General features: G+C 39.9%; 2 protein-coding genes across 3 annotated transcripts; one reads left to right on the forward strand and one right to left on the reverse strand.

Annotated features, from left to right (window-relative positions):
• Positions 1-20264: 20264 nt before the first annotated feature.
• Positions 20265-21113, reverse strand: nkx2.9 (NK2 transcription factor related, locus 9 (Drosophila)). The gene is made up of 2 exons (XM_020920547.1): positions 20948-21113; positions 20265-20824 (listed from the first exon to the last, which is right to left on the reverse strand). The coding sequence occupies exons 1-2, from the start codon at positions 21111-21113 to the stop codon at positions 20265-20267; spliced, it is 726 nt and encodes a 241-aa protein (XP_020776206.1).
• A 21202-nt stretch (positions 21114-42315) lies between these two features.
• pax9 (paired box 9) lies at positions 42316-56720 on the forward strand. Of its 2 annotated transcripts, XM_020920539.2 has the most exons (4): positions 42316-42499; positions 44233-44844; positions 48484-48629; positions 54455-56720. In XM_020920539.2, exons 1-4 carry the CDS (start codon positions 42496-42498, stop codon positions 54707-54709), a joined length of 1017 nt encoding a protein of 338 aa, XP_020776198.1. In that variant the 5' UTR covers positions 42316-42495; the 3' UTR covers positions 54710-56720. The 2 variants fall into 2 exon arrangements, with proteins under 2 accessions (XP_020776198.1, XP_020776199.1); XM_020920540.2 differs by lacking the exon at positions 48484-48629 and having other exon boundaries at positions 54455-54714.
• The last annotated feature ends 4228 nt before the right edge of the window (positions 56721-60948 follow it).

Genomic DNA, 60948 nt, shown 5'->3' on the forward strand with positions numbered 1-60948 from the left:
ATTTCATATGGTGACCACATTTACAGCCTTCACTTCACAATAGGTCGCTTAAATTATACATAAATTCCAAGTGGAGCTGTAATAATTGTTTTACAGTAGGAAGTGAGAGAAATCTGAGCTTTCAATAGCTCCGTAATGAGGAAACCCCCAAGAGTTTCCATCTAAACAATTCGATTAAGTCCAGTTAGATTTAGTCCTGTTTAGGTTTAGTCCTGTTTTAGTTCTGTTTAGTCCTGGTTTAGTTCTGTTTAGTCCTGCATTAGTCCTGCTTTAGTTCTGTTTAGTCCTGGTTTAGTTATGTTTAGTCCTGCATTAGTCCTGCTTTAGTTCTGTTTAGTCCTGGTTTAGTTCTGTTTAGTCCTGCATTAGTCCAGGTTTAGTCTGTTAAGAAGAGAATCGCAGAAGTTCGTGGTCTTGGTTAGTGTCAGCAAGTGTCCAAAAGTCTATCACAAAGTTCCACCTCAGGTTCATCTTCAGGTTTGATCTCAGGTTTGATCACAGAGTCAGACTCTTGTGTCTCCTGTAATCTCACATGAGATGGACGAGTTACAGATGATGGAAAACAGTCTGGATTAAATCAAGTCTAGGGACTGTTTGTGTTGAGAACCAAAGCAACTTGACTTTCTTTCACTCACCTGTCCAAACCAGTTCTCTCAAGACTCCAGAAGTGCTTTGCCCAATGACGCAAGGACAGTAAACTCCCGTGTTAGGCTTGAATGGCATTATTTACTAAAATACATTATTTAAATAATACAAGTTTACAAATGAATACAGGTTTAATGTCCAAATATCCAAGAAATGCATATTTGATTTGATTTGATTTTTTTTTTACTCTTGTTTCAAAAAAGGCGTCAAATGTTTGTACTTTTCAAAAACTTTATAATTGTGTGCATTTTTAAAAAATAAATTTTTGGAATACAGACATTTAGAAAAGTACATTCAGAAATAAAATGCCAACATGACGCCACGTGTTCTTACGCTAAGATCGTGTACGTCTATTTGAATTTGAATTCACTTATACAATATTGAAATCTAAAAAAAAAAAAAAGTGCTTTGGATAAACATAAAATGATTCCGCAGGCTAATATATTTCAAGAGGGTCAGCAGTTGGTTTTTGGGGTGTAGTAAAGGTCTCTACTAAAGCAAATAACGACAAATCTTAGCTCGGCGTTAGTGCGTAATAACGTAAACATCTGTGCCTGTGCCGCGCGGATAATAGCTTTGATTTAACTCGTAACAATTCTATCTGTTTCCCTACAATCATCTTTAATGAAGACATGTTATCATATGGACAGGATCTAAACATCACAACAAAAACCACCCGCTGCGCAGCGTACGTGCCTCCGCTCCGCCGCGCGCACTCGGCCCATATTCTAATAGCGCGTAATTAAAAGCGCGTCGCTCCATCCGCGGCTTAATTGTGGAATTTCAGCAGACATTCCTAATCATCTAAATCAGTAGCTTTTCCCGGATCAGAGCGCGCGCCACTATCACGGTCAATTAGCGGCAATTAGCGCAAATGTTGGCGCTAATTCCTTACAATAATTAGGACACTTTGAAGAGGAGGCGACGGGGAGCGGGGCTTTTGTTTTTCAGACATGCGCCAGAGAACGTGCCATGAGATTATGATGGACCACATGTGTACGTAACGAAGGGAGCAGAGAGAGGAACCCGCAGAGGAGACGCGCTGTGGTCTGGGCTCAAAAAGCAAATAAACACGTGTCCGATTTCTGACTGAAGCTTATGTATTTTTAAGACGAATTTTGGTTTTCAACCAGTATTACTGGAAAAAAGGTGCAAATTCACACTTGCATTTAACAAAATTATTTCTTATTTATTTCTTCTAAACTCGTAGAGAAAACGTTAAAAAAATGTATTAAAATCATTGCCAAATAAAAAGACAAACACACACGAGGACAATGATACAACGCACTAAAGTTTCTTTTTTTCTCTTCCATGGTTTGATTTGAATGTTCATTGGAATTTAATGGAATCTATTGACCCAAGAACGTAAGAAAGTAAAAACACACAGAATCACAACACACGTTAAATCCTTCATCTGAAGTATAATCGTGACCAAAGCACACGACTTTACTTCCACCAAAAACACACACATATATACACTATATACTACTATATATATATATAATACTGTATCCTCTTTGATTTATATGTATCCTTATTTAGCTTATAGACAATAGAGTAGAAGAGTAGAGTCTAGAGACGCACTAAAGACAAAAATGATCCAAACAATACAGTGTAAGACATGTCTCCAGTATGTGTGTTTCATTACACTGTGGTGTTGTGGGGAACATGGACTCTACAGTTCAAAGCCAATAGAATAGCAAAGAATAGATGTTTTTTTTTTTCTTTAACAGGGGTGGGAAAATATATATGTGGGTATAACATCAATCTTGTGTCAGTCTGTTCCGTCACTAAGAGTAACGTGTGAAATATTATAAATGACACAATAAAGTACCAAAAATACTATTGCAATTTCAAGCGCCATTTGACAGAAGTGACGTTTGAATTGACTTTTTGATGGTTTTCTCTTTCAGATTTTGGGTGATAAAATCCAGGCCACTAGAGCTAATCAAAGCCCAAATATTGACCGTTTCCCTGACCCTTTCCTCGCGCTCTTCACGGGAGAGGCACCGGCCATGGAGAACACTTTAGGAAAATACATGAAGTCACAGCGAGAGTCTGACCAATCGGATTTAAGCTTTGGAGAGCGGGGTCTAAAGACGACAGAGCCGGGAGAGAGCTGTGTTAGAGCGACCCCCAGCGGACACACGCGGAGGTGACTGGAGCCTCAGAGCGGACGAGAGAGCAGAGCAGCTCCAGGGGTTAAAGACAGGTCTGTACTGACCTCTAGTGGACACAACAGACCAATAGAACTCCAAAACATACAACCAGTGTGACGAGCAGAGAAAGGGAACTCTTAATGCACCTTAAACGAAGTTTTTATTCATTTATTAGGCCCGAGCCCCGACAGGGCGTAGGGCCTATTGCTTCCGCTAAGCGGAGCGAATGGGGAGCGACGTGCGCATGTCCGAATGCGACAAGACAACATGCAACTATGTCCACGGTCGCCCCCGGCACAAACAGCAGTATCCCAGTAACCCATGCCCAAGGCCTGGCTCATATTTACTACTGCTAAAATGAATGGAAGTCAAAGGAAGGTCAGGGGCTGACCCCGAAGAGATGGTCCAGACGCGCCCGTCACTCACCAATGACCCCACGGTGACGTGGGGAAGGTCGAGAGCTTTCAAAAAATGTATAATATGTTGTTCTAATGTTTTCGGATATATTGTTTTTGCTAAAATTATTATTATTATTTTTATTATGCTCTTTAAACCCTAATTTGACCCCCTAAACACGTTCAAAAACTCACCAAACTTGGCACAATATTCAGAAGTGGCGAAAAATTCGATAAAATAGGTTTCGTGCACGGGCATAAAAAAATGGCGACACAGCGCCACCTGGAAAATGCAAAAATTTCGCGCCTATGGGAGATGTCCCAGTCAACTTTGTCGTAGAGCTATGAAATTCGGTCCACACATTCGTCATGTCAAGACAAACACAAAATATTATTATAGCCACGCCCCCCGACAAACCAGAAGGCGGCCATCTTGGATTGAAATTTGAGTCCGTGTTTTCACTGACGTTGCGTTTGAACGAACTCCTCTGAAGGCGCTTCACCCACAGGGCTGAAAATCACCGTACATCATCTACAGAAGTGGGACTTCTAAAGTTAGCTGATTTTTTTTGATAACTGTCACGGTTTTCGTGCGGCAAGGCCGCAAAATTTGGTCAAAATTTCACCTAATTTCAAGGTGACATTATTTGCTCCTGTTCCCACATACTTAGTCCGATCGTGTTGAAATTTGAATCACTAATGTCTGATCTCAGTCTGAATATAATACACTATAAAACATATGAAAAAACACTATAGCGCCCCCTAGCATAGACATGAAACGTCAACATTATCAGATCTGCACCAAATTTGGTAATTAAATTCTATGCATAATTACGAGCAAAAAAGTATATTATGGACATGGCGAATTTTTCACCGTTGGCCAGCAGGGGCGCTAAAACTCCTCCCAAAAATGGAAAAAAATATATTACACACACATGCTTAGTCCCATCATGCTGAAATTTGAATCACTAATGTGTGATCTTAGTCTGAATATAATACACTATAAAACATATGAAAAGTGAACACTATAGCGCCCCCTACCATACACATGAAATGTCAACATTGTCAGATCTGCACCAAATCTGGGAATTACATTCTATGTATGATTCCGAGCCAAAAAATATATTACAGTCATGGGGAATTTTTCATTGTTGGCCAGCAGGGGCGCAAAGATTCCCCCTAAAAATATGGAAATAGTATTACACGCACATGCTTAGTCTGATCGTGCTGAAATTTGAATGACTAATGCATGATCTCAGTCTGAATATAATACGCTATAAAACATATGAAAAGTGAACACTATAGCGCCCCCTACCCTAGACATGAATTATTGGATCTGTATCAAATTTGGGAATTCAATTCTATTACTGACTAGAAGCAAAAACATATATTACTGACATGGGAATTTTTCAAGGTTGGCCAGCAGGGGGTGCAAAGAACATTTAAAGGCACACTATGTCATTTCACCGTTTGCAGGCATTTAGGCGTTAAGGGTATGGTATGGGCGGGGCGCACCATCTGCGGGTGCGGCGTTCGCGGGTGCGGCGTTCGCGGGCGCGGTGGGCGAGGGCCGTTCGACGCCGCTTGCGGCTTTAATTATTTATTTAAAGCTCCTCTATCACACAAAAGTCACTCTTTAAGCTTAAAGTCGTGTTCTTGTGTTATTCCCTCCTCAAAAACATGCATGTTTATTATGTTTATTAGTCTGTCGATATCCAAAGCTCCAAATGCTCTGTTCCACCTTGTGATGTCATTAAGTAATTTTCGAGTGAACAGCTCTTTTACCTTTATTTCAGTAAAAAACGGTCAGTTACAGAGATGAAATCATCCAAATGATTCTAACAAGGTGTATGGAGTTTAAAAACACAGTGGAGCACTTTTATTACCACATGACATCACAAGGTGGAACAGAGTGTTTTTGTTTGAGAGAAGAGCTATGTTGAAATGTGCAGGTTTGTGTATTAAACATGTGTGAAAGAAACAAAACACAAGTCCAGGTGTGTTTTGTGATGAGGAAACGACATGAGAACATTTGGTTGATACGTTTAATGCCATAATGTGGAACATTAAAAGTGTGAAATGGTGCCTGTATATGTTCTCATGTTGTTTCCTCATCACAAACACACCTGGAGTCGTGTTTTTTTTTTCCTTTCACACATGTTTAACACACAAACCTGCACATTTAGGCTGAGTTTTCTCTCAAACTGAAAACATTGTTCCACCTTGTGATGTCATGTGGTAATACTGGAAGTGCTCCACTGTGTTTTTAAACTCACCTTGACATCACAAGGTGGAACAGAGCATTTGGAGCTTTGGAGATGACATTCATCATGTGTGAATGAAACAAAACACAAGTCCAGGTGTGTGTTTGAGGAGGGAATATTAGAACAGGACTTTTTTATTTTACTATTATTTATTTATTTATTTATTTCGGTCACAGGTATATTTTGACATTAATTCATAAACAGTCATATTTAACATACACAGATCGAAAAGGTGCAGGCTGAAGCTTAAGCTTATTATGCCTATCCTTTATTCCTTTGTCAGAGCTTCATCTTGACATCAGTTCATCTTCAAAAATACAGCAGGAGGAAACAAGCCAATCAGTAACAGAACAACAAAGTTCTACAGCACAATCTAAGTCTCATATTTCATGTATCTGTTCAGAGTTAAACATTTAAACTTCTTTATGAAATGAAAGAAAGTGGTGCACAATTTTAGGTTTTCTGTACAGTTGTTCCACAGCTCCAGCCCTTTAACAGATATACAAAATTTCATAATGTTTGTTCTGATTTTCTTTTTGATAAACATGGTCGTGCCTCTGAGCTCATATTGGCTCTTTCAGATTTTGAACATGTTCTGTAACGATTTTGACAGGAGATTGTTGTTTACTTTGAACATGATTTTCAGAGTATAAAGTTCGACTAAATCATAAAATTTCAGAGTTTAAAGATTTATAAATAATGCATTGGTTGGTTCGTTATAAGTTGATAATGTGATGCTCTTATTGCCTTTTTTTGTAGGGTAAAGACTGGCTTTGTATTCGTCTTATATGTATTGCCCCAAATCTCAATACCGTAGGTTATGTAGGGCATTACCAGCGAGTTATATATAATAAAAAGACTGTTTTATCTAGGGTATATCTATGTTTATATATAATTGCGATCACTTTGGATAATTTGCTTCTAATTGTATTTATGTGTGATGTCCAGTTTAAATTATGATCTATAGTTACTCCTAAAAATGTATTTTGAAAGACTCTTTCTAGTGGTGTATTATTGAGCATAATTTGTACATGATTTTGTACTTTTCGCTTCACAAATATCATAAATTTAGTTTTTTCTATGTTTAGCGATAATTTATTAATATCAAACCAGACTTATTTTCTGCAGCTCCTTCTCCACCATTTGAAAAAGCTGCCTTTGGTCTTCACCTGAGCAGTAGAGGCTGGTATCATCTGCGAAGAGGACATAATTGAACATTTTTGATGCTGAACATAAATCATTTATATAAACATTTTGGCCCAAGCGTCGAGCCCTGTGGAATTCCACAATTTACTTTCAGCAATACAGATTTTTCATTATTTATTTCAACATACTGGTATTGGTTTTGTAGATAGCTTTGTAACCAGGCATGCACAGGTCCTCGCAGTCCATATCTTTCTAATTTTTGCAATAATATATTATGATCGAGGGTATCAAAAGCCTTCTTAAGGTCAATAAAGATACCCACACTGTATTTCTTTGAATCAATTGCTGTAGATAAATTTTCTACCAATTCCATAACAGCCATTGAGGTGAAACGATTTTTCCTGAATCCATATTGATGGTCACTTAAGAGCTCATATTTTTCTATGAATTTATCTAATCGATGAACAAATATTTTTTCTATTGAGAATTGAGAGAGTATTGAAATTGGTCTATAGTTTGAAAATATTTTTTTTTCCCCATTTTTGTATACTGGAAACACTCTTGCTATTTTCATTGTATCTGGAAATTTGCCCATTTTAAATGACTGATTACATATATGTGTCAGTGGATCTGCTATGAGCTCTATTGTATTGTTGATTAGGTTCATGTCTAGGCCAGCTGCATCTTTGGATGTTTTTGGTTTGAATTGTTTTACTATTTTAACTATCTCATTTTCATTTGTAGGATTCATATAGAAGGAGTTTGGGTTTCTACAGACTGTATTATATGGAAGAGAGTTCCTGTGCATTTCTATAGATTTTGCCAAGTTATTACCCACATTAACAAAATAGTTTTTGAACCCATCTACAATCTCTTTTATAGTTTCGAGTCTGGTATTATTATGTGTAAAGTGGTTTGGGATATCATGTTTTTTGTCTCTTATTTTCATAATACTGTTTATCAATTAAAGCTCACAAGAGTCAGGCTTGTGTGATAAAGGACCTTTAACATCTCTCTAAAGGCAACCACGTGGCAGAAAGACTTTTGACCTCACTGTTTCCCTTTTGGTGTAAATATTTGGATTGTGTCGCCCTCTGCTGACAACAGAAGGAAACTCATTGAAGCTGAAATTAAGCAGCTTTCTCTTTCTCTCTTTCTTCTTTACCCAAAACTATTTTAAACTCAGACTATATGTCCTCCTGTATGTTCTGTGTGTTTGTATGTGCTTCATGACGCAGAGTCTGGTGTTTGTCAGAGTCAAGAGGATTTGAGGACAGTTGTGTAAACATGTTCCACACTTCACAGCCCCTTAAACCTCCAAACACTGAGCTGGACCTGTGTTCTGCTGTAAAGGGCCAGTTCACTTTTGTCCTGGAGTTGAATCTGCTCCTGTCAAATCACAGTCACGATTCTGACAGAATCAAATAAGAGAAGAGTTAGACTGAGGCCTTGTTGGGAGCTAAAAAGACTGGTCCAGTCTCATACAGTACAAAATTCAAACTACGTGAGTGTGACGTCACCACAGTGTTCAGCTCTAGTCAAATGAAGCTCAGCGAGGTCTGCATCATGGACCCAGGTCCATATTAGGAATAGGAATTAATGTATGCACAAAATAGTGAAATAAAAACCCCAGGATCATGTAGAGAGGGTTAATATGAACATTTTAAAGTCAACTGGAGCTGGAGTCGATGGAGCCGAAGTCTCCCATGCTTCCTACAGCAGCAAACGGGATAATTATGTCCATTTATATACACTGTCTATGCTCCCTCTGCCTGATGGCATCAGGTGGAAATCTGGACGTGCTCCTCTGTGGTTTTAAAGTCCTGGACAGCAGTGCACAAAGTCAGAGGTGATCCCAAAAGTTAAAGGTGAGAAAAATTAAGATGAAGGGGGACAGACTGTGACTCTTGGATGTGGATGGGTGAATGGGTGAAAACAGAAGTGACACAAGGGAACTACAAAGTAAAAGTGTAAAATATATATATATATATATATATATATATATATATATATATATATATATATATATATATATATATATATATATATATATATATATCCAACTGTTTCACATTTCATCAGTTCTTTCGGTCTTTTTTGTAACTAAAACATCAAAACCTTGGAACAGATCTGATGTCCAGATTGAAGAAGACTAAAGGGAATTACAGATGAATGTGGAAACATCTCACCTCAGGAAAAACATACATGGGTTTGACGTGTGGCCTTAGACTGTTAATATCAAGGGACATCGCTAATTCTACACACAACGAAAACTGGAGGGTTAACATATCATGGTGAAATATGTCAGAATTGTTTTGAACACAAAAAGTGTTTTAAAGTTAAATGGGGGCTTGAGCTGGTGTTATTTGTCAGAGTTGATATGGTTAAACTTAATTCAAATTCCTCTAGTGTTAATTCAACTTCCCTTAATGTTAATTTGGCATCTCCCACCCACCACTTCAAACTTCCACAAGAGGAAACCAGTTTGAACCAGTTTTGTTCATCTTAAATGAACTCAAATAAAGTGTAAAAATAAAACACCTCTGTGTGTTGTTTAGTTAAATCAGGATAACTCTACAAAGTGTTATCCATTTACTCTTGAAACACATGATTTGGGGATTAAACAGGAACTTTTGTAGCCTATAGTTTTATTCCTGACCTAGTCGCTGGAGAGAAATGAAAGTGAGCAGAGGCTCTGGGTGGCGCCAGCCTGGCTAGAACTTTGGTTCAGTGTTACTTAAATAACATTTTTCCGAATGTTAAATTAACTCTAGAACAGATTGGACTCATAAACCCTGAGAAAATGTTCAAATTGATTCTGTGAGAGTCAGTTTGAACACTCCACTTGTTGCTGTGTAGCCACCACATTCCAAATAGGAAGTGTTCATGGGGGCGCTTCCTTCTCCATGGACTCTGGCTCTGGGATGTTGTTCCCTCTCTGTAATTGCTGCTGTGAGCCTCGTCCTTTTAAAACGTTCCTGTTAACCTGCTCTGCATGATCCTGGGGTTTCTACTCCAAATATGGAACTCAGCTCCAAATTCGCTCCTATAACGGCAAGCCTCGATGAGCTTCATTTGACTGGAGTTGAGCACTGTTGCTGACATCACACTCACTTAGTGCATTTCTTTTTACAGCCTATGTATGTGGAGCGTGGAGCCTTTCTGTTTGGAGTTTGCATGTTCTCCCTGTACCTCCATGTCCTCTGGGAGTTCCAACAGTAAAAACCTGCACAAAAGGGTCTAGTACTAATAGTAAATATGTAAAGTTTTGTCCGAAAATGTTGATTCTGCTGCCTTCTAAACTATTTCTGAGGTGTTCCAGACCCTCAGCATCTGTAGGATATTTCTTGTCCCTTTTGTACCAAGAGACTCGGGCCAAGTAGAGCTAAAAAGAAAAAAAACATATTTACACTGGTCAGGCTCAACAAAACCAGAAAATCTAAACTCATCCAAACTCAGAGTCAAGATCAAGACAAACATTGTGAATTCCCATCACATTTGCTCACACAGATCCCCCTGTTCTGTGCTTAATCTAACCCAGTCTAATCTCCTGAACTCTGCCTGGTCCCCCTGCTCCGCCTGTGGCCCACTTTATGTGAATCTTATGGGTTTACGTGAATGGAGCAGTGAGTAAAACTATAGGATGGGCTGGCCAATACAAGCCCATCCCATTCAGCTCATTCTTTAGAGCAACTTAAAACTCCAATGGCAACCTCCCAAAGCCTGTTTTTGTCAGGCCTAAACCCCACTACGCTCCAGCTCCAGCCCGGCCCGCCTTTGTCCACTCCAAGCTCATAAATTTGTCCCTGGACTGATTAAACATCACGGGAGTTGAAACACTAAAGATTTTGTCTCCGTGGCTTTTGGGTCCCGGACAATGGGGGCATTCAGGGGGGACAAGCAGCACAAAGCCCCAGTTTAGAGGCAGCGGTGTCGGGGAGAGGGGTCCGGACTGTCCCCTCCATATGTGGGACAAGGTGGCCCCCACACAGCCAACAAAAAGCCAGGTGACAGAGAGAGGGCACAGGGCGAGCAAACAACATTAACAGGGGCGGAGAGAGAGGGCGGGGGGAGGGGAGGGGCCGAGGGGATGGAGGGGGACACGACACCGAGTCACTGATTAAACATCGGGACTAGAGTTCCACTGATATGAGGCTGTTCACCGTCAAAGCAGATACACAGGGGCGATGTTGATTATTTTCCCAACATTATTTTTGGGAAAATATCATTATTATTATATTATTTGGGGATTTTTTTTTTTTTAATGACTTTTAAAGGGCCCATATGACACTATTATCTAATATGTTCTAATGTCGTTTCCTCATCACAAACAGACCTGGACTTGTGTTTTGTTTCATTCACACATGTTGAACACATAAACCCTGCACATTTTGGCTGAGCTCTACTCCTCCACTCCACCTTGTGATGTCATGTGGTGATACAAGAACTGCCCCACTGTGTTTACAAACTCCACACACTTTCACTCGAGCATTTGGATCATTTCAGACCTGGAAATTCCCAATCTCTGCTGAACTAAAGGTAAAAACTACCACTTCATGACATCACAAGGTGGAACAGAAAGATTTGAAGATGCAGACAGAATAATAATAAAGATTTAGTCATGTGTGAATGAAACAAAACACAGCTCCAGGTCTGTTTTTGATTCTAGTGTGGTTTAAAGCTCAGAGTCCATTTGTATTACAGGAGCTTTAAAGAAAAGAGAGTATAAAGAGGATGCAACACTAGTTTAGGCTAGAATGAAATGATAAAATATGTTGATCATTACTTTGTTAAAAAATTGAAACATAAATTGTAGTGGCTTCCTAAATTAACCTTATAGCGGCTCAGGTTTGGGTTCTGGGGTCTCAGAATGGGTCCTGGGTCGTAGTTTTGTGACGTGCTTGGAGGCTGTTGTACACAGGGGTCTGGTCAAGTGTTAACGGAGGGAAACAGGGGCAGATTTTTGACATTCAAATGTCTCTTATTCAGAAACTAGAGGGACTATTGAAATAAGTAAAGTATCAGAATGTAGGAAAGAGTCCAACTCCAACAGGGTCAAGTTAAACCTGTGAGATTCTTTCAAGTTCAAGACAAAAAAATTTAAAAACTCATGTTGGTAACGGAGGGAATGAAATATGCAGCACTTTTTGGGCAATAAATACAAACAGTGATAACTAGCGGTTCTCAATTCCATATCCTTAACAAACTGGTTTGAATATTTGCTTCATATAGTTTTCTACCATATGGTACAAGATTAGGTTGAAAAACCTCTTACTTTTTGAGTCATGAGATTTTTTATTAAGAAAGGTCATGGTAACGGAGGAAAAAGTAACGGAGGGAAAATTGTACAAACAAGTAGAAGGTGCAGGATTTTACATCATTTGTCAACTTTTTTCTTCCAAATACTTTAATGTTACTTCAAAAAATAAAGGAAACTATTTCTATAAAATATGTCAGTCCTTCCAAGCAAATTTTTATCATTTTAAATATTTTTTTTTGAAAAATCATGTACCTTCATCAACAGTTCAAAGATGGAATAACACGGTATGATGAAATACATCCATTTATTGACATGATTTGCAGGTCTTTGAAATTTGGGAAATAATGTTTGTTCCATGTTTCATACATGGTCTGTTTAAAATGTATGGAACTTTAGAACCAAAAATGGTACAGAAAAAAGGTCAACAGTTTCATAAATATAGTACATATGTATCTGTTGAATATATTTTTATATCAGATGCATTAACTTGAATTTTTGGCCTTGCTGTTTACTTCTGCTTGACCGAGCCCACAGATATGCTGAGAACCATACTGAGAAACTCAGTCACAGGTAAATGTGAGTTTTTACACCAGTCCACACACATGCATGTGCACACAAACCCACCCTTACACACACACACACACACACACACACATGCACATGCACCTGCCCATGTAAGCCCCACCCCCTCTGCATCAGAGCAACACACCCTCACACACACACACACACACACACACACACACACACACACACACACACACACACACACACACACAGTGCACCAGTTCTATCTCCTACACAAATACTGATTATTAGCACTTTGGTCACCTTGAGGGTTGTAAAGGGCTCTATAAATAGTAACACCTGAATTTGTCAATAATAATAATAATAAATATTCATAATAAATATGAATAATAAATTGTCCAAAGTGTCCCTGTACTGAGTGTTAAAGCCAGTCTGAATAGATGCATTTTGAGCCTGGATTTAAACAGGCCAAAGTCTTTGATGCAAACTTCAAACTGCACACCAGGGGCAGTTTGTTCTGGAGTCTGGGACCAGCGACAGACAGGGGCCAGGGTTTGAGTCTGGCTCAGGGGGCTTCCAGTAGAAGCAGTCTTATTTTTGCACTCAAATGATCTGCGTTTATAATACACTGCACCAAAGGTCAACCAGAAGAAATTACGATCAGGTAGAGGGTCTTTTAATATAAAACACACTTATTTTAAACAATCTTTAATTGTTAGTCTTAAGGGTCATTTGAGGGGTGGGGCTGAGGGGCTGAGGGGTTGAAACTGGGGTCCCGAATATTCAGAAAACACCTGACTGACTTCTCCTGAAATACATGAAAATACTGCCACTATAGGTGTGTTTGTTTAAGAAGAGCAAACTAAAAAGAAGATTCATGTAAATAAATAAATAAATAAAATGTTTTCACATCTATTCCAATTTGAGATCCACTGAACTCTGCACTAAACGACTACTGACCTGCTCCTGTGTGTGTGTGTGTGTGTGGGGGGGGGCAAGCATGTGTGTGTATGTGTGCTTGTGTGTATGTGTGTGTGCTTGTGTGTATGTGTGTGTGTGTGTGTGTGCTTGTGTGTATGTGTGTGTGTGTGCTTCTGTGTATGTGTGTGTGTGTGTGTGTGTGTGTGTATGTGTGTGTGTATGTGTGTGTGTGCTTGTGTGTATGTGTATGTGTGTGCTTGTGTGTATGTGTGTGTGTGTGTGTGTGTGTGTGTGTGTGTGTGTGTGTGTGTGTGTGTGTGTGTGTGCTTGTGTGTATGTGTGTGTGTGTATGTGTGTGTGTGTGTGTGTGTATGTATGTGTGTGTGTGTGTGTGTGTGTGCAGAGGGGGAGAGGGTATAAAGTGCTAATGTTGTTTGCACATCCATTAGAGTTCTCACAGTAAAAACCTGCAACTAAAAGAAGAGAGAGAGAAAGATAAGGAGAGAGAGAGAGAGAGAGAGAAACACTTAGAAAAGGGACAGGGGCGTGCTGCTGAATGCACTTTAGGTGATTATCTGCTGGATCAGTTTAAATAAATCCACCTGCATTGAAATATTCAAAGGGTTTTAACCTGAAGTTTGCTTTAAAAAAAAATAAAATAAAAAAGTCTCATTCTTAAATGATATAAATTCTATTCCATCAGCGGGATAAACAAAAGCACCTTTACAAACAAATGACCTTATAAAACTGGAAAACTGTTCTTCTTTTAAATACAGTAGTTGAATCTGCTGGTGCATTTTGATGAGAAAATGTCAATCAAAATAACTTCAAATAACTTCAAATTTCAACTGTTTATTTATTTATTTGCACGTATATAACATTTAACAATAAAACAGCACACAGGATTTTTTTTAAAAGTAGTTACATGAACAGGCAAAAAACCCAAAAGGCGCATGTTAAAGCCTCCTCCTGATGAATCTATTAGAACTGAACATTAAAGCTGTGCATTACTTTTAAAAATGACATTTCCACACCTCAGGCCTGATCCTGCTCCCGTCTAAACACTAGCACGAGCTTTAAGGAGGAGCGTGTCCAGGGCTGTACTTTGCTGCTGGAGGCTGGAGTGGGATGGTATAAGTACACATATGGTGACGGCATCTAAACTAATCTGTGACTGCTGTAACACAAGTTAAAAGCACTGCCCGTGTGGGTAATATCTGCAGTCTTTGCCCCATCATCAGGCAGCAAAGCAAAGTGGTTGGAAGAGTTATATATGTGACAATAAAACAGCTCCAGAACCCCATGATGCAAGTACACACCAGAGACACCAGGAATGTAGAATTTTGTGTGGCAGAACTGACTGGGTTTGTGTTCCAAACACTCCGCACGCACGTGCGGCCCTCTCATGCACACGCATCCCTGTAAGCTCGTGCACGCTCACACACGTTGACCTTCTATAGTTTTCTCTGTGTTCGGTTAAGACCAGTGTCTGTCTCATGTGCTCCCATCTCACAGCAGACCCGCTGCTTTCCCGTTCACCGCTGCTACCGCTGACCGCTCACACTCCCGTCTCTCAGGTCCAGTGTATTTGGTCCCACACAGGTGGATGGCTCGTGGATTATGGAATACGTTTATTGTCATATAAATATTTCTGATGTTGTGTACAGATATGATCCGTGCGTCTGCTCCTCTGTCACAGCCCCGAGCTGTCAGTGAATGTGTTGATGTGTTGAGTCCGGCCGCGAGAACGTGAGGAAATCGACATCGCAGCATTAGGACACAGACAGAGGAAGAAAACAGACTTTAGGACATCGCTGTAAACGGCCTCATGTGAATGAGCAGCTTTTGTACAGATCCACATCAAACCAAACTACAGAGCAGAGCTGAGACGATACAAGGAGCAGGCGAGGGGCTGTGCTCTGCTTTGATTCAAACATGGATTAAACGTGGATTAAAACACAATGGCCCACCCCACGATTGAATCATTATCAAACATCACCAGGAAATATCAAACATTTCACAGTTTGTGATTTGCAAATGTGAAACCTGCTCCAGAATTTAAAGCTGTATCATAGCAAAACTGAACAGTGCAGTGACACATTTTGGAGCATGAAAATCATGATTTTAATGACTTTTGTATATATAGATCTCTGCGTTGTTTTAAAGTAAAATGTGAAATGTTCTGGGATTGTATTTATTATATCTGTATGTCAAATTATTATTAATAATAATTTTAATCATAATATCAAATAAATGATCAGGATCAACATTTGGGGACTTATTTGTATATTCTTAATGAAAATACACTGTGGTCAGTAGAGAAGACACTGAAAACCACCTGTCCATGGGTTTCAGAGTCTCTCCACCTCCCACCACACCCCCACCCTCCAGTCAACACCAACACTCTGTGCGTGCATTGTACAGACAGGAGCTCAGGTCATGTATCAAGATTTTTGGAGCCATCAGGATGAGACCCCCTGTGTCCCAGGCCATGATCACAGATGGGAAGTTTTCCTTGTGTTTCTGTTTTTTTCTGAACGTGTTCAGGGGGGCTGAGGGTCTGCCCCTCTACCACGCCATACAGGACAGAGAGGCGGTCCTGTCGTACGGGACAGAGAGGCGGTCCTGTCGTACGGGACAGAGAGGCGGTCCTGTCGTACGGGACAGAGAGGCGGTCCTGTCGTACGGGACAGAGAGGCGGTCCTGTCGTACGGGACAGAGAGGCGGTCGGCATGAATAGTGATGTTTAACAATATCCTCCTGGTGCAGTTTCTGATGAACTCACTGTAGGTGTGACACTTTTAACATGAAACTAAATTGTATAAACTGTAAGTGGGGGAAGAACAGCAGAACACGGGCTGTGTACAGTGTATATATGCAGACAGTACAATTATTATTATTATTATTATTATTAATCATGAAATACTGTGGCCACAGCTATGAACAGAACAAATGATTCTGTGTTTTGAAAGGTGAAAAGTCCTAAAAATGTGGCCTAGAGCAGGAAACTGAAACCTACAAATACTGTACATTTGTTTTGATTTGTTTGTATTATTGCAAGAGCACCATGAATTCTTGGCTTGTTTTTTAAATGAGGAAATGGTGAGTCCTCAAAAAGTGGCCTGTATCATAAAGCTGTAAGATAAAGAAAACTCACTGTTAAAATAGAAGAAGAAGCTCGTTTGTTGTACTAGTACATGTCCAGTCTCCTGAATGATGACATGAGTCCTCAAAATGGCGCCTGTGAGATTGATGCATAGATTTGTTTTGAGCAAGAGCATCATGAATACGAGGTTTGTTTTCATGGCAATTAACAATTTAAAACAACATGTCCTATCTTCTTCTTTATTAAAAATTTGTTTATTTGACTTATACAGAAATTATACAAAATGCATCAAATCACATATAGTAAAAGAATTATAAACACAATGTCCTTTTATAACAAAACAACACACACACCATCTAAATGACAAAAATATAAAAATGAGTGACAATCTTTATACTTCACGTGCCCAAATAAAATAAAAGCTGATACTGAAGTGAAAGTCCATGAAACTAAATAAAGTGGTAGATGATTATGTAAATAATGAGATCAAAGTGAGGAAATACAGGATCTGCTGGAAACAGTTCATTCAGAATAAAAGAAGAAGTTCATTTGTTTGTACCATTACATGTCCTATCTTCGCCTCAAAATGGCGCCTATGACAGGAAACTGAGACTGATGGATAGATTTGTTTGTAGCAATCAATTCTAGGGCTGTTGCCATGGTGATTTAAAACAAAATATCTTATCTTTGAATAATGTAAAGTCCATCAGACATCTAAGACCAACAGATACCCAGATATATTTGTTTTTAATAAGAGCACAACAGTATGACCAGTATAACAGTACCATCTTATCCCTCTCCATCTCCTCTCCTCTCTAAGTCCCTTTTCCACCTGCTCCATTCAAGTCTTTTAGATCCAAAGCCAGATTTCCTGCTCTCTCCGTTCCTTCAGAGTACCCCCCTCTACAGTACACATCCAGACCCAAGCTCCCCTCTCCTCCCTGGGCATAACAAAGCTCCAGACAGCGGTGGGGTGCCACAGCAGAGGCCGGTATGTTTACTCCGTATTCATATGCTTAAACAAATCCCACTCTCCCTGTCGCCGTGGTGACGTTTGCACAGCTTTTGGTGCATAATCGGTTTTTAACATCAGAAAAGGCTCAGGGCCCGATGAGCCACCATAACTGAAGCCACAAAGGGCTCGTCTCATTTACGCTCAGAGTCCATGCCGCATTTCAAGACTTTCACTTCAGCTCAACAAGTTTGGTAAGCACTGTAAGTCAAAGTACAAGAGCAAATTCAAGAAGTGCTGCTTGTGTTTCTTAAGAGGTATACACCAACATTTTAGGACTATACATATGTTTTTCACTACCCATTTACACTCAGACATAGTTCAATCAAAGTCCTTTAAGTTCACTTAAGTACACAAAATTCAACAACTTTTGGTTGTGTTTTATAAGTCAACATATTACACACTTAAACACTACAGATGTGAGAACATTAGACTTTTTTTTTTTACACTATGGACTGAATCAGGTTTGTGTCTGAAAATAAATAAATAATTTAATAAATAAATAAAAGTAATAATAATAATAATAATAAAAAAACACACTTAAACATATTTGAATCTTAGCACTGTACGTCAAAAGTTCTATAGAAAATTCAAGAACTTCTGGCTATGTTTTATAAGACAAAATATTACACACTTAATCGATACAGAACAGATATGAAAACACTGATTGGACGACTGGATAGTGTTTATATATTTGAACATATCTGAATCTCAGTTTTGCGAGTCAAAAGTACCAGTGCAAAATATTATATAAACTCACTCAAGATCTAACACCATTATATAACCTGCACTATATTTAAATATAAGTCTAAGTGTTTTGAGCATAATGAATCAATAAATATAATATTTGAACAATATAAACAGAAACTAAACTTTGCTTTGTCTTATTGTAGAAGCCATTTATTACAGAATCAACAATAAAAATAAATGTCACAAATGACTTTTGAGATGTTACATCATGTACAACCACCTGTCCTGTGATTTCCATGAATTGTCCCTGATCATCCATCCATTTTCTTTCACTTATCCGGGCCGGGTCACAGGAGGGGTAGTCTGCACTCCCAGACACTTCCTCCAGTTCCTTCAGGGGGATGTTCCAGGCCAGTCAGAGACATAGTCCTGGGGTCTTCCCTGGGGCCTCCAGGGCCTAATATTTCACTTTTTTTTGTCCCTGATCAAATATAGTAAACTAAAAAAAAAAAAACTAAAAAAAAATTAAAAGCGTCTAAATTAAAATTAGCATCTGAATCTGAGTGAATGAGCAATGAGCAAACAAACATGTGTATTTTTTTTTTTTTTTTCATGATTTGGGTTTAAATTAAATCAATAAATGAATTATTTATCAATCAATAATTATATAACTATCTTAAAGTTATACTTTTTCACCAGACAAACTCAATAAAATACAAAAAAAATCAAATCTTGGTATTGACTGAGCCAAATGCTCTGACCAGACCAGCCTCATGCTGAAGCTGAAGCTCTGTTCTGTCTCCCTGTGTCCACGAGCGCCCTAGTCTCAGTCTGCTGTTTGGTTTTGGAGTATTTGCTAAAAAGATCACTCAGATTTGCTCAGCTTTTTGTGATCTGTTAAAAGCTTCAGTTGGTCACTTCAAACTGAAGTGATTTTAAGAGGAGATCAAACATCACCCGTTTAGACACAAAGTTATTTTGTATTTAGTATTTATAGTATTCAAATAAGCCATTTCATCATATTCAATGTTTATACAAATTCTTTTTCAAAAGAATTTGTATAAATTTTGGATATAAATCTTGAGCTCTTTGGTGTGTCCTATTGTTTCACTTTTATTTTATTGACCTTTATTTAACCAGGAACCTGAGATTAAACATGTGTTTTCTGGGGGAATTCTGGGCCCATGTGGAGTCTGTAAACAGGGAGTCTGGAGGTTTTTTAGATATAAAACTGAACATTGATCTGGCCTTGAAAACTGATTAAGTGCTGTTTCCTCCCATTTGTGAGAAATTAACTTCTGATTGTCGCACTTTGCAAGAAATGTATGTTATAACTACATGGTTGAAGGATGTAAAAATCATCAGTCATTATGGTTTGTACGAAAGTGTAAAGACATGATCTATTTTCACTATTCAGGATTTCAGAATTCCACTATTTCAAGACTTGAAAAGTCTGGATTTAATGTGCATTTTTGTAAGTTAAAAAGATAATTTTATAGCCTTTCTTGGAATCAAAATGTATAAATTTCACATATATATGCATAACAGAGACAACTGTTTTTTTCAGCCAAACTCTGATCATGATCAGTAGTTGTAACTCAGTAGCAGCTCTGGAAACATAACACAAAGAAAGAAAGAAGCATAATCAAGATTAGAAAGCTGAAATAGGGCCTAATGTCTTAAGTGTGACATAAATTAAGATAAAAAACGATGCAATTACCAAATTATTGTACAAAATAAGAAATGTTTTATTAATAATAATTCATTCACACAGAAATCTTCACTGTCATCTTGCACATCCATTTAACATCTCATAAATCTTTCTATTGCGTCAATGGTTTAATAAAAAACACATTTCTATTTTCTAATTTCTGCTTTCAAACAAAACAATTTCAACACAAATTCATAATCACATTGTAATTAAAATAACATGCGCCAAAATTGCCAAACAACAAAAAAACACGCACGTAAGTTTCTTGTACAATGACTTAAAAAAAAAGAAAAAAAAAAAAAGAACACAAAATAAAGTAAAAATGTGCAAAATTTAATGTTGTGGTTTAAGTTGCTTGGGGAACTGCGTCAAAACATAGTGCAGTTTTAAATGTGCGTTCAAAGTCTGTAGAAAGTTCGTTTTGGCGCAGTTAAAGCTGACCGCTCCAGAAGTCTCTAAAAGCGAAAGAGTACCGGGACGCAGAGGCCGGGCTGGGGAAGTGCTGGTACCGAGGATGGTGTAGCGGCACCGAGGACTGATGCTGCACCGCGGAGTACCCAAGAGGAAAGGCCGGAGACGGGGGGAGGTAGCCGGGTTTGTCCGTGTCTAACAAGTGGAACGGTTTACCATCGCGCACCAAAATAGGAACCACGACTCTGCGTAAAAGAGAAGGCTGACAATGTAGCTCCAAGTCGGTCATCCCCTCCACGGACCTGCCCCTCTTCATCTTGTAGCGGTGATTTTGGAACCAGATCTTGACTTGGGTCGGGGTGAGGCTGAGGATGCGGGCCAGCTGCTCTCGCTCCGGCCCGGACAGGTAGCGCTGTTGACGGAAGCGGCGTTCCAGCTCCAGTGTCTGCGCTTTGGAGAAGAGCACGCGGCGTTTCTTGGGTTTCTTGGATTTGTCTGGCTCCGAACAGGTCTCATCTTGTGAGGAATCATCCGGTTTTGTGGAGTCTGGGGAGGCCTCAAAACTGCCTTCATCGGAAGCTATGGGAATACGAAAGACTCGTTAGAACGCGCGCGTAAAGTGTGCGTAAAATAACAAAACAAAAACTAACATATGAATTTATAATCATTTTGGAAACGAAATGGTCAAATTTGGATACTTACACATGCAAGGGCTTCTGTCAGAGTCCACACTCCAAGATGCCGTGAGCGAAGACGATGAGCACGAGGAGTAGACAGGAGAAGCGCGTGGGACCGACTCCGTGTCCCGCTCGGGCAAGTCCAAAATGCTCCGAACGGAAAAACTAAACCTGGCGCTTGGTGCTGCCATCTCAGGTCCGGGGACGTGTTTGTTGAGAAACCAAACAAAGAAACAAAATCCTTGAGCTGCAGACAGCGTTAGATCTCGTGTTTGGAGACGGCTCGGGAATAAGAGGTGGTCAAACAGAGCGAGATGAGATGCAAACACGGGGATGCTGCGGGTTATATACGCCCGCTCCCGCCGCTTGTACCTGAATGGGTGACGCTGGAGGTAGGAGTGGAAAGAGGCGATGAGAAAAGAATCCGCGGCGTTAACAAAGCGACAAGGAAGCACTCGTGATGATTACACATTCGCGGCGTATCGTCAATCCGCATGGTAACAGATAATAGTGATTGTTGCGAGGGGTTCTGAATCACGTCTTGGGTGGCAAGTGACAACAAGGACCCCATCCCATTCCCGACCCCCTCCTCGCGCTCGTCCCCCTCCCTCGCGCTCTTCACATCCAAATAAAACGCCCTCATAGGCTAAAGACCGTGTCCCAAAACCACCCCTCGACACGGCTTCGCAGCGGTGTCAACATTTACATACAAAGTGAGCAATTAGTGCGGAGTTGGTTTTACTAATCAGGCCATTAGGCGTCGCGCGGGGCGGCGTGAGAAGATTGTGACAAGTGACAAGTGAAGGGCACTCAAACAGCGACATATATTCATGACAACAACCCAGGAAGGGAGATCGGGCCTTTAAAATTCAGGGCTAATTTTACGCAAAGTGTCCGTTTTTGGCACAGCTCGGGAATGGTTACAAATCGCGGCCATGACAGATGAGAACTGTGACAGGAGCGATAATAAAGACGAATGGGGAATAATTTGTCAGTGTCTCACGGAGGAAACATTTGTAGTGGAAGGTCCCTAAAGCGATTGTGTTTTAGAGAGACGCTTCTCTCACGTTTTGTCCCGCGCCCACGCTTTACACCAACACTTCGGGTTTAACTCATTCACGAATTAAGAGTTTGGAGTGTTCTTTTCTGAATTATTTTCATCTACTTGAAATGTATTGAATAATGGGCTTAAGAATTCCCATGGGGTAAAATTATGAACATAACATAAGTGTTTTTATTTTTCAGTTATCATTACAATAGCTCAGCTCTAAACCATTTACCACAATTCAATATTTATGTTATAAATCTTAATGACACATGGACTTTATTATGAGCAGTGAGTTTCAATTATCATCTAATAATGTTGTGATTTTCTTCTGCAAAATTGAACAAATATTTGGGGTGGGGGGAGGGGTGGGGGGTGGGGGGTAAATGATTAAAACATTTATATATTACATATTACCTACATCTTAATATTTTATTCTATCAACAAGATTTTCTGTCTGATAAAACTAGAGGCCACATTTACATTTTACGCACGAGTGTGTGACAAATACTCTCAAGGTTTTCATGACACTCTCCCCATCAAAATCAATCAAACTAGACATATTAAAACATGAATATTGAACTAGAACATTAACACACTAAAGAACATTATTACATTATTATTAAAATAAATGTGTGTATTAAATGTAAAGACATGGGGCATTGAATTCCTTTGTAACCCAACGTGGATCTTTGCGTAAAAGTTCTTTGCGCTCAGTAATGATTCATTTGGAAAAGTTTAATATAAAAGAAAAAAGTTCCATTTCCATGCAGCTTTACTGTATGTGTGTGTTGTTGATAATGATCTGTAATCATGTATACGTGACTGGTTGAAGGTTCTATTGTGGTCCCTGGTCCTTCGTGTGTGGGTCTGGGGTCTGGACCTATTGGTAAAACACATCCAATAACACAAAAGGCGCGCCTCCGCGTCACTGCGTCTGTGGAGCCCTGTTTGATATCGATATCAGCTCTCCTCCACCCAGCCCCGCTCTCCTCCGCCCGACCCCGCTCTCCTCCACCCGACCCCGCTCTCCTCCACCCAGCCCCGCTGTGGGTCCTACGGCTCTGAGAGGAAGAGGGAGAGGGAGAGAGAGAGGCTGAGACGGAGAGAGACAGGGGGAGGGAGGAAGAGAGAGAGAGGGAGAGAGCGAGGGGGAGAGTGGGAGAAAGAGAGGCAAGAGGGGGGAGAGAGAGATGGACATGTCATCCCTGGTCCTCCCGTCCGATAGAGAGAGGGATAAAGAGAGAGAAAGAGAGGAGAGAGGGAGCAGGCGGGAGGCTGACCATGCCTCCACTGGCCCTCGCGCTCGACAGAGAGAGAGAGAGAGTGAGAGAGAGAGAGAGAGAGAGGGGGGGGGGGGGGGGGGGGGGGAGTCCCTGACTCTCGGGTCTCGTCCTGGGTGGTCGTGCACTGAACACAAATACACGCCGGGCAGAGGAGCGGGACAAAAGCGGCGAATGTAGCCCGCGTCCGAGGCCCGTCACCAGAATTGTTCCAGTCAAGATTTTGCATTTGTTCAGTGGCGCAATAATGGCTGATTGACGCCCCGCCACAGTGTCCTTTAGCCCCGCGGGATAAATCCGAGCTTGTTCTGTGTTGTCATGGTTTTGAATGGCTCTCAAAGGGACCAGGCCTCTATCTACTGCTCCGCGCCCGCGCCGGCCGAGCCCACAGTGCGCGCGGATGTTCTGCGTGGGACTGGAGGCCCATTAAAGTCCCCTTAGATTTACACGGAGCCGTGATGTCGTGACCCGGATGATTCTGCACATATGCGCCGAAATCTGCTCCGGCTCCAGAGCGCGCGGCCGCGGGTCAAAGTAACGCGTTAAAGGGGCATTTTAGTGACAAATAATGTGCTTTTATGGGTGGATTTGAGCAAATGGGAAATTAGAGCATTATATTAAAGCCCCGTTGAGTAAGTTTCATAGGCCTATATATTATTTTTTTTTTGTTGTTGTAGTGAAAAACACGCATAGCGTGAGCGGGTTTGCATCTCCACAAACCCGACTGACTCATCGTGGTTTTAACTTTCTGTTTCCATAGAATCATGCACGTGATGTGCCATTACAGAGTGTTGCTTTAAAAATAACTCGATGAATAGTCGATTAACGTTTTTTTTTTTTTTTTTTTTTTTTTTTCAGTAAAGCCCAGGAAGCAATTCATTTATGTTTAAATCGAGGTTCTCATTTAAAGGGGGGGGGAGAAAAGGGGAGAATAGAGAGAAAGAGAGAAAAGAGAAAAAGAGAGAAAGAGAGGGAGAGAGGGAGAGGAGAGGGTATAATCAGTTTAGTCTTGACACTGTGTTTTGTCCAAGAGCCTCATCTCACTGCAAAAACTCAAACTGAAGTTCACATGACTTGAATTAAGAAAGTTTGATCATGATTTGAGTAAATTTCAATTCACAAGTAAAATCAACGAAACAAGACTTTTTGTTGTTAAAATATGAAAATACATTTTACCACACTTAAGATAAGAAAAACAATAACTCTTTGCTCAAATGTTTCTTGAATGAAGAAAACACTTCTTCTACAGATCGATCAATAGATCGATCATTTTAAGTTGAATCTACTCAAATAAAGTCTTTTGTTTTTAACTGAAGTCACTCTAACTTAACTGAATGTTGTTGGACGTGTTTATTTGACCTTGGCCAGTTCTGAGACTCTGGACTCACTGGTCTGTTACATAATAATAATAATAATGATAATTAGAATAATAATAATAATAATAATAATAATAATAATAATACATTAAATTGATGTATTTTACTTTTTTATGTATTTATCTTTTCTAAACACTAAAAGATGTTGTACAAAGAATAATATCTACAGAATATTTATTACATTACATTATTATTTATTTATTTATTTATTTATTTATTTATTTATTTATTTATTTATTATGAAATCTATCAACATTTTGTTAACATTGCTACTAACATATTACTTTTTTTTAAGTAATGTGTAGTTTTCTCCTGTCGTATTTTTGTGGGGACCCATATTTTAAAAGTCACAAACCTTCGTGATCCAAGATGATATTATTGGTAAATCACCAATCATCAATCAAGTAAAGTTGGATTTGACCATTACTGAACATGAATGAGGATATTTTTTTGTTGACTGAGTGATCTTGTCGCTTATTTGGACATTAAATGTAGAACTTTTTTTTTTTTTTTTTTGTGACCCACCTGAGGGACGCAGCCCAATCTTTGGGAAACTGTTGTATCGTCTCTGAGCGTTTTTAACCAGGGACAAAACTGTGCATGAACTATTATCTTGAATTAAAGTTTTAAAGCTGTACTGTGTCACTTTTACTTTGGGAGTCTGTTACCTGCTTATTTCTATGGATACATCATTGCTCTGCCTGGAATGTTCCACAGTGTGACATTAAACAGCTCTACTTTACATTTATTTAATTACAGGTGGTTTTATAGCTCAAAAATAGAAAAACAGACTTTGTGACTGTGAGCGGGGTCGCCTCTCCACAGATTCTCCATGAAGGTAGAAAAGTTTAATGCCATACTGTGAAACATTCCAGACAAAGCAATAACATCTCAATGGAGAAAAGCATTTGATCGACCATCCACCAGAAAAGTTACACAATGCACCTTTAATCAATGTGCGCATGGATTGGATTTTGTATTTATTTATTTTTATACTCTCTGATCAGTCTGAACCAGGGAGGAAAATGTAAATGTTCTCTTATCTAAATGAAAGTATTTATAGTTCTGCTAATTCTTAACTCCTTGAAAAATACATCATAATAGTCCTAGTTGTTACCAAAAATGTTTCAGGATCAATAAACTGCCAATATTTTACTCTGTTAGAATTGAACTATTGATTTCTGTGGAGGGTTTGTGCTTCTGGCCTCTTGAGTCCTCCATAGAACCTGAGGCTGGGACACTGTGCTAAATCACAATATAATTACAACATAATTAATATAATTACAATAATTAACACAATTACACTAGAATGACACGGGCCCTTTCCCCGGCCCCGTTCACTGTGGACGGGGCCCAGTGCACCTGCTCATGCTCCAGGACAGTCAGAAATAACACTAGTCACCTTTGTGCTAGTCCCAAATCTGGATAAAGAACACAAAAGAAGATCATCTGTTTTTGTCTCTGAATGTGTCCCTGCTTTAGAAAACAACTGACTGATAGTTAAAGTATTTTCATTTGATAATTAAATTTGGGCCTCAAATTGTGTGTAATAAAAAGTATTTCTGAAGTAAAAATAAATAAAATAAAATAAAATCATGTATGTTCCAAAAATTAAATTCACAAATTCACAAATATGTGAGGGGTCCCTCACATATTTGTGAATTTGTGTGGGTCCATGTAATGTTTTAAATGTATTTCTTTTTTGGGAACCGCAATGTAAAACAATAATATCTGTAATAATAATATCTGTAATAATATCTCACTTATTTTCACTCAGAGCAACCGTTCTAAGAATCACTCACCAGTTAGTACTCGAAACCCACAAATAAAAAAAAAAAAAATAAAATCCCCAAAATTCACCCATCCATTTTCTTCTGCTTATCTGGGGGCAGCAGTTTAAGCAGGAACTCCCAGATTCCTTCACCCCGGACACTTCCTTCAGTTCTTCTGTGGGGACCGTGACGTGTTCCCAGACCAGTCCAGAGACACAGTTCCTCCAGTGTGTCCTGGGTCTTCCCCAGGAGCCTCCTTCCGGTGGGACATGAACACCTCCTGAGGGAGACACCCAGGAGACATCAGAACAGATGCTCTCCCCGAATCTGGCTCCTATCCATGTGGAAGAGCAGTGGCTCTACTCCAAGCTCCTCCTGTGTGATTGAACTCCTCAGCCTATCTCTAAGGGAGCACCCAGCCAAACTGTGGAGGAAACTCATTTCAGCCACTTATATCCACGATCTTGATTCTGGCCTGACCAAACCAACAGGACAACATCATCTGTGAACAGCAGAGATAAGATCCTGTGGTCGCCAAACTGGACCCCCTCCGGCCCCTGGCTGTGCCTAGAAATTCTGTCCGTAAATACAATGAACAGAACCGGTGACAAAGGACAGCCCTGACAGAGTCATGCACCAGGAACAGGTCTGATTTACTGCCGCCAACGAACACAGCTCCTGCTCCAGTCGTACAGGGACCGGACAGCCCTTAACAAAGGGCCTCAAACCCCATACTCCCAGAGCATCCCCCACAGGACACCACGAGGGACACAGTCGAAGGCCTTGTCTACAAAGCACATGTGGACTGGTTGGGCAAATCCCATGAACCCTCAAGTACCCGATGGAGAGCTGGTCCAGTGTTCCACGACTGGGACAAAAAACACACTGCTCCTCCTGGATCTGAGGTTCGAGAAAAATTCACAAACATTTCATAGGACTATCAAATGAATTCCACCTGGATTTTTTTGCTTAATTTTTAATTCCCTAAATCAGCCCCCACAGCTGCTCAATCTACAGTCTCTCAGAACATCCTCAGGGCGCCAGCTGTACCTGTTCTTATATTTACCACAAAAAATGTAGGTGGAATCTGTTTTTCCTCTGTACAGAGTTTTTCCCAAATGAGAGTATATGAGGTCAAGACTCCAGAGCTTCAGCTTCACACAGAGTCCAGCCATTTGTCTGAGAGCTGAATGTTCAGAAACAGATTGAGTTTGAATGGAGAGTTATTGAGGACAGTCAGATGTGTGAGGAAAAGGAGGCTGAAACTAGATCCCTTTAAATCTAAATCATTTACCTTGGATCAGCATAAAATAATTCATCATCAAATCCCCATGGCCCATAGAAAAGACTAATGAAATGGAAAAAGGTGAGAAATTGGTAAGAAATTGAAACAGAATCAGTTTGGTTCTTTCTTTCATTAAATCTCCCACAGGCTCCATTTGCAATCATGATCATCCAATCACAGAATTGTGAATAAGAGTCAATGATTCTTTCCAAAGCCCTTAATACTTCATAATATGAGATCAAATGAGATCATATGAGATCAAATGAGATCATATGAGATCATATGAGATCATATGAGCACTTGTCCTCCATGTGTGTCAAGTGTAACTCTTGTCTCCAGCCCCCTCCTCTGAACAGGGGCGAGGACGTCTCTCTGAGGCCCCGGGACATGATCTGATTTGGGTTAAATGACTATCCCTCACCCAGGATGCACCTGCCTCCTCTCCTCTGTCTTCCTTTTCTCCTCCCCCCCTCCACAGAGCTTTCTCTCTCTCTCTCTCTCTCTCTCTCTCTCTCTCTCTCTCTCTCTCTCTCTCTCTCGTCTTTTGCTTCTTATCTTTCTCTCTGTCTCATCCTCCTCTCTTCTTCTCTCCTCTTCTCTCTCTCACCCCTCCCTTTCTCTCTCCTCTGCCTCCTCTCTCTCTCTGGCTTTTCTCTTTGCTCCTCTCTTTGCTGCTCACCCCTCTTCTCTCCCTCCTTTCTCCCATATTTCCCTTTCTCTTTCTTTCTTCCTTCCTAGTTCACTCCATTTATACACACTCTCTCTCATCCCCCTTCACTCTCTCTCCTCTTTTTCTCTCTCCTCTCTCCTTCCTTTTTCACCCACCCTACCACCACTATTCTGCCTACTTCTATCCTTTTCTTCTGCCTTTCTCAGGTCTTTCTGTCTTTTCTCTCTTCTCTGTTCCCCCTTCTCTCTCCCTCACCCTCCTTCACTCTCTCTTCTTTCTCTCTTCTGCCTCACTCCTCATTCTCTCTCTCTCTGTCCTTACTCCTCCTTGTATTTCTCTCCCCTCCTCACTCCCATCTAGTTCTTTCTTCTTCTTCTTCCTCTCTGCTCCCCCTCCCCTCTTCCCTCCCTATCTCCCTCTTCTCTATCTGTCTTTGCCCCCTTCCCTCTTTCCTCTCTGTCTTCCTCCTGACACTCCCCCACTTTTATTTCTTGTATTTCTCATCTCCTCCTCTCTCTGCCTGCACCCTTCCTCCCCCCTCTCTCCTCTTTTGGCTCATCCCTCTGTTTGCTCTCTCTCTCTCTTTGTGGGCTCTTTAGCTGCAGCTGTCCTGGAGGAGCTTGTGTTTGAGATGTTCTTCAGGAGACAAACTGTGAGTGTGTCCAAAAGCTCAGAACCTCTGGAGATCAGGGCAGTGTAAATAGGAGCGAGGCTTTAGGACTTGCTGCTCTGTGTCTGTGGAGGAGGTAAACACTTCACACGAGAGTTTGAAGAGCTCAGGCAAAACGGATCAGTGTGGACGGACACTCGTGTAAAGCCCCTCTATCTGATTTTTAGTGTCTTAAAAGCCAACGTGTACTGTGGAACTTTTCTGGAGGAGGTTCTCTCAAATGTTTTTCCTTTCACAGTGTGACATTAAACCTTTCTATCATCATGGAGACCAAACCAGATCAAGTTACAGGTCAGATCTGTGGAAAGATGACCTCACTCACAGTCACAATTTCTGTTTTTCGAGGTATTTTTGACACATAAAACCATCTGTAACTGAATCAATGTAAAGTAGAACTGTTTAACGTCACACTGTGGAACATTCCAGGCAGAGCATCTCCATAGAAACAAACAGGTGACAGACCCCCAACCTTTAAAGAGTTTGCAGAGGTCCAGAGTTATCAGAATTATTCACCACGGTGAGTTTATATCAAAACTTTTCCCTCACTGTAATGCCAACATCAACTAGCATGCTAACGCTTAACTCTTGGTTTGCGGCTGGTAAAAATATAGATTTACTTATAATATGAAAATAATCTGAAAAAAAGTTTTAAGGTTTGGTTTTAGTTTAGTTATGATATTTTGGAGGGAAAAGGAAACTATAGCAAGTGATTTAACAAAGATACAGAAACAAAAGCAGATGAAATGTGTGTTTATTCATTCTGTCTATAAAGATAGAACATTTTAGTGTATTACTGTATTGTATTAAGAGAAAGAGAGCAATTGAACCATTATTCATAATGATTGACCATGTATAACAGACATTATATTCAGCCTGTCATAAAATAAAACATATTCAGTTTGTAGAAGAATCGACAAGATGAAGCTTTTTGTGCCTCATTTTATAGGTGAGTTTCATTGTTGACAAAAGTGCGCGTTGCATGCTGGGAATTATTTTGGTCGGCGGCAATAAACACTAATTGAACATGACGGATGGAGTGAGAAAGCACGTAAAGTGTATTGATCCTGGTTATTTATCCACTCTAACGGCAGAGGACCCAAGACCATTTGACCAGAAATTGGTCATAAGTATTGACAGACGCCAAATCACCCTTTTCAACCCCGACAAAAGGTGGACCAAACCAAATTTCTGGTCTGAATCGCCAACTACCTGGACAAATATTCACTTCGGCGATATCCACAATGACTTGGTGGAAACTCCTGGGCCATTCACAGCAGAAAAGATGAAAACCTCCAAGAGTCTCGATGTGTTGTTGAACTTGTTGGAGTCCACGGTTTGTTAGGATCTTCTACAGTTGCTCTGTGGATGTTTGAAAGTCGTTTAATTCACCGTTAGCGGTTCTTTTCACTCAGAGTACGAAAAAGACATTTTCCTTCTTCCGTGCTTCTATTTGTGCATCCGATAATGCAGCAGGAATTTACCATTATCAGGGAGAAATACACGAGGTTACGCACTGTGTTTGACCGCTATCCTATTTCCCAGCATGGCTTTTAATAACAATGACGTCAGCTGAAACTCGCCTATTGTTAATGAACTTTCATCTCAAAATGAATAAGACATTAAAGGTTGTATGGAGGATTTTTTTTGTTTCAAATTGTCAATGAAAGTTTAAAATACCATTACAAAGACGCAGCAGCCTTGTATTATGATGACCAATAAAAAAAAAAAGAATGAAAATCTATCAACTGTGGACGTAGTGAGGCCAGATAAACATCAGCCAATAGAAAACAAGGCTACCTCATTATCTATTGGCTGTTAGGTTGTCAATTAAACTCCGGAGTGTAACTGACTTGCCAGGGTGTGGGGATTATGTGGTTTATGCAGCAGTTCTTAGAGGCTTTTTCAAACTGTAGCTTCCTCACACTTCGCACAAAGTTTGTTGCGATGGCGGACAAGAATCCACGACCAGTTTGCCGCAAAAGAAAGTCAGCTTTCGAGGTAGATGAAAGAAGAAGGGAAGGGGAAAAGGAGTGAAGCCAAACTGAGGTGATTCTTGGAGATTCCTTCCAGCAATTGCAAGAGTGAAGCAGACAAAGGGTCTAAAAACTCATGCATCATTCGCGAAATTACTTCAACTGTAATTCTGAATGTGCACTGGCTGTAAATAAGCATGATATCAGGGGTAAAGAGGCAGGAGGAAGGTGGTGTCACGCATGCACAAGGACTGTCGCTGTACTTCTCTTCCCTTAAAAAATCCTCTGTACAACCTTTAATCCAACATTTTACAACATCATAATAAGAAAAAAAATCAACAATTATTCTAATAAGAACAGAAATCTCTTTACCGTTGTTATTCTTTCAAATATTGACATCAAGATGTGTCAGCTTCTGTTCTCTACACACTTTTAATGAGCAAAAGAAGAATGAGTGAAAACAAAAACAGAAAGAAGTGAACATGACGTGTGTAAGTGTGTGTGAGCTGACAATGACAGATCAGTGTTTACCTGCTCCTTTAAACCCCTTTGGTACAAACTCAGAATCACAGTCAGTACATTGTAAAGTAAAGTTTGCATTTCAAATATTTACCATGGGAAAGTCGACTGTTTCCTTTATATTTGGGTGAGTGGAGAAAAGCTCGTAACAGTCACATGTTCTGCTCACTCTTATTAAATCAAGAGTTTTTTAGAATCACTCAGAATTCCAAAATGACATGTCATTAACATGTCATGATTTAATACAAACTAGTTTAAAAGTGCTTTGTGTAACTTTTATGGTCAAATGCTTTTCTCTATGGAGATGTCACTGCTCTGCCTGGAATGTTCCACAGTGTGACTTTAAACAGCTTTACTTTACATTGATTCAGGTACAGGTGATTTTATGTGTCAAAAATACCAAGAAAAACAAGCACTGCAACTGTGAGCGGGGTCGCCTCTCCACAGATCTGACCTGTAACTTGGTCTGGTTTGGTCTCCGTGAAGATAGAAAGGTTTAATGTCATTCCAGACAAAACAACAACATCTCCATGAACAAAAACATTTGACAGACCCTCCACCAGAAAAGTTACACAATGCACCTTTAAGGTTTTAAATGTTTTACATTCATTCTTGCATCATTTTGGCTTTTTATTACTGTTAAGCTGTTGTAATACGGACTAACTTATTCTGCATCATTTTTATCATTTGCAGATCATCAACACACATCAACTAAACTAAACCTGTGGGGCTGTACTGAGCCAGTGGGAAACGGCTCCTCTTGCTCTTCCTCCGTCTCTCTTGCTCTGTCTCTGTCTCTCTTGCTCTTCCTCTGTCTCTCTTGCTCTGTCTCTGTCTCTCTTGCTCTTCCTCTGTCTCTCTTCCTCTGTCTCTGTCTCTCTTGCTCTTCCTCTGTCTCTGTCTCTCTTGCTCTTCCTCTCTTTTCTTTCTCTCACGAGGAATTGAGGCTTTGGCGGGTCACGTGAACAAGGGGAGCACCGTGTTCTGCTGAGTTGTCTCTTCATGTCCTGTTCATCTGTGCGGTCCTGGGACGCCCTCTGCTGGAATGACTGATGCACTGCAAACTTTTTATTCTATACTCAGTGTTTAGTCAGCACTATGCAAATCTGAGAAAATTCCAAAAGAGCTGAGTAAAATAATGTTTTTCATCTTTTTTATTTTTTATTATTCTAATATCAAGGCCTTACAATCTCACCTTGTGGCAAGGTTTGCATTTTTCCCCAAATGTATTAAATAAAAAAATAATTGTTGTAATTAACTGACCTCCAGACTGTTGGTTGAATTTATTATTACCATTTACAGTTTTAATCTTTGTTGTTATATTATATTGTGATGTGTGAGCTGCTGTGTCCAAATCATTTCCCTTGTGGATCAATAAAGTTTGTCTAAGTCTAAACCCAAAGTGCCAGGAGGAAACCTACTCACACACAGGGAGACACAGACACAGGGGACCCAGGCACTGACCCCAGAACCTTCTTGTTGTGAGGCATGAGTGCTAGCCACTCTGCCACTGTGCCGCTAATAGAAGAGTACAGAAGTATAATGTTCAATGACTAATGTATCTGAACCTATTTTATACTGACAAATGTAGAAATGTTAATTGCTGTTGTACTTAGTTTAGTTTAGTTTAGTTTAATTTAGTTTAGTTTAGTTTAATTTAGTTAAATTTAGTTTAGTTTAGTTTAGTTTAGTTTAATTTAGTTTAGTTTAATTTAATTTAATTTAGTTTAGTTTAGTTTGCAGCTGAGGCATTTATAAAACAGATCTATTCTTATTATTATTATTTAGTTCAGCAAATGTACTTACTAATAAAGTTTGTGCAAAGTTCAATCAACTTCATTTATTGCATTAATAAAATCTTTATTCTGAAATATTTGCCTATATTTGACAAATGTATTTATCTGATCTGAAGCACTTTGTGTTGCATTTCTTGTATGAAAACCACTCGATAAATAAAGTTTGACTGATCCAGTGAGTTTTGCTGTGATTATAACAGCAACATCAAAAGTGAAGAAAATCCCAATATGTTTCAACACAGTCAAGAGTTATTTCATGACAGTGCTGTAGAGTCAAATGAGTAGCTGTTGATCCCCTGAGTTGACACCAAACACTTACAAAGTGTGTTTTGAATGTTCCACTACATCAGAGTGTGTGGACTGTCACTCACTCCTCCTCCTGCAGGTTCGAACGTGAGTTGGCATTCTGGAGTTGTCCTCTAGATGGCGCCCCAATATCAGTAAAAGCCACAGCCCACGGGGAAACCAGCCCGACCATCCAACAGCGAGAGACCAGCGACCACGGTCGCACGATTAACCGGAGTCTCGAGGAAACTGAGAGGTTTGAGATCACACCAGAGCGTCCCACAGGCCAATCAAAGAGAACAGAGAGGAGGAGAAGTACGTGAAATAAACAGAGACATGTTTAAATTGAGCTTGATGGCACGTTAGAGCTTATAGCCTCTAAAAGAAATGATCAGGTTCAGTGTTTGTCAGTTTATCTTTTAGATTTTAATATGAAACCACAAAGTAATCAACAGGGAAAACTGTTCTAGGACCTGACCAGAGCTTTTAACTAATGACCTCAAGGCTTTTTATACACACACGTCCGTAGACCTAATGTGCCACATCCGGGGTTTTTATTACTCGTTAGGAGAAAGGAGGAAAATTATTATTATTATTATTATTATTATTATTATTATTATTATTATTATTATTATTATCACACAATAATAATAATAATCATCTTCATCATCATCATCTTTGGTTTTATCTGTGTGACAATTAATATGAGTTTTGCAGTTTTGGTGTGCGCTTGCTTTAAGGAGATTTTCTTATTGTTATTATTATTATTTTAATTGTAGCCTATTTTTGTATCTACATTAGTAGCGTTATGTAAGATTTATTCACGTTGCATCAGACGTAACACGGACTTGTATCTTGTGTATCAGATCCAAAGGCGGCTGCAGTCTGACCTTGGTTTGGTCTTGGTTTGGTCCACGGCCTACGTTGCGTCTCTTTCTGACGTTGCTCGTGCTTTAATCCCTGTTTATTACCCGTGTACTTCTAGTTTAAACACCGTATATGTCAAGGTGAGGTTCGAGGAAGATTATTTACTGGTTTTGAAGGGAACATTTAGCCTCGGTTTTACGCATTACGCATCAACAGCCCATTTACACTTCAGCTCGAGGACACAGCAGTCACATACAGGTCCCCGGGTCCGAGGTCCCGACTTTCCGCTCGTCCCATAGGTGTCCTCGCAAGGGGGGCTCCAAATTAGGCCCCAAATATGAAAACGTAATGCGAGCCAGGTGCCGCGACTGTCAGGAATGATATACGCCTCCAAGCGCCATAAATATTGTCGCTTTTTGGGGGGAAGGCCACGAGAAACGGGCGTTTGAAACAGAGGTCGTTAACCCACGTTCGTCCTCATTACGCGCGCGCTAAAGTTACCAAGGGCCGCTCAAGTGTGAAGCGAACGGCGCGTACACGGTCCAGTGGCGCGGAGGTGAGAGACAGCAGCGTGGGATCCGTTAATGGCGCTATTACGCACGCATTAACGTCCTATCGGATTTGTATAAAGCACGTGCAGCGTCACTTTGAGTCTGGAGCGCGGACGGTGGCGTGATTGTGACAAAATACATAAGTACAAACAGGGCATTGAGGGAAGGGCGGATGTTGACGGTGATAGTTTGTGCCAAATCACATTTACCTAAAAACGCGTGTGAAACGGTATTAAGAGTGACTTGTGTTTCCAGGGCAAGAAAACACGAGAGGCAGCAGAGATTTACGGTCCATTCTGGATTTACACTTAAGATTTTATTCTACACCTTGAGAATCTGTGCTTTTGTTACAGGAGCTGAGTTCAATCAGTGCTATAAGGTACTGGGACCAGAAGTAAAAGTAGTAAAATACCGTAATAACTATACTATATATCAGTCATTTTTACACTGGATAGTTTTTACTTTTACTTCAGTGCATTTGAGCAGGTATCTGTACTTTTACTCCACTACAATTTCGAACTGGACTGAAATGTATCTTTGTTTTCATTTGAGCCACACGTTCAGTTTGAGCAATAAAAAAATACAATTAAAAACAGGCAGAAAACGATCTGGTCAGTTGTTTCTGTTGAACAAAATTCAGCACAAATCTGTATCAAAATCACCACATTGAAGCTTTAATAAATCCTCCCAGGACTCGAGCTCTTGCGTGGTTTTATTCATTTCTCTCTTATTTGACCTGACTGGGACCTGATGAGTGTAAAAACAAATAATTATATTTTTTTATATGATATAGTTTCTGAGAAAAATGATGCCCACATATGATTTTCATACATTCATACAATAAAGTCACAATTGAATAATGAAAAAGTATTTATGAACAACCCAAAATGTGCTGGAGATGTATGTGGACGCCATGTCCTAGGAGGCTACAAGCTCAAAATCTGCCAAAATACCTTCACTTTTTACTCTTTAAGTACATTTTAAACAGTACTTAAATGGTCACTGATAAGAACATTTGGGTTGTTCAGAAATGACACACTGCAGCTTTAATACAATTGGATCAAAAGTTGCACACGTGGAGCAAATGTTGAACCAAGAAGGTTCAGGCCGCGCGCACAGAGGAGGAGAATTGCGCACGGAGATGTGCGTAAAGGTGCATTTGGATGAGGCTGGAAACGAACCGTGTCTGTGTCCTCCCGACGCAACGTTAACAGGAAAATCTACCTGTATCCCCATAGTCCTGGTTTAGTTCTAGTTTAGTCCTGGTTTAATCCTGTTTTAGTCCTGGTGTAGTCCTTGTGTAGTTGTGGTTTAGTCCTGGTTTAGTCCTGGTTCAGTCCTGGTTCAGTCCTGGTTTACTCCTGGTTTAATCCTGTTTTTGTTCTGGTTTAGTCCTGTTCTTTTAGTGTATGAATGATGCTGGTTCGGAGAGAAAGTCTGAAGACTAAACCTCGACCCGGTTTGTCCCGGGTGTTCTCAAAGCGGAGGCTGAAGAGTCTGCGGAGGCTTTTTATTCATTATTTTATCTACAGAGCCGCGCTGTGTCCAACTCTGAACCCGGGACACAAGCAACGCACCGCGTGAACTGTGCCCACCTCCTTCTGAAGTGATACAGACTTTTTCAAGTCAATGATCAATTCAAAGAAAGCAGACTTTTGTTAGCATTATTAATAGAATGTTATTATTCTCATATGGCAAAATACAAAGTCTGATTTCTTGGTGTGAATGAGCTTTTCATATTATTGCGTCACACGTTAGGCCTTTAGTATTTGGTGAAACTAATCTCAAGATTTTGTGAGTGTCATTTTTGTGGACGGTTTGTTTAACACACGGACATGTTTACGTACAGAAATGTGAGCGCTGCAAACCCAAAAGATTTCTACTTTTGATTTATGATTTATTTATGAGAACATCGTTGAATGGTTTTGGCGTAAATCTGAGCAGAAGATGAGGACGACACACTGTGCAAAGTGGATCCATGGCTACACGTTTGAATCTGAATCAGTAAAGAAAAGATATGAGACATTCTTTGATCCGATCATAATCCACTCTAAATAAACTTCTATGACCTTCGTGGAGAATAAAAAGTCCAAGAATAGAAACGTTCTTCAGCACAAAATCCTCTGGAGCTGAAGTTTGTTTGTAAATATTATGGAAGGAGAAAAGGGAAGTCCACGGCGCAGGAATCACTCGCTGCTCTCGCGTTGTTGACGCAGACGAGATGAAAATGATTATAGAAACACAAACAGAGATGCGCAGGCTGAGCGCACGTGTCCGCGTCAGGGGCCACGGCTGCGTTTACACACAGATTATCCGCACGCGGACAGGTCACGCTTTTGTGGGGGGCATTACGCATTTGACACGTATTTATTTAAACGCAATCAACAGAAGTAGTACTAATAATAATTCATATTTTAGTGCACTGCTGTGACAAATCTAAGTAAAAGACGATATGAAACAGCAGCGCCACTATTGAACAAAATGATAGACACACTCGTATTTGTTGGTTTTTAAGTCTAAAATCTTAAAACCTTCGGTATCAGAAATGAAACTGTGTTTTTGTTCGTTCAGACTGAAACGAAATGAGTGATCTGGAGCAGGACCACGCGGGATTTCTGACTGAACTTTCACTTCATGAACAGAGGAAAACGCGCCCGTGTCTCTGTGTCTGTGTGCATGTGTCTGTGCAGCTTTTTGCACTGATAATTCGTTTTTAGTTTTGTACATTTTGTAGTACATTGGTTAATATTACCGTATTGTTTCCCAAATCCTAATCTCCCTCTTTATTTGATGACATTTGTTTAGATTTTTGGCAGTCAAACAGCACAGGGCATTTTACTGACACGTGTAATTATAAACAAAAAACAAACAAAAACATCATTTTGAATAAAACGTATCTTAAAAACACATTAAATCTGAACAATATTTACTTCGACTATTTATTATATTTGATGTTTTCAGTTCAAATGCGTGCTAGTTTTAGTTTTATAGGCCTATTTCTGGCTCCGGAGTTCCATTTTTGTGCGTGCGTCCAAACACAAAAACTCGATTTTTCTCAGAGGGATGATGTCCAAGTCACTGTTATGCAAAAGTTCACTTATATCGAAATATGGGTTAATTGGTTCTTCCACATGTTTTCGCTCATTCAAAAACAATTTCCTTTCGGAGACATTGAAAAACAGCAATGTCCAGTCTCAAACAACGTCAGCGTGAAAACCGTTTGACGCACGAGCGTCAGAGCGCCGTGTGAGAGAATGCAGTGTTTGTCCTGTGACAGATCCACCTGCAGCGGACACTCACTGGGTCACGTGTCTTTGGTTTGCCCCTGGAGAGGAGTGCGCGTGGACACGGTGACAGCCGATGCGTCATGACGCACGATGCTCCAGAGATAGCGACTCTCTCTGAATTGAGGCGCGAGACAAGGCTGCAAATCAGGCGTGGAACTCCGACATCTGTGGACGTCATGGAGACGGTCTATGTGATCTAATACAGGAAATGTCATGACAGGCCTAGTACAACTGAACATCACTGCGCTCGAAGCAAAATGAGACTAGAGAAGCTTTATTTGTGCCACAATGAGGACATCCAAGTCCAAATCCACACTATTTCTACAGCATATTTTACAAACAAAGCAATTTCCAAAGTGTTGCATAGATAACCGGAAATTAAGAGAAAAAAAAAAGAAAAGGTAAATTGCTAAAAAGTTGATGGTACCAATCTTAAAACAATAAAACCAGTCAAATCAAATAAAAGCAGTATTCAGAAACAGTTTCACTATTCAGAAGCACAAGGGAAAAATTTACTATTAAAATATTAAAATATTTTAAAAAGTGAATTCCTGTTGCCTTTTGGTGCTCGAATTATAAATGGCAAATGAATCTAATATGCAATACTCGTTATACTGTATATACTATGCTATTTATTACGTGTAGGTATCGATACATTTCAGCGACTGTCCCGGTGACTCCAGTGACTCCCCACACCTTGTAACAAAAAAAAAAAAAAAAAAAAAAAAAAAAAAAAACATGAGAAAAAAAAGAAACATGAGTTTGGTCTCTGTGGGTTAGGTATATATTAGGCCCACTGTTAATTTTTTATTGTGAAATAGAATCTTATTTTTTGACAGAACTTAAGCAGGTACTTTTAATTATGCTGTAGCATTTAGTCAAGATCACGTGTTCAAAACGAAAAGCGATTCCAGGTATGTTTAATTTCTTGCCCAGTTCTATAAATAAATAAGAGTCCACTAAAAGGCTCATTGTAGCAATAAAAACAGATCCATTTTCGCTGTAATAATCACATCATCCGCAGCTGGAGACGCGGGCATTCATTTGGACGCATGACGCAATGTTATTCTAATGGTACCGTGCGTAATGGCGCTAATGCAGCCCTCTCCTGTGATGTGAGGAGTGGATAAACACAAACAGTCGATTATTTTTAAACCAAAGAAACGGAAGAAAGCGTTGACGTGACACGATTATTTGTGTACGCTACTATGTGTGGGAGCTACGGTCCACTATTGAACAATAAATACTCCGGCGAACACCGGCTCCATTAGCCAATAGTGACTAATACTTAAACACACACAAAAACACAGCTAAAATAAATGAAATGACTTTGAATAGGCGAACAGTTCATCTCTAGTTTCTAAAAAAAAATGAGACGTGCTTTGCCACAATCAAAACATGGTAATTGGTTAATAACAGCTTGAAAACATAACTACAAAATCACGTATAATTATTTCTTTCCACTAGCATGATAATTACTCCACTGACCTATAATTACTTATCACGGATGACACCCGAACGTCAACTTTTAGGAATGCACTTTCTCCTATGACTTGCATACACGAATCCGCGTCCACTGTGGCCTGTCCCATTAATCCTCCAGTGTTTTTGTTTTACAGCACAAAATCAGAATTAAAAAAAAAGAAAGAAAGAAAAATAGAAAGAAAAAAACACACATTGAGGGAAAATTGAACAATAATAAAGAACTTTTTTATAAAGAAGATACTTTGTTTTGTGTGTAAATTATATATCACGTTATTAATGATGTTATTCTGAAAAGTAAACCGACTAAAAGAGCAGAGGAGCCTACACCAGTCACACGTGAAAATTTTAAATTGTATTACTATAAATAAAAGGAAAATATCCTAAATAAAAATGCATTTGTAGTGTGATAAATGTGAATAAGTGAAGACACACAGACATGTCCAGCACTGAGAAAAGCTCAAACGGTCTCCGCTCGTTTGAGTTACTGGGAGAGAGAGAGGAGCCGTCGGTACCACGTTTACAGAACTCTGTTTCTGCACCGTTTGTGCTCAGTTATTTCTACCACCAGGATAAACCTATAGCTCCATGACTTAAACACACGCGTAAAACCCTAAAATACGCACCAAATTAACCCACTACAGAAGTCGTTCTAAACGCAATCAAATCAGTTATACATCTCTAATCAGTCACTCTCGTTTTCCAGTTTTCTAGTCATTCAAACGTGTTGATCCAAATGAAAACGTAAATGACTTTGCCTGATGGGAAACGGCCCGAGTTTAGTGTCACCGCCGCTTTTCAGCATTACTCCTAATCACTCAGAAGAACACACGCATGCGTAGCCGTTTAAGTGACGCGTCGTGGCCCCCTTTAAAAATATGACACAAGAGAAAAAAAAGGGTAAACATTTTTCACCCTGACAGAGGGACGAGCGAGAAGAAGCAAAGCTGACCACAAGTTATGAAACAGGTTTGTATCTCGTGTGTTCTCGTACTAGAAACTCTTCTTGTTATTCAATCGTGAATGAAGGTCTGAAATGAAGTTAGTGATAAAAGATGCAGGTATAGGCACATGACCGGTGCATTCTACTAGAGTGAACAGAGAAAGCGAGACAAAGGCTGCACACACACTCCCAAACTGTATTTAATGAATGAAAAAAGTCAAGTCAGCAATTAAAGTTTGAAAATAATGTGTGTAAAATGTGAATATATTACGCATCAACAAAACAAACTGTGCGTAACCACGATCAAACTCAAGTGTTTGATTAGAGTTAAAATTATAATGGTTAATAGGCCATTTCGTTCCAGCTATCGAAATGTACAGGCCTACTTTGGTACGCTTTTGCTCTGGCGTGCACCTAAAACCATTCCACAGTCATAATTACGCGTTAATAAGAAATGGTAAAGTTCATCCACTTAATGTTGACGCTGATGGACAACACGCAAATATGAGGCCGCGGATCGCATCCGTCAAACGCACTGGTTCATGTCCCATTTCACTAATGACGCCGTTTAAAGATGAAGGGGCTGCTGCAGTGGCGCGGAAAGCCTGACACTTCCACTTTGACTGGGAAAACCCGCGGTACCTGCACTTTAAAACGTGAAAATGGTGCGTTTAACGGGCATGTAACAAGTTAGACTAGTGATTTCACTAAAACAGTTAATATAGTTATAACCTTTTTTTTAAACTGAAGTCTTCACAAATTTGTGTTTTGTAATTTTGGTCAAGGTGATCATTTGACTCCTCAGTTAGACACAGGAAGCAGATGCGACGTAAGTAGAGGTGTTTCCATAACTGTTTCTTAGCAACGACAATATTAAAAAGGGCCAGTAATTGTCCAGATGGTTCAACAGTTATGATTAGACTGATACAAAAAAGATAACACATTTATTTGTCAGTTGGAATAGTTCATCTGGAAGAAAGTGCCCCCGTGTGCGTAAATTGTCACTGCTTTCTGGAATTTTCAGCGTTGATGACACAGGCACAGGGGTCAGTGTAGAACTCTACTACTTCCTTCACAAACTGCGACTTAACTGATGTAAAACTACGATACAGATTTACTACAAGTCCCATCCACCAAACAAGTCATCATTTAAAACATGAAAGCCTGTTCTATGCACTTTAAAAATGGAAGGTAGTGTAGATTACTAGAAGAAACTGTACTGAAAGTAGGATTTGTGCATGAACTGGAAGTTAATGAAAAAAAAAACATTTTGAATAAGCTTGTCACACGCATCTCGGCCACTGGATGCGTGTGCGTGAGGTACCCGTGGTGATACGCGTTTTGTCTTTATCTCACGGGTCAGAAAGCAAATTTGGCACATCCAGGTTTCTCTGTCTGTGTAGAAGACACAGAATGAAGAGGAGGAGGGCAGCCTGGATATCTGTCATGTCAAACTTTTACACCAATGGCGCCAAAGAGCTATGAAAACTACGGGTGTGATTGGCTGTAGCGCGGTTAGCCCTGCCTCCCGCTTCCCCAGATTGAAACGTTAAGTCTGTCTCCGCCGCTTCAGACTACACACCGAAAATCTAGTCCCTCTTGTTTCTCCACGCTGCGGAGTTTCCCATTGTGGCGCAGTTTTCCAGTCTGGCGCACTTCCCCAGTCTGGTTAGACGCTGCCCTGGACTTTGGACACACTGGACGCTCAGCAGGACGCACGGAGGAGGCACACAGCGGACATCGCGCTCTTGATTTGCGGCTTTAACACGATGGGTGAGTGCGCGTTTTTGGAACAGGGGTTTTTATGGGACTGGGATGGAGTGAGCGGTAACACGGCGAGGCGCAGCGTTTGGCACAGCTACTTCACTTCGCTATTATAACTCAAGTTTTTAGGTCGTAACGCTGTCGGTCAAAGACACAAGAGCGATACGTTCAACCAGCACAAGCTTCGTTTACGCACGGGATCCGCACGGAGCCGAACAGCTCAAGTGTTAGCGAATTGTCATCTGCACTCGCGTCCAAAACAGGAAACTTAAAGCGAAAAGTGTAGAATCTAGCGAGGCTTTGCCTTTTAATAAACTTTAACACATGACTGTTTAAATATTATAAAAGTGCACGGGCTCTTACGGCTTTAATGCGACACATTAAAAATAAAGTCGTTTCCTATGACTTTGACAGTGCCCATAATGTCCACGCTAACCCCATTATTACTGACAATACAGATCTGATATCATATTTATCTCAGCAGACTGCACGAGCATTCTGTGCAGAGGTCCCGTTTCATTTGACAAATGTTTATATTAATGCTAATAAATGATAGATTTAATTGCCTGAGGCGTGGTTATTTCCCTTTTATAACATGCATAACAAATAAACCAAATCACGGAGGATTCTCTGAGTGGAGTACTTTGGTTGATGGAATAACCAAATTGATTTGAACCCGAGTTTTACGAGCCTATTCGAACTGTCACGCCACATAACAGAAGTATTTCCTGGGCTGGGGCTGGCAGAGCAGGCCTCAGAGCGTGCACGCGCTTGATTCAAAGTGGACTGAGTTCACACTTTTATATATTTTTACACGTCCCGAGTCCAAAACAAGGCCTGCCATACAAAGCACACTTTTATAGGAGGATATTTTCCTTGAATGGAGTTTGTGCAGTGTCTGTTTGACAGCCGTGACGTCCTGAATAACCGTTTCATTGGCATTTTACGTCGCGTTTTCCAGAGTTTGACACAGAAAATTCTATGATGACAAGTTGGAAAGCTGCGGGAAGAAAGTTTTCCTCATGAGAGACTTTGATAGAAGTTTAGTCCAAAATGACGCCACATTGTGTCCCGTATTTCCCGAGGAATCTCTCTTGTGTTTCATCTTTGCTGTTCCGCGGCCAGAGCAGCAGCGCGCTTATGTGACTGTACCTAATGTCGTGCTTTAAACTGTGAGATTTTAAATACACTACACACACTACACACTACACACTACACACACTACACACACTGCACACACTGCACACACAGCAGCACTGGCGCTATAGGCCTTATAGGATTATATCTGGAACTATAGGCCTGTAGTTGTAACACAGGAGTGTGTGTGTGTGTGTGTGTGTGTGTGTGTGTGTGTGTGTGTGTGTGTGTGTGTGTGTGTGTGTGTGTGTGTGTGTGTGTGTGTGTGTGTGTGTGGGTGTGTGTGTGTGTGTGTGTGTGTGAGGAGCGTTCACACACTGCGTGTGTTTGACGTGCGCGCTGTCACCGTGCGCCTCTTTACTGCGCTGGAGAGTGTGGTTGAGCCGATAGCCATCTACTACAGCTAATAACAATTAGGATTATTAAAGGCCTAACACAGTGTTTGTTAAAGGGGCAGTTCATTTTATTCTTAACACTTTGTGAATATTGAATAACACAAAGGCCCGTTTACGCACAGCGTGGCGCATTCACACACACTTTATTCTCACTGAGGGAAATATTAGGCCACAGGCCTCCGCTTTGACTCTCTCCCTGTCTGTTCTCAGAGCCAGCCTTTGGGGAGGTGAATCAGCTCGGCGGGGTGTTTGTGAACGGCAGGCCGCTGCCCAACGCCATCCGGCTGCGCATCGTGGAGCTGGCGCAGCTCGGCATCCGCCCGTGTGACATCAGCCGCCAGCTGCGCGTGTCCCACGGCTGCGTCAGTAAAATCCTCGCGCGGTACAACGAGACGGGCTCCATCCTTCCCGGGGCCATCGGGGGCAGTAAGCCCCGCGTGACCACCCCCACCGTGGTCAAACATATACGGACGTACAAACAGCGGGACCCGGGGATTTTCGCCTGGGAGATCCGGGACCGGCTGCTCGCGGACGGCGTTTGTGACAAGTTCAACCTCCCGTCCGTGAGCTCCATCAGCCGCATCCTGCGCAACAAGATTGGAAACCTGTCCCAGCAGAGTCACTACGAGACGGGGAAGCCCTCTCACCCGCCCCCGCAGCCCGCGCTGCCCTACAACCACTTGTACTCGTACCCCAGCTCCAAAGTGCCCACTCCCCCGGGCATGGCGGCGCTGCCCGGACACATGGCCATGCATCGGATATGGCCCTCGTCGCACTCCGTCACTGACATTCTGGGCATCCGCTCCATCACCGAGCAGCAAAGTAAGCACCTCACGCGCTCCATGGCGCAGGGCCCGGTCCCTCTGTGGACTTACACACACATGAGCAGGTTTTATGGCGCTCCAAAAATAATAGTGCTCAATTCTGGTAAAAGTGTAAAATGCATCAAATGCATCATTTTTAGAATGAAATGTTTATTTTACATTTTAAACAAATTAAGGAATAACTAACACAGACTAAATGCTTACGCCACTGTTAAGAATTATATATATATATATATATATATATATATATATATATATATATATATATATATATATATATATATATATATATATATATATATATTCAAAAGACAATTTAATGTCAGCTACACACACTTACACATACACACACTAAACTAAACTGCAGTTTTATGCTTCAGTGTTTTTTATTTCCTTTATTTGAGTTGAATTTATTTAAAACTACAAAATGAGTCTCATATTTTGAGAGCAATAATCAGTTTGTTTTAGTTGTTAAAGCCTACTCTCTAAATTTAAACATTTACATTTCCAAAGCTACAGAGACCCTGTTCGTACAGTAGTATCATCAGGTGTGTGTGTGTGTGTGTGTGTGTGTGTGTGCCTCACGTGACAGTCTTTAGTCCTGACCCGGCTGATCTAATAGGCCCCAGTAAAGAGTCCATTTGGGACGTGCTTAAGTCAGAGGCCCGCGCGGAGTTAAGTGCCATTTGACCCGCGCCGCTGATAGTGGCGCAGAGGTTAGCGCAGAAACAGATGGCGAGCGGGAGCACGTGGAATTACGCAGCGGATGTTGGGAGACCGTTCTGTACTCTTCTTGTTTCCAAAGCATAGACTTGTGACTCTGGGGGAGCGGTGGAACTGGACGCGCGGGATTTGCTTTCAATATTTAGGCCATTTATCAGGCGCCTTGCGTAACAGTTTAGAGGGAAACGAGCCAAGAAGAACCCCGATGCATAAACACACTACACCCGAAGAAAGTCCAATTTAACTCAACATTCGCCAAAAAGATAAGATTAGAGAACTTTTATTTGTCTCACAGTGGGGAAATTCCAGTGTTGTGTAGTTGTGTTCCAGGTCAAGAACAGCGGGCCAATATAAACACGCAGTGAAAAATCAGATTACAAAGCAGATAAAGCCAGAATGTGCCTGATGAATACAATACTGTAAACACAAACACAGATACACAGGCTCGTGCTTATGTATTCTGTAAAGGAGAAGAAAGAACGGGTATTTAAGGAGACTTCTAAAGATTTCAAATATTAAGTGATAGTTTTGGCCGGAGGTTACAGTGAGTCTGGGGCTTTGTCGATGTGGGGCCAGCAAAGGGAAAGCCGCATTTCACAATAGAGTAAAAATACCTCCGTAGCGTTTGTGCGTAAAAAGCAGATGACTGTGCACACTGTACAGGATTATATTGTAAATGGCTGTGCGTACGCGGGGATCAGAATACATCTCATTTCTCTATCTTTTTGGCATTACGTTTGTTACGTCCCAGATGCGTCACGGATTGGACATTTTAAAGGAAATATGCATACTTTACTTTGACAAACCGGTGGTAAAAATAATCCCCAATTTGACTCTGCATTTGAATATGCGCAATATTTAAAATGGAGTCTCGCGTCTTCACACTGTTACGATGCTGCATTGTGAAAAGAAACTATTTTAACTAGAAATTAGACCGCAGTATTTCAACTACCACCCGTGTATGTTTTGATAGTTTTCTAGAAATATTGGAAATAGCAAAAGAAAAATCAGTAACGATCAATTAACGGCGTCTGCTCCCGTTTGAAATGTCGTTTGAACAGCGCGGATTACGTACAAAGCACTTTGGACGTGTGGTGTGTGTGCCCGTGTCTTCTACAAAAACCCATTTGGAAAAACTAAAACAAACTCATTTGCAGGCATTTATTTTCTATGCAATTATTTCTCGACTCTCAGCAAGTGGAGTTTTCACAGAGTTTGGTGGTTCCGTCAACAAAGGTCGCCAAACGTGTCCATCTCTGCGTCATAGAAAGGAAGACGTGCCGAGCTATACAGTTTTTTTTATTAAACTTTACTCACTATTACTTTTTTTTTTTTTTTTTTTTTTTTTTTTTTTTGTTATTTTACAGAGCTTTTCAAAGAATGTACAACCAAAACATAACCAAAGGCAGGACACACACACACCATATAAATGACATGATATAGCCTTGTGTATAGCTGCAATTGAAACACAAGCGTATACGTGTACGATACTTCTAAATAAATAATCTCTGTAAATACGAGTATATGCCACGTTTGTAGAGGATTGGAGGCAGGAGTTTGCGTGTCAGACTTGTGTATACAGAGGCAGGTGAAGGCCGTGAGGGAGACGTTGGCTCGCCCTGCGCTCTGTTTTGGAAATAGTGTAACAAGAGCCGGTATAAATCTGTGTTAATGGCCGGCTTGGTGTTGTGAGAGGGATTTGGAAGCGCTCGTCAGTCCACTCGGGGCTAATACGACTCCTGTAGCCGTCATGATTCACGGACTGTTCCTAAAAAATACAAAGATGGAGGAGTGGGGAAATGTGCCGCGTTTCTAAACAATTTATGCATAACCAAATGATTAGCAGATGTTTTGTGGCGGTCTTTATTTTCGGGCTTGAAGTAACGCGATAACTCATTTGCACCATCACAGGACCCGGCCTGACTCCTCACGATGATCCCACTAAAATAAATGTACGGATTAATGCAGATTGACAGGGAACACAGGGATGGAAACACGACACACATGCGCATTAGACACGCTTTGGTCATTTTGCGTGAGGTCGCCAAGGAAGAGGAGATGTAGTTTTACGCACGGACTGATTTCAAAATACAAAGAACACTACAACTACAGGCTACTGGCTGATACACCGTGCACACGTACAGCTCTTAAAACAATTTCAAAGTAATATATTATAATTTGCTATGACTCAGTATTAATGGGGAATTGGTGAGCATAAGAAAAGAAAGTGGATAGCACGTGTGAGCCTGCATGGGGGAACAGAGCTTAAAAGGAAACATAAAAAATTGGCAATTTCTTTCCATGTTAGAATAAAGAAAGTTATGTGGCGTATCTAATAAGTCCCAAAATAAATACATAAAAAATAAGCCATAATGAAATTCAAAAATGGTAAATTTGAAGCAATACGGGCAATTTCAGATATTGTTATTGTCTACAAAATAATTCTATTTATGGCCTATTAATACCACAGGGTTAGTGCTTTTGTCTTCACGTTATACTTGTATCAGTCCTATCCAAGCATTTACTTATTATTGTATTAGGGTCATTATGTTCTGGACCAAAAACAGAGTCAAAACAATAACAAGATTAAAGTGTTTGTAAAGGGAGACAGACTTTCTCTTCACTTAAACAAAGCGCAGGGCCTTGATTCAAAATGGATGATTTGTAAAGTTGATCCGGGTCATATTTCAAAACGGCCTACGTGTGTGTGCGTCCCGCGAGTTTCCAGACCCCACAGTCCGTGCGTCACGTGACTGCAGCCCGTGCGTAAAATGACAAATGACCTGTCACGTCGAACGCCGAGCGGCCGCTGCTGAACAAGGCTTTTGTGGTAGATGCATGATCCTATTACCCGCTGAATTCTGATCACTTCTTTTCTGTCTTCTGTCTCTTCTCTCTTTTTATGCCCTCCCAGTTAGCGACAGTCCATCCTTTCCCTGCGCCAAACTAGAAGAATGGAGCGCTATTAACAGGACTAATTTCTCCGCAGCCGCAGCCTGTTCGCCGCTAATCAATGGCGTGGATAAACCGCATTTAGAACCAGAAGCAAAATACGCCCAGGTAAAGAATTAAAGAATATATGATCATTTATTTAATACACTCTGAGAGTTATCTTTACGCACGCCACACAATAGTTCCAGATAAGGCTTATCTTCACCTTGGCTCACAGCACGCTCCATTATTGCGTTTTGGCTCTTGGCAGGGCCTAAAAGGCGAGAGTAATGTCTGTTTTCAGCTTTGCCAGCAGCTCACAAAGCTCATAATGGCTGTGAATGTGCACGTATGCGTGTGTGACTAGGCCCTGATACTGTATTTTCTAACACTTTTTGAACACATTGGAGAGTGATTTTGATGCGTTTGAAATTGGACTGGACTCAAAGCTTAAAGAAATTCTAGAAGAGGTGAAGTGAAAAGCAGCGAGCCAAAATGAAAGGATTACGCAACGCTTTTATTGTTTGAATTGAAAAGGCATTTGAGGATCAAGGCCTATAGAATTCAATAAGTTTCCATTATATCTACATCACTTTGTGACGCTTTTCCAACAAGATGTATAACCCTAAATTCCTCAAATAGAATTGAAGAGATAGACAATATGGGCTTTATCAAAACACGTTTTCTCATTTCATATTTATGGGTTGACTGGGGCAGCTACTGAGGCTATCTACAAAGCTGCTCTGTCAGAGTAACGTCAGAGTAACGTTACCTCTTCAGTATTCATTTTTTATTATTAGGCATTTGTTTTTCTTTTTCTTTTTTCATTCTAAATACAAGTCTTGGCCTATCAGTGTATAAATGAAACCCAGTCTTCCTTCTATTTTTAAATCTGTCTTGGTATAGAATGCTCTCTGCGCATGCGTCTCCCTTGTGCGCTGTTTCTAACTGGACACACTAATTTGTTGATGCATAATTTAGCTCCATGTGTTCATTAGGCGCGCGCTGCTCTGTTCCTGAGACGCTTTTAGCCTATAGTCATTCATTCCACCATAGAAGCACAAGTGAGCCATTTAATACAAGGAATAACTGCCCTATAAATTACATTTACTGTGAAAAAACAAAGGATTAGAGTCGTCTACGCGCCCTATCAAAAAACAAAAAAAAAAAAAAAAAAACGTAAGAAGAATTCCACTTTGTCCCCAAAAACTGTACAACTCCCGTCTTTATTCACATTTACGCACAGCCACCGTAAAAACGAAAAGATGTCACGCAATTACCCCGTTAAACAGGAGCTCAAAACGAGAATAATGGGCCTACAAATGTCAAAATATATGGCGTCTCGAGTTGGAGCGATTTTCTAATTGTTTCTTGGAAGCTGAGAAAACTTTCCGTGTGTTTGTTTACGTTTGGCACAAAATAAAAGCAAGCTATATTCCCGCGCAGGGCCATCTAAGGTGAGTTAATACGGTTTTGGAGACGTCCATACCCCGGGCTAACGATGGAACGTAAAAAATCCCACGTAAAATAGGTTTCATTGAGTTGGATTGAAGCGTAAAGGGCAAGGGCAGGCTCAGAGGCGCTTCAGGAGTCTCCCGAGCATTTCAAAGCTCCACATTTGCTGCTTTCGCTATATTTCAAAACCATATAATTTGAAAACATATTTATTGATTGCTACTACGCTATTGACTTTCACATAACGTACTGATGATGCGTGAGAAAAGCAACCGCGACGGATTTGAACAATTGACTCTAATTATTTGCATTAGATGGTAACGCTTTTTGATTCTATTCATAATTAAATCACGGTTTATGTTTTTTTTTTATATATATGGCCTAACATTACAAAAATATGTGTTTATTAATCTGCATAAACCTACAATACACTTTGCATCGCACACAAAGTTCGAGTCGTTACTACTGAGATTTGCGTGACATTTTACGCAGAAGCTCTTGGGAGATGTATTTTTCCCTCAGGCAGTTTTGTAGTCTTTTCAACCTATGTTTGCTCATACAAAAATTGCGGTGCACAATTAGCATGTATGGCGAAATAACAGGGTGATTGGGGCGTTGTAAATCCGCATAAAGTTGTTGACATTGAGAGGGGCAGGTGTCGGTGCCAGCTGGGATTTCTGGGCTCTTGTTAGCGGTCGTTGCGCGCTGATTTTAATAGAAAGGTGGTTCCTATTTGTGAATAAAAGGACATACTGTAAGTTGTGTGGGAGAGTGGGGCTTTGTTAATGAGAAAGTGTGGGAAAAATGCGCTCATCACGTGCCTTCAAATGGAGCACAAGTGAAGAATTCCAGAGCTTACACGAGGAACGACCTAAACTACATTTCTCAAACCTATTTTCAAATTTCACTTCTGAATCTGAGTTCAACAATTGATAAAAATGTACCAAAACCTTTTGATTGTCGCTTTTGCATAAAGTTGTTCTTCATAAAGTAAATGAAAGATAGTAGTGGGAGTTATTGACAGTAATGTGAATCATTTGGTCATCTGAAAGTTTAGACAAAGATTATTTTATATTTTGATTATAGACCTACTTATATGTTTCCTATTGAAGCTGAGAGCTGAAACCACAACAGATCTCCTGTAATAATAATAAAAGAATAACATAATAATAATAATAATAATAATAATAATAATAATAATAATAATAATAATAATAATGCATAGGCCTAGAGGTGGCTTTGCTTTTATACTAATTCAACAGTAGGCCTGTGTACCAGTCTAAGCTATTTGTACCTGGAATGTACAATATCTTCCATATTTAAAAAAAAATAATACAGAGGGACTTTCTCTGGATTTTTACTAAGATAATACTGATTAATTTAGGTACCTTGAAACCTTTTAGTGATATCTTTATATGAAAAGTGGCACACATTTGTGCCGTTTTGTATTTGTCCAAGAAAATCACTTGAAATCCGATTTATTGTTGCCAATATAATAGTTTTTGGGGAATAATCATAGTAAGAGAAAGTCTGATATTCTCAGTGTAATCTGACAGCGGCTACATGTGGATTTTTGCATTTGTTTTGTGCATTGTGTTGTATTGACAGTGAAAAGCCCAGATATTTGCATAGTAATATTTTTTCGTCAGCAGTAGTCGTACAGTAGACCACCCAGGAGCCGGAGAGGGCCTCCCTGTTGAAAAGCAAATTCCTCAAACCGTGCATTGGAGCTCGTGGCCCTGCGTTCTCCTCCATCACTCTCCCTCTCTGTCCCGCTCTCTCTCCTTTCGCTCTCTCTCTCCATTTCTTTTCAAACTGCATGACATCTGTTTTTGGACCTCCTCTAACCACTAAACCAGTGAAAAAGTCTCCCGGAACATCTGCTGTGTCATCCCGTGATTGACTGCAGTGAGAGGGGTGTGAGCGTGCATAAATGATCAAAATTGGAAATATGTTTTTTATAGAGAGGCTTGTATTCACGTTTGGTCTGCGTGTGACTTTAGTGCTGGAAGTTTGGTCCAATTTTTTCATTATTTTTTCCATTATTTTTTCCATGAGGTGCAGGTATGTCTACCTGCCAAAAATGTGCTTTTCAAAACATACAAAATACACTGGAGTTTTGACTTATAGTGTGTAATATATGACAATGTTATGATCATTGTAATGCTTGTCAAATAGTAGTAGTAGTAGTAGTAGTAGTAGTAGTAGTAGTAGTAGTAGTAGTAGTAGTAGTAAATTTGTAAGGAAATACTTTGACTTTTTTGACTGTAGCACCCTCATATTTTGAAATGGTTTTATTCTGAAATTCTCCAAAATAATTTGAAGTTAAAGCAAATATTTTTGGTGACGTTATATAGACCCATGTAGATCCTACTGACTATGTTTTGGACCCACACACTCCCTGAGCTGTGCATAGAAAACCATTTAGAAAAGCAAAGGTGCTGGTGTTACGATTAGTAACAGAAAAAAATGTAAAACTGAAATTATAAATAATATCCCTTACAATACATGATCATTTTCATTGTGAGTTTTGAAACACGAGCCTTAATGTGAGTTTGCTATGAATAAAAAAAACAACGGTACAACAATATACGGCAGGGAATTGTAGTTTATGTAGTTTCATTTGTTTGGTGGAGTAAAACTGTACAATTAGAATAAAAATGAGGAAAGGTACAGGGATTGGGATTTCTTCTTGATGAATTGAGATTTTGACCTGCTGATGATGAATTTGTTGTACGGCATGTTATGTTTTTTTATCAGTGGATTTCAGCGTGGTGAAAAATTGGCCCCAGTGTCATAACATTTAAATATTCAAGGCAAAAAAAAAATATTTTTTAAAAATCCTCAAAAGCCTATAACTTATAAATAGACCAAAAACTTAAACTACTAATATCTTGTTCTGTTTGCATAGCTTTCTGTAATTGGTTGTTGCGTTTTCAAATTTAACTTTTTGCCATTGGATTGCAATTTTAATGTTATTTACTGAAATACATGTTAAATGCCTGGAATGTTCCATGGTGTGACATTAAGCATTTTTATCTTTTTTGTGCATTACAGGTGTTTCTATCATTTAAAAATACAATCATTCCTTCTGTGAGCAGGGGCGCCTCTCCACAGATCTGACCTGTAATGTAGTGTAGTGCTGTAACCTGCTCGTCTCCCTCGTCGTACGTAGGTTTAATCTATACTGTGGAACATTCTAGACAAAGCAAAGCAATAACATTTCCATGGAGACAAGCAGGTGGTGAACCCTCCACCAGAAATGTTACGCAGTGCACCTTTAACATGTATTTCACTAAATAACATTTATATTTCAACTGACATATCAATATTACAAATGATAGAAAAACACGCAAAGGTTAGTTAAGATTTTAAATCCAATTGTGGAAAAAGTACTCAGTTTTGTAAGTAAATACAAAGACCTGGGCAAAAAATACTCAAGTAAAAGTAAAAGACTAAAGTATTAAAGTTTACCTGTTCAAATGTAGTGATTTAGAATTTTGTTCAACAGAAAAATGTAATATATATATATATATATATATATATATATATATATATATATATATATATATATATATATATATATATATTTATTTTTTATTTTTTTTTTTTTATTTTTTATTTGTATATATATATATATTTGCTCAGATTATGAATATGTTAAAAATAATTTAATAATTTCAGCAGGTCTCAAACTATAATAAAAATACTTTTACTTTTCTGTCCTGTTGAAAAATGTAGTGGAGTAGAAATTACAGATACATGCTCTCAAATGTAGTGAAGTAAAAGTAAAACAATTAGTTAAACTTCTACTGCAACTTCTTACTTAAAATTCACACTGAAGGGATGGGACGAGAACCAAGAGATTATGTCTGCGAGAAGGAGAAAAGATGAGATTTGAACATAATTCCTAATACATACATTTCACAATTCTGTTTCCAATTTTGGCTTCACAATTTTTTTATTTACTTGATTTCATATCTTTGTTTCCATTCTAGTCCTGCTTTTTAGTACAGTTAGAGATATACTGTAACTCCCCAACACAAAAAACTTCACCAGATCATTTTTCTTATGCGTCCACAAACAGTTTAGACTGATGAGATCTTGTGGCACGAGCTTGTACCATCCCCATCAAGTCCAGTACTTAACTACTTTTACTTCATTACGTTCCAGCACTTCCAATTTTGGCTTCACAATTTTTTTATTTACTTGATTTCATATCTTTGTTTCCATTCTAGTCCTGCTTTTTAGTACAGTTAGAGATATACTGTAACTCCCCAACACAAAAAACTTCACCAGATCATTTTTCTTATGCGTCCACAAACAGTTTAGACTGATGAGATCTTGTGGCACGAGCTTGTACCATCCCCATCAAGTCCAGTACTTAACTACTTTTACTTCATTATGTTCCAGCACTGTTTAAATTCTGTTCAGTTTTGGTGTATTTTTTGATAATCTAGTGATCCTGCAGCTAAGCGTTCTGTCTCTCTCTGTTCCAGACGCCGAGTGGTTTGCCCAGCACAGTGAACAGTTATGTCACGGCGGGCAGCATCCCTCCCTACCCCCCTCCCACCCCAATGTCTCCTTACATGGGGTACAGCGGCACCAGCTCGGCCTATGTGAGCGCCCACACATGGCAGGGGCCCAGTGGCAGTGCGCTCTCTCCCCACAACTGTGACCTCACTGCCCCCATCGCCTTCAAGAGCGTGGCCCCCCCTCGGGACCTCCACCCGGCCCCCACCGCCGTACTCTAGAGGACACAAGGGCGCGGCCGGGTTTGCACTAAAGTCAGGTGGTGCGGTTTGGGTTGGCGTGGCATGGTACCGGAGCGGCTACAGTTAGGTATAGGCAAACTGAAGAGGGCCCCAAACTGAAGAGGGTCCCAAAACTTAAAGGGCCCATATTATGTATGACACTGTTGTCTGATCTCTGTTCTAATGTCGTTTCCTCATCACACACACACACACCTGGAGCTGTGTTTTGTTTCATTCACATGTTTAACACACAAATCCTGCACATTTAGATTTAGAGTTCTTTTCTCAAACTGAAAACACTCTGTTCCACCTTGTGATGTCATGTGGTGATACAGAAAGTGCTACACTGCATTTTGAAACTCTGCATGCCTTCACTAGAATCATATGGGAGATTTCAGCCTCGGAATTGCCAATCTCTACTGAACTAAAGGTAAAAGGAGCTGTTCACTTGAAAACTACCATTTCATGACATCACAAGGTGGAGCAGAGTGTTCTCCAGGTCTGTTTTTGAGGAGGGAACAACATTAGAATATGGTTTAAAGCACACAGGAGTCAGTTTTGTGTAATATAGGATCTTTAAAACATACTTTTCTTGTGGTGGCACTTTGAAATTTAAATGGAGAATTTGAGCTTTAAAATGGCGTTCTGCTCCAGATTGAACTTCTCTGCTGTGAGGTTGGTGGAACCATACAAAATAATACAACCCAGTGATGATGGAGACCCCCTTTGGGCTGGGTCTACATCATGTAGTACAGCGTTTGTGATCCCTGCAAAACTACTCATGGAGTTCAGGGGGTGGGACAAAATAATCTAATCTGTGATGGGAATTGAGTTAGAATGAGATAAGAGAAATGTAATTTGTCCCATGAGGAGGACATTTCAGCGCTTCTACCGGAAAATACAGCAGGAAAATGACAAGTATCAAAAATGATGCAAATGTGGGTTCTGTGTGCGCAGGTGTGTGAGTGACAGAGCGGAACAAGTGAAACAATGGATGGAAATGTTATTTGTCCTGAGCAAAAACGTAAATACAGTAATGACTTTTGTCAGTAGTGAGTTCATCTTTAGAGCGAATTCGACTTAAGATGTGTGTAGTGGTTCCATTGCAAAAGAAATGTTATTCTGTGAACTGAACTAAAGTTTGGAAAGACAAAACATGTTTGCACAATGAGACTTTAAGTTGGAAGCTGCAGGTGTACAGGAAAAAAACTTGAATTGAGAGATTTCATTTTGAATCCTCCCTTGAAGTTTATTCAGAGAAATGTAAAGAAAAAATTTATTACACGTTTTCATCATGTCATGTTTTGTATAAAAATCAGGTGTAAGCTTTAAAAACTACCAGTTGGCCATTTTTGGGACATTTGAATAAATAAGATTTGACTTAAGATTTTTGTTAAAACTTGAATAAATCAGACATGGAGTGGAATATAAAAAAAAAAAATCCTTGAGTACGTTTCATTAAAATCTTGTTCAGTACAAGACTGTAAAGTTTGGTGTGTGTAGATGCTACTTTAGGGGCTGATCCTTGTGTCTGTGTGGGGAAATACATTTGGAGAAAACAGCCACTGAAGTTACATTATCCCACATCTAACTGCAATATCACCATGGATGTGAGCTCAGTAAATTAAATATATAATTAAATAACTTTTTTTGTGTGCAGAGTGGAACATCGTGTTGTTTCCACATGAAAGCGTGTGGCTAATAGACCAAACTGACCAAAAAAAAAAAAAGTGTTGCCTGCAGCGTCTCACCTTGAATAATAAATAAACATAAAAGGAGAACAACACAGTAAACTCTACAGACAGCTTCCCACATGTCAAATCTAAAGACTATAGCGCATAAGGAATGATCAGCTATGGCTGCTTTTGTCCATACGTGCCCCTACGTTAACTCACTAAATTCCCTCTTTGTTCACAATGTGCACTTTGTATTCTACTTTTCTGTTTCATTGGACATCACAACATTCTATAGGTCAATATTATTTATTACAGACGGAGGCAGCTCAAATGAACAGAGTTAAAATACAGACTTTTGTTGTAATACTTTGAGTTCTTGAGTTTGGTAAATAATGGAAACTATCAGGTATTATATTTGTGGATTAACCATTTGGATATTTCATGGCAAAATATAATGTAATTAAATGGGAAATCTGGCTCTTGCCCCTCATCTTGGACTATGAAATAATCATATTGAAGAATCTGAAAACTACCTGTATATCCCTCTGTTAGTCATGTCAATCATCGTGCCATTTCAGACAGTGGAATGGGGAACACGCACACGCTAAAATACAAGGTCATTGTTCCATCAAACGTAAAGTGCAATTCTTATTTTCATCATTGACTAGCACTTATTCACAATGTACTGACCTGATCCATGCCATGCCAACCCAGTGCAAACTCACAGGAGATTGTCCCCCGCGGGCTTCCGTACGTCACCTTCAGCTCGTCTTTATGAAGGACTTGGCCGGACCAAACTTGGGACCAAAGGGAAAGCTAAAGGGAGAACTCTTATGAACTGAAGGACAATTCTAAAAACCAAAGACTTTTTATAATTTTTTTTTTTTTTTTTTAAAGCACTTCTGCAAATGTTGATGGCGAAAAATTGGTAATGTGTAATTTCGATTGTGAGAAGTGGGGAAATGCATTACTGTTCCAGGGTGCTTGTGCAGATAATATTAATTTGTGTTTTGTACATTTGTATGCTCATTTTTATGTTTTGCAATGTGGTCCCTCTTCTTTAAAAGCAGTTGTAGCTCGAGATTTTATTTATTAGACCCAAGTACGTTGAATGAAGTGCAATTTGCCTTAAAGACATTATAAAGCTCCATTGACGGACATTTCACTGCAAAAAAATATTGTCTAGAATTGTTAAAATGAGTTTAATTCAGAATATTACTGTTTCAGCACGTTTCTTTTTATTTCAGGTCAAATTATTTTCCACTTTGGTAAGCAAATTGCACTTACACATTGAAATAAAAAATAAATAAATAAATACATTTTAAAAAAGCTGTAATATGTAACATTTCTGCCATTTCTTTGTGTCCATGGAGATGTCGTTGCTTTACCTGGAATCACACACCCATTATGCACTTATGCAGTTACAGGCATTTCATACTGTCAGCGGGCTTGCCTCTCCACAAATTTGACCAGTAATTTGAATCATTTTGATACAGAACTGCAGAACATTCCAGGCAAAGCAACATCTCCATGGAAACAAGCAGGTGATGGGCGTTAAAACATCTTGGAACTAGTCAAAAATGCAACAAATTAATGAAATAATCCATATGATATAAACAATCATGATCCTAATTCTGATTTTGAATCAGGTAATTTTAACAAAGTTTAGACATGATGTTTTTGCAGTGTTTGAAATGAAACAATTGGCAAAGTTCGGAGTGTACCATTCTCGATGTTGCACAGAGAAATTGAATGTATGTTATTAAAAGGTTTGCTTGACACGAGCTCCGCAGAAGTCTGTATTTTCCTTTCCGACAGTAAACTGAAGCTAAAATAATGGTGGTGCCGTAGAGCCTGTTTTACATGAGCAGGAAGCTGATTTTCATAAAGAAATGCAGCGCTGGGACCAGACCTGAGACCTGATGCCACAAGTCACGGCTCACTGAAACAATTCATTAGAAAGCACAATAGGATTTAATGAGGCATTGGTCCGGCCCATACGACCGCGATGAAGCGCACGCCAAAGCTGCTCCATCACGACTCGAAAAACACAACACAGTCAAATCTGTGTTTAAATGGTGGAGGTAACAAGACTCAAGCAACATGCAGTGATTCACAGACTAAACCAAGACTAACAGGACTATAAACCAGGACTAAACCAGGACAAAATCTGGACTAAACCAAGACTAACAGGACTATAAACCAGGACCAGAACTGAACCGAGAATAAACCGAGCCTAAACCAGGATCGAACCAGGACTAGACCAACACTAAACCAGGATTGAACTCAGGCTAAACAACGATTAAACCGTGACTGAACCAGGACTGAACCAAGACTACCAGGACTTTTACTTGGTGAATTATTCAAGATGTGATCTTGGATTGGGTCATTTCTTCTAATGTCAAATACTGTTTATTTATGCATTTATTTGTTGGGGAAAATGCAAACGTCATACTTGGAAAAGAGAGCAAAGCTCAGAGCAAACATCACAGATTTTTTTGACAGATATGAAAAAAAAAATAAAAAATTATACATACATACATACATACATACATATATTTGTGTGTGTGTGTGTGTGTGTAAAAAATCACATGTACGCGTAGCCAAGGCCTTACCCTTTTGATAGAACTCATTTGTATTCTGTGTCTCATTTGTACGCCGTAAAAGTAAAGCATAGATCGCAAACGAGAACAATGTGTGCACTATAATATAAGAAACTGCTTAAAAAAGGTTCTCAAATGCAACTGAAATTCGGCATAAAGACGAGCTGTAGTACATGACCCCAGGGCCGACATGTCAGAGAAGTTTAATTAACGATTTCCAGAATACAAAAATACAGGCTACAATTGGACTATAATTGAAAGATAGACATTTGAAAAAGCTAAAAATAGTATTGGGTCCAGTCTTTTTAAAAATAGTTGCTTCCTGTGAGGTATGGTGACTTCAGACTTAGCTATGCCCCGTGCGCTCGACACCATAAATCCAAAATATGGAGCCTGCGTTGGAAAAAGCTTCTCTTCGGCCTCCTGGGGTGAGGTGGAGTCTCCGGTCAACTACAAATATAGGCCCAAATCAGACACGCTTCGGCCACAGAAAAATCCGTCCGCCCCATTACAAAAGAACAGCACAGTGCACAAATGACAGGTTAGCTAACGCGCTACAGAAATACTACGTTTCCAGGAGGTAATAAATTAGGAGCGAGTGCACGAACGGGCGAGCCGTGGCTAGTCTGGGTGTCGCGTGAGTCTACAAATCATTCAGATAGATTTATACAGACCAGATAAGAGAGGCATTTGTCTTTGATATTAGCATTAGCTGTTAGCACGTGTTAGCGAGGTGCTAGCGTTAGTTATGGCCTTGTGTGCAGAGCATAAATAGTTCCAGTAGTGCTATGACCGAAGGCAAAGAAGAAGTTAGCCGCAGCAGTAGCTTCAATGCACGTTCAAATGCGAGTTAACAAAAGGCAGGCGAGATGACGCTGCCTTATATGAGGTTTAATAGAAAAGTAACGTAATGTAAATATTTCAGTCAGGCATACTGAAAAACAAGACATTAACTCAAAAAAAAAAATTCAGATCAGTAGTTCTAACCAGTAGTTCTAGATGTGCTTAGACAAAATTGCTCTGGAATTGCTAAGAAAACAGTCAAATGTACCTTGAACCAGCGTCAAGTTTATACAGTTCTGGTGTTTTAAGTTAATTGTAAGTTGAGCACAAAATTTACAGCATTTACAGTAGGCTACTGTAAATTTGTCATAAAATGTATGTATTTTGCAGTGACCAAAAGTAAGCCAAAGACAATTCATTTTGTGATGCAAAAGTGTATTTATTCTACCTGTATGCTATGTTTATGTTTACTTCCTTGTCATAGGCCTTCTACTGCCAGTCTTAAGCATCTTTAGTGAAATGTTCAATGTAAAGTAGGTTACCCATGACCCTTATGCATACTGTCATCAAAAAACACAGATTCACCCCAACCATAATGGCCTTTACTATGGCATTAGCTTTTAGCGTGTGTTAGCGTGTGTTAGTTGAAGTCTTAAGTTCGTGTTAGTTTGAGTTAGCATGTGTTAGTTGTAGTCTTTAGCTCATGTTAGCATGTGTTAGTTGTAGTCTTTAGGTTACGATAACATGTGTTATAGTTGTAGTCTTTAGCTTATGTTAGCTTGTGTTAGCGTGTGTTAGTTGTAGTCTTTAGCTCGTGTTAGCGTGTGTTAGTTGTAGGCCGTGCAGTAATAACAGCGTTAGCCTGTGTGTGCGCGACAGTGTCAACAGTCCCCTCTGCGCTCGGCTTGATTTGACTTGGAAAGCACGGCTCCCGCATCCAGTGGTCACGGACCGTTGCATCGGGATGGTAGTGTTCCTGTAGACCACATCTGAGCTAACATCTCTGCTTTCATACACACTGTACTTACAGCCTCTGCAGCCTACTGCACACACTCACAACAAACCAGTAGGCTCATTTGCTTCTGCCTCGGCCTACGCTTAACAATTTTTGCTAATTTCAATTCATAGTGTTTTCATAAAGGTGAAGAAATAGCCTAGTGTAGCAAAACAGTTAAGA

Source organism: Boleophthalmus pectinirostris, unplaced genomic scaffold (assembly GCF_026225935.1).
Source record: "Boleophthalmus pectinirostris isolate CB_2022bp ecotype Guang Dong unplaced genomic scaffold, ASM2622593v1 HiC_scaffold_10, whole genome shotgun sequence".
Taxonomy (NCBI): Eukaryota; Metazoa; Chordata; class Actinopteri; order Gobiiformes; family Gobiidae; genus Boleophthalmus; species Boleophthalmus pectinirostris.

Coding starts and splice junctions, on each gene's coding strand:
- nkx2.9 (XM_020920547.1), bottom strand. CDS start 21,113: ATGGCAGCACCAAGCGCCAGGTTTAGTTTTTCCGTTCGGAGCATTTTG. Junction 20,825..20,947: donor TGACAGAAGCCCTTGCATGT/GTAAGTATCCAA, acceptor GTATTCCCATAG/CTTCCGATGAAGGCAGTTTT.
- pax9 (XM_020920539.2), top strand. Junction 44,845..48,483: donor CTCCATCACCGAGCAGCAAA/GTAAGCACCTCA, acceptor ATGCCCTCCCAG/TTAGCGACAGTCCATCCTTT. Junction 48,630..54,454: donor CAGAAGCAAAATACGCCCAG/GTAAAGAATTAA, acceptor TCTCTGTTCCAG/ACGCCGAGTGGTTTGCCCAG.